This window comes from Helianthus annuus, chromosome 9, assembly GCF_002127325.2.
Source record: "Helianthus annuus cultivar XRQ/B chromosome 9, HanXRQr2.0-SUNRISE, whole genome shotgun sequence".
NCBI classification, from domain to species: Eukaryota; Viridiplantae; Streptophyta; class Magnoliopsida; order Asterales; family Asteraceae; genus Helianthus; species Helianthus annuus.
In genome coordinates, this window is record NC_035441.2 from 152,183,789 (window position 1) to 152,255,877 (window position 72,089).

A 72,089-nucleotide genomic window follows, 5' to 3' on the forward strand; every position below is an offset into this window, starting at 1 on the left:
CAGGCCCACCAACTGATGCACAATTATGTGACGGGATTACCGTTCTTGGTACTAAATGCAAACATCGGGCTCTCCCCGGTTCTTCGTCCTGTAAAAAGCACAGATCTAATAAGGATACAGCGGTAATTTTACCGTCTCCACCCGAAAACAAACTCAAACGAAAGCTAGAGGATGAATACCGAGAGGTTCCGGAGGCTAGTAGTTGCCGAGAAATTGTACTAGCGGGTCATTTCGAAACTCCGGTGGGTGCGTCTGAGACTGAACTGACGGGAACCGAGTACAATGGCGGTGGGCTTATGCGCTGTGTAGGTGACGGTGTCGGTTGCAACGAAACTCCCACAAAGCATACTTTGTACTGTGATAAACACTTGCCAAATTGGCTGAAACGGGCCAGAAACGGAAAGAGTAGGATTGTTTCGAAAGACGTGTTTATTGATCTTCTTAAAAGTTGTCAATCGCATGAGCAAAAACTACATCTACATCAAGCATGCGAGCTGTTTTACAAGTTTTTCAAAAGTGTTTTATCACTAAGAAGCCCGGTTCCGAAAGAAATTCAACTCCAATGGGTGATTTCCGAAGCTTCAAAAGACGTAAAAACTCGACATTTTTTAATGAAGCTGGTTTGTAGTGAAAAGGAAAGGTTAATTAGACTTTGGGGGTTTGACGGAGATAACATTGCGAGATATGAAGAACCAATCCGTGCGGTGATGCCTGATAATACCGATAAAGACGGTGAAAATAATATCATAAAATGTAACATATGTTTGGTCGAGTTTGTTGACGATCAAATGCTTGCTAAACATTGGGTCGATAATCATAAATCCGAAGCGCAGTCCGTGTTTAAACGGTACGTTTGCGCCATCTGTCTCGACTCTTTTACAAAAAATAACCTTCTAGAAACACATGTTCAAGAACGGCATGATGTCGCGTTTGTCGAACAATGCATGCTCTACCAATGTATTCCGTGCGGTAACCGTTTCGGGAGTCCCGACCAATTATGGGCCCACGTGGTCTCACAACATCCGGCCAATTTCAAGCAGCTGCAGAACATGAACATCGCTCCGGTTCCGGTTCCGCCACATGGCGCTAATAATAACAATTCTATTCAAGTACAGAATGTGAATAATTCTAGTCATGTTGGATTACAAAGGTACATATGCCGGTTGTGTGGGTTGCGATTCGACTTGCTACCGGATCTTGGTCGACACCATCAAGCGGCTCACATGGGTTTGACCCCAGGTGGTCCACGTAAGCGTGGTGCAGGCTCCACTTTCTTATCCAACAAGCTTAAACCCGGGAGACGATTCAAAAAGGGTCTCGGGATGCGAAATAGGGTTCTCGGAGCCATAAAGAAACATAATCAAGAACCGTTCCGACAAGTAACGGAAGCGGAACTTCAATCATCCGAATCAATCACTCTAGGTAGATTAGCGGAGTCCGAGTGTTCCGAAGTTGCAAAATTATTATACTCCAAAATCAACAAAACAAAACCGTACCCCGGTAACCTCGAGCTTCTAGCAATGGCCCGTTCCACATGCTGCAAAACGAGTTTCCAAACATCATTAGTGAAAAAATATGGAAACGTGCCCGAACGTTTGTACCTCAAAGCGGCAAAACTTTGCAGTGAACGTAATGTTGTAATCGAGTGGCATCAAGAGGGGTATGTCTGCGTAAAAGGATGTAAATCGGTCACCGATGATTCACAACATCTGTCTCCTTTAAAGAATCTTCTGGAAAGTTCTGTGAAGCCCGAGGCTGAAACAAGTCAACCGTCCGATTGGCCTATGGACGAGTGCCATCATATCGTTAACTTTAATAATTCCCGACTCGAATCCAGCGAAAAATCAGGAATTGTTTTGTGTGATGACATCAGCTTCGGAAAGGAATCGGTTCCGGTTGCATGTGTAGTGGATGAACATCTGTTAGGATCGCTACATAACGATGACACACAGAGTAACGCGTGTTTTTTGCCTTGGGAAAGCTTCACGTATGTCACAAAGTCGTCACTTGATAAGTCTATTAATCTCGGATCGCAGGTAACTATAATAATTAAAAGTTTTTTTTTGTGGTCTCACTTAAAGTTATTATATCGGTTTTGTTTATTTATGGTATATTTTTGTGTTAATAGAGTTTACAGTTGGGTTGCGGTTGTGCACATTCAACATGCTCTCCAAAGGGGTGCGATCATGTGTATCTTTTTGATAATGATTATGAAGACGCGAAGGATATAAATGGGAAATCCATGAAAGGAAGGTTTCCTTATGATAATAAAGGCCGGATTATTCTCGAGGTGACTATGCTAACTCGCTTTTAATTTATATGTTTAGTAATGTTTTTTTTTTTTCTGGAAAAACACATATTTAGAAAGCAGAAGTAGGGCTGCAAACGTACCAAACAGTTTGTGAACCGTTTGGCGGGAAGTTCGATTGTGTTCGTAAATGAACAAACACGAACAAGAAATTTCGTTCGTTTAGTTAAATGAACGAACATGGTCAGAGGCCGCGTTTGTTCATTTATGTTCGTGAACGTGTTCGTTTGTGTTCGATAGTTCATTAGTGTTTTTAGTTTTTATATATTATTTAAATGCTTCAAAATTCTTGCAAATAAAATATTTAATAAGTATCACGGTATTATATCTTCTGTTCATGAGTGCTTGTTTGTGTTCGTTATTTTTCATTTGTGTTCATGAATGTTTGTCACCTAAAATTAACAAACGAACACGAACACATAATTTCGTTCGGTAAGTGTTCATGAACAGTTCGTGAACACATATTTTCTTAACAAACGAACACGGGTCTTTTTCGTTCGGTTCGTTTACAGCCCTACGTAGAAGTTAATTTTCATGTTTATCAGGAGGGCTACCTAGTATACGAATGCAACATGTATTGCAGCTGCAATAAATACTGTCCGAATAGGGTTTTGCAAAACGGGGTTCGGGTGAAGTTGGAGGTCTTCAAAACCGAGGGCAAGGTAACCTCGTTTATCTCTAAATTTATTAGTTTGATATTTAACGGTTATAATCGTTATAACCATTAGCATTAAATATCAATACATTAAACTCGCAGGGTTGGGCTGTGAGAGCCGGGGAACCAATCGAGCGTGGCACATTTGTTTGTGAGTATATCGGCGAGGTTATAGATAAGAACGAAGCAAACAAAAGGCGCGCTAGGTCTGACATATTTGCTGTCCGCCGATAATTAAGTTCATTTTATATTAGTAGTTATGAATATTAATAATTTTTTAACATTTTTGGAAAAAACCAGGCTTGGTAGAGAAGATTGCAGCTATATCTATGAGATTGACGCGCGTGTTAATGACATGATTAGACTAATTGAGGGAGAGGCTACATATGCTATTGACGCCACAAAGTACGGAAATGTCTCCCGTTACATTAATCACAGGTAAATTATGATATTACGTTTTTTTTATAACAAGGGGTAAAATGGTCTTTTCCTGCTATTTTGTTATTCTGATGATCATGTGATTTTTTTTTTGTAGCTGCTCTCCAAATCTTGAGAATCATCAAGTTCTTATCGAAAGTTTGGACTCTGAGCTGTCACACATTGGTCTGTATGCGAGTCGAGATGTAAGAATATCAATTTTCTGTAATCATACATACATTCATAATTGAAATAATAATTAATCGTGGTTAACGGATGCCTCTACTCTCTGCTTTGTTTTTCTGTAACAGATTCCAGCAGGCGAAGAATTGAGCTTCGATTACATGTACAAGGCGCCACCTGGCGAAGGGCGGCAATGCAGATGTGGTACTGTCAATTGCAGGGGCGAAGTGCAGTGATTTCCAGAAGCTAGATTGCGCAATGTCAGATTTAGTTTGTTTTGCTTTGCTTTTAATGAATTGTAATTCTGGTAGAATTTTACATGTTTCGTTCTTGAAGTTTGAGGAAAAAACGGGTAGTAGTTAGATTTAAATAAAATTTTGCGTATAATTGATGGGTTTTATTTTTTACTTTTTTGACTTATCTATGTCTATTGATGGGTGCGCTGGCTAAATCCTTGTCTTGCAGTATCAAAGAACTGTAAGCATGGTGTACTCATTGTGCAAGTCCAAGTGGGAAGACTTGGGTTCATGTGTTTTGCTAGTCGAAATTTAGGGGTGATTTTGCAATTTACAGGTGGATAAAGCATCATCCATTTGTGAAATTTGCCAATGGGGCAATAGACGGAGGTGCATCGCAGGAGCGGGAAGCATGTGAACATCAGTTGTGGCGGCAGATTCAATCACTCTGCTGGACAAAGAAGCAGCAATCTCTTTCTATCTAACTAGCCTTCCCAACTCACTCACAGACAGATTTGTGGTACGAATGCTGGGCATTTAGTCGATGCATACATTGCCCGGAAGAGGGATAGGATGGGAAAAATGTTTGCGTTTGTTAGATTCATTAGGGTCAAGGCAACCGATAAGCTTTTTAAAGCCCTCAACGGCGTGAGATTTGATGGCATGATCGTCTCGGCCGACATTGCCAAATATGACAAAATGGGAGAAAGAGGAGTTACTTAAACCGGCTGAACACACAAGACGGGTATTCTGACAAGGAGAAGGCCAATGCCCCCGGGGTACACTCTTTCAACGACACGTTGGGGGATTTGGCGTGGAGGCCTGTTCAAGGGAGGGCGGTCGGCCCTAGCCTTGGGTCGACCCACGCGTATTTTATTTGGCGGTAAATTAGGTTTTAGCTTAGTTGACCCTAGTTATCTTTATGCGTGTGTGCTTGCACCTAACTTGGAGATTAAGGGGGCGTTTGGTTCGCGAAATTATTTGGAATTGGAATTTGTATAGGAATTAGAATTTGAAGGAATTGGATTTGGAATTTAAACATTCCAGTTGGAATTGGAATCCATCACCCGGCACCCACAACTACCAGTTCGGGTCGAAATGGTACGGGTCAACACGGTACGGGTTGAAACGGTTCGGATCGAAACGGTTCGCGTCGAAACAGTGCGGGTCGAAACGGTACGGGTCGAAACGGTTCGCGTCGAAACGGTACGGGTCGAAACGGTTCGCGTCGAAACGGTACGAGTCGAAATGGTACAAGTCGAAACGGTACGGGTCGAAACGGTACAGGTCGAAATGGTTCGAAACGGTTCAATTCGAAACGGTACGGGTCGAAACCATTGGCGTCGAAACGTTACGGGTCGAAACCGTTCACCTCAAAATGGTACGAGTCAAAACCTATGTAGCACGGATACGGGTACATGACTGGGGTACGGGGACGATACGGGTACGGGGAACGGCAAAACTCAAAAATACAAGATAATGGGTACGACAAAAAAATAATATTAAAAAGTAAAAATATATTAAACAAAGTCCAAAAAATAAAAATATATTAAACAAAGTCCAAAAATATACTAAACTCCAAAAACACTACATCAACCATAGGTAATTAAAATTGATTTTAAATAATTTAGACAATGCATATATATAATAACTTAATAAGTGATCACTGATATGAAATCTACTAAAAACAAAATTCATAGGGATTATTAACTAAAATAAAAACTTAAAAGAAATATATATTAGAAAATATAACTTGTAGATTAGACTTTAATAATTATTAAATGTGAAAAGTATGACCATAACGCAATATTTAACTATTCCTCTGGATAACTATTCCTCTGGAGCAATGTATCAGACATAGTACATCACATACATTTTTAGGGGTAAAAATCTAAATTCACATCTATTCCACTAAATTGTGTGAGTGGGGTTTTTATAATACGAAGAGTATAAAAAGTGGTTGTGAGTAGAGGAGAGAGAAAATGTTACTGTTCATCTGTATATTTGAAAAGACACTGTTCACCCCCCTATAATTTTTTAATATATTTTGAAAGTGGTTGTGAGTGAAGGAGAGAGAAAAGATAATGATAAAGGTATAAAAATATATTATTTAATTGAAAAGGAGAGAGAAAATATAGTGTATTTTAGTGTAATTTAGAGTGAAAAAAATGGTGGAATGAATGTTATTGCTCTTACACATCTTATCCTCTTCAAACTTCATCTTCCCAACCATACTCTTTCCCATTAAGAAAAGAAACAGAGCAGAATGCAGTGAACAAATATATTGTACAAACTGATGACATCTAATATCAAACGTGAATAAGAAGAAAAGGTCGGCCCGTATTTATAAATTATAATTAAAACCCTACTTTTAATATGGAAACCTCCCCGATACTCGGAACTGCCGTCCCCATATTTTTTTTTTTGAACGGCAAATTTGGATCACTGACGGACCACTGGAGTATCATCGTGCCACCAGCAGAACCACCCGATCATATCCATCTCCACTAGGCAATAATGCCTATACACCAATTCAGGAGGAAACCCAATTAATCTGGGAAAACCCCCTTGTGGGAATCGAACCCATGACCAAATGATCATAAGCCTTATTCCTCCCCGATACTCGGAACTGCCGTCCCCATATTACCCGAATCGTTTCATTGTCGTATACTTATTCCCGGAAACGTCTGGGGGACGTCCCCATGGCGTTTCCGGCGCGTTTCCGTCCCCGGGACGGGTACTCGAGGTCAGATGGCGTCCCCGTGCTTCATAGGTCAAAATTGTTCGTGTCGAAACGGTACGGGTCGAAACGGTTCGGATCAAAACCGGTATGGGTCGAAACGGTGCGGGTCGAAACAGTCGAAGATTTCAATGAATTTACTTTAATTTCTTCACATATAAAAATGATTTTGAATTCCTTTAGTTAAAGGAATTTGAAGGAATTCATGCCTAATTCCAATTTCAATTCCATTGTCAACCAAACACATGAAGATTGGAATTGGGATTCCAATTCCATCAAATTCTGTGAACCAAACATTTTAAGAGATGAAATTCAAATTCCAATTCCTTTAAATTCCATTGAATTCCTGCGAACCAAACGTCCCCTAAGTTTCTTAACCTAGATTAGGCTCTATATATACGATAAAGGAAGCTTAGTTGCAACACATTGGACATGGGTCATCCGGCTAAACCACTTTAAATTGTTGTGTTTGTTTTTTGCTTTCATGTGTGTACGTGTTCAGTTTCATGTGTTCAATCCTAACAATTAGTATTAGAGTTAGGCTATTGATTGTATACACGAAGAACACCGTTTGAACCAGCCGTCGTTGCGCCGCCTCCACCTAGCACCGTTAGTGTTCCATTGGTCCCTGCTTTTAGATAAAAAGAAACACATATACAAATTTATAGAAAACGGTTTATTAAAAGTTATAAAAAATTCAAATTTATATTCCAAAAGAAAGTTAATTATTTATTGGGTGACTAATTGGGTGTATAATCGAAGGTGAATATTTGGGTGCGAATGTAAGACCACGGGGAGTGGTGGCGTTGGTTAGGGCGGGGGAAGCTAGTCAACGCTGGCTAGCCCACTCCGTAGCAGGGTTGGCTTGGCGTTGCCCAGCTAGCGTCGCTATGAAGCCCGGCATGGGACGGGGTGGGAAGATGACTTGGCTGGCTACCATTGGCTGAGGAATATGACCGTTGGGCTAGCCGTTGGCCAACGGCTACTTAAAAATGAATTCTTTATTTTATAATCTATATATGTCAAATAATACTTACCATTTTTACTACCAAAAAATTCAAAAACCACTACCAACCTCCAATTGATTCTTCAAGTTCAAGCGATTCGTATAAAAGATTTCTTTTGTCATCCTCATTCGACGACGGAGCGGAAATATTATTATCAATAGTGGCGGCGGTTGTAAAAGCTATTGTTGAAGATTCAGATAAAGTGACTTTCCAACCCGAACCAAAACGGAGGAAGTACATAGAGAGGGAACGCGAAATAGCAAACGATTTGTTGGTAAGAGATTATTTCTCACCCGAACCAACGTATGATCAAAACATGTTTAGGCGTCGTTTTCGTATGAGTAAAAATTTATTTTTAAGAATATCAAAGGATTTAGAGGATAATTATCCTTATTTCCAACAAAAACCCGATGCGTGTGGTAAGATCGGATTTACCACGTGTTAAAAGGTCACAACCGCCCTAAGACAATTGGCTTACGACAATAGTTCCGACATAATGGACGACTATTTAAAAATGTCGGCACGAGTGGCTAGGGAAAGTCTTCACAATTTTTGGGCGTATATCATGGAACTATATATGAAAAGATAATTGAGAAAACCAACGTTGAGTGATATGCAACAACTTTTGGAACATATGATAACAATGTATATGATTTATACAATACATCTTGAAAAAATCAACTAAAAGTGTATACTATTATTACTGACCATTTAGAATGACATAATTCCTATATTTAAACAAGGGGCTGATTGTATACATACCCTCTATAGTCTAAGAGCATTCATATCCAACCCACTAAAATATGTGAGTGGAGTTTTTATAATATAAAGAGTATAAAAAGTGGTTGTGAGTGGAGGAGAGATAAAATGTTACTGTTCATCTGTATATTTGAGGGGACACTGTTCACCCCCTATAATTTTTTAATATATTTTGGAAGTGATAGTGAGTGGATGAGAGAGAAAAGGTAATGATAAAGGTATAAAAAATATTATTTAATTGAACAGGAGAGAGAAGATGTAGTGTTTTTTAGTGTAATTTAGGGTGAAAAATTGATGGAATGAATGTGAATACTCTAATTCCAAATTCTTCTCAAATGACAGCTTGAGAAGGAATCAAACGACTGCTTGCATGTTTTTATGTCAAATCATAGCCCCCCTATAAATTTCAACCAAATGTTTGTGCATATGTTTAGCAGGTCTGCAGTCAAATCATAGCCTCCATGACTCGTTTACATATGTGTTAAATGGCCGTTTGATAATATGGAACGATATGAAATTGAAAAGCAAGGATCTTCGAAAACATTTTCGTTCCGATGTCCGTGTCCGTGGAGCAAATTAAAGAAGAGGCTTTTCACTGGATTTGCGCTAGATCGAAGATTAAGCCCCCGGCTTGGGAAAATTGGAAGACTTTTGATGTTTTAGAGATGTTGTAACTTGTTTCCCGTTTCTTTGCGTTGTGTTGTTTTTCAGCCTCTTGCTGGCTCTTTATATATATATATAAAGTGTGGTTGCCGTTCAAAAAAAAAAAGCAAGGATCTTGCTAGTGGTATAGCATAACCTATAAACAAAAATCCAAGCAACTAGTAAAAACTTATATTATTGAGTCAAAAGGTGTGACTGTGTACAAGATAATTATGAAAGTGCAAATAGGAGTTACTATTATTTTAGGACGCTCTAAAATGTAAAAAAAAAAAAAAAAAGCCCACAATCAGTAGTTTCAACTTTCAACTACTTTTTTCACTTTCCAGTTTTCAAGCACCAAATTCAGTAAACCACAAAATAGCCCCTTGAAGAAACACGTAACTAATTTTAGTGTTAATTAGTTTGATTTATGTTTCAATCATAGTGGTTAATCTTCTTTGGTTTCCTAAGCTCCTTAATGATGGTTTAATCCTGCAAAACAGAAACACCGTTAGCTCGTTAAGAGGGGAATATGGGGGGTTTCCCTCTTAATCAGACTCCGGCGTGAGAATAAGTATCTGCTTTGGGGAGATTAAAAATGGTAAAGAGTGAGAGTAGAGGGAATAGAATGCTTTAATCTGTCAACCAAGGTCTCTATTTATAGCCGGAGAGGTGTAGAGGATGTGGGCTGATGGGCCTTGGGCCGGAAGGCGACAACGCAGCGGATATGCTCCTTGTCTCACTGGTGTCGACCGTTAGTGGCTTCTAGAAGCTTTCCGGTGCTGGCGCACAGTGATTAGAGCCACGTGTCACTGTTGTCGGCCTCTGTCCCTCTGCCACCAGCAGGTAAGTGGAGATCGTGGGGCAGGTGTCTCTGCCCTATGATTGGTGCCACGTGGGCGTCCTTGAGTACTTTTTGTCTCCTGTACGTCAGACGATCGTGGAGCACGATTGAGCAGAGTCTGGAGGACGCGGATTGGCTCTTTTTATCTGCCACTTGTACCTTTTGTACCTTCTGAAGTGGTCATGCGCTACGGGTCCTGCGCGATCCTTACTGAGCACGTAACTAGCCCGCGCAGGATTATAGTTGTTGACGACTCTAATCCAGAAAGCTAAGTGTTGAGATTAATGGTCTTTCTTGTTTAGACCTCGCGCGAGGTCAATCAATGTTGGAGTAGCCCGCGCGAGGTTGGGATTGAACATCTTGTAGATTAAAGAGTATGGTTCTGCGCGCGACCTGTAGGAAGGTTTGCGCGGCTTTTTGGGACCATACCCCTTCAAGTCCCCCCAGTTCAGTGCTGCACCATGCGCGAAGTAAGTGGTTGGAGCTCTGGACTTAGAAAAAAGAAGTTTTAATGCTTTGAAAATGCTTGCTTGATCTTTGGTTGACGGCGCGCGTGTAACTGCTTGTCACTTACTACGGCGCGACTACCAGGTTGGCTCTTGCTGATTTACTCCCTTTAGGTTGACGCGCGAAGGAGTAATGATCAAATGTTAATGATGCGCGACCTTAGTATCTTCTGTATGAAGTTTGTAGTAACTTTAGGCGGGAAAACCCTCGAAATTTGAATTCTGACAAGTTGGTGCAAATGTCGCTGATGGCGACGTTTGAATTGACTGCTGACACGGCTGTCATCAAGTTGTCCCTGATGGTTCGGCTTTCCGTCAGGCGAGTGAGGCCCACGCGCGCGTGGTAACCGTCACTCCGATAATCCCGCCTTACGTGGCGTTCTGTGATTGGGCACGCGCGCGGCGATCTCGGCACGTTTACCCATCGCATTAAATGCGATGGGTATATATATCCAATGGGATGAGGGAGGAAATCACTTTTTCCTCTTCTGCTGTCGTCTTTTCTCTCCCCTTGCTTTCGATTTCTTTGAATCTTCAAATCGCTGATGAACACGATAGCAGATCTTCAAGATTCTACATCACTTCTTCAGAACTTCTTTCGGAACCTTCGAAGTTTAAACTCATAATCATGGCTGAAGAACATCATGAAGTCAATCCTGGTGAAGAAGGTCTTGTTCCCGTCCTCAAGTGGGATCTAGGGCTGTTCGAGCAGATTGTTCGGAGTTTCCGGTTTCCACCGGAATGGGATGCCAGGTATCCCGGTCAGAATCAGACGGCCGCTGATGCACCGTCGGGGTATATCACGTTATTTGAAGATTTCTTTCATCAGGGCAACTTCCGGTTGCCGGCGACGAATTTTATGGCCCATATTCTTCAGTTTTATGGGTTTCATATCTCGCAGATGAGTCCTCCCGGGATGGTCCGGGTTCGACACTTCGAGTTCCTCTGCCGATCTCATGGCATTGAGCCCACTGTTGAAAGATTCAGGGTCTTTTACCAGTTGATCAGGAATATGGGCTTCTACTCGTTTGCCAGCCGAGGTGGCGCGAAGAAGATACTTCTGAACCCTCCCAAGAGTTTCCATGACTGGAAACCAAAGTTCTTTTATATTCACGAGGAGGTGATCCCGGTCGCCATGACCTTCCGCGCCTGGTCTGAGCCGATTGTGAAGGAAGATCTGCCGATTCCTAAGCAAGAGAATTGGTATGTTCAGCTTACTTCTACCCCGAACCGCGTGTTTGGTGAAAACGTTTTAGTAGCGGCGGGGATGAGTGACCAATGGGTGGCGGGCAGTACGGACGTTCTAGTTTTGAAGTTCGACGATAGAGGTTAGAAATTTTCAGTTTCTTTGATTTCTTGTTTCGTAACTTGTGTTTAATTGTTTAATTTGACGTATAGAGGCGCATTTGTATCAAGTTGCGTTCCCCACTTTCAGCAGGTCTATGGGTGTGCGCCCGCTTAGAGCTGGAGAAGAATACTGGTATGACCAGATTAAGGGTCATTTTATGTACCCAGTTGCTGATGCTTTCGCCGATCCACCTACAACAACCGAAGGTGCGCATATACCTAACCCTCGACCCTTGCGCGTTTTGACTTCTGCTGGGAAAGAGATTGTTTATCTTTCCAGCGAGGAGTCTGTCGGATCTTCCAATGGAGAGTTAAGTTCATGGTCTACCATCTTTGCAGGTGTGCTGCGCGACTTGGGCATCGACCCCGAAGAGAAGAAGAAGAAACCCAAGAAGAAGGTTATCACTATTGATGCCGATGTCCCTAGTAGGAAAGGTGGTAGCAGCCGCGCAACTGCTGGTGTTGCTGATAAAGGTACCTTCCGCCTTCGTCAAAGTAACTTAGAAGATTACGTTATTATCAGTGACTCATTTGAAGGTTTGTCACGCATAGGCGAGAAGAAGGCGGGAGCTGCCGGTTCAAAGAGCTCAGGGAGCGCGGGTTCTCGCAACCCTGATGTTGAGGCCACTCCGTCTTCTGTCGCGCATGAAGAAGAAGAGAAAGAAGAAGAAGTAGAGGAGGAAGAGCCTGCTGTGAAGTTGATCAGGAAGAGAAGCAGGGAGGCTACGGTTGGTGCCTCCGTGATGTCAAAGCCTGGTGGAGTTCCTTTGATCGGAAAGAAGAGCAACTTGCGCTCTCTTTACAGATTTTCTCCAGGTTAGCTTCTTGGATCCTACTTTTACATTCCTTTGTCAAATTTCTTTTGACACTTTATTTTTGCAGAGGGCAAAAAGAAGACCCCTGAAAAGAAGGGAGTCGTTATCATAGAGCCCTCAGAGCCGGCGCTTAAAAGGCCCAAGGTCACTAAGGTTACCATCAAACCCTTCAAGGTTACTGAGTCGGAGAAGGAGAAGCACAAGGCTGGCGAGAAGCCTGTTAAGGAGAAGGATATGGAAAGAAAGAGAGCTGTTGACAAGCCTCTTACTGAGCCCAAGGAGCCCGAGGTTACTGCTGCAACCCTTCCTGAAAAGGCGCAGGGCCCGGAGGTCGTTCACGTCACAGGGCTTGACCAACCCATTGATGAGAGAAGAAAAGAACCAGAGGTTGAGAAACCGGTTAAACCCTTGTCAGCTGATGCCCCCGTTCAAACTACTCAAGTAACCTCTGCTGGTGGGTCTGGCTCCGCTGTTGATAAGGAGAAACTTGTTGCTGCTAGGGGCGCGAGTTCTGGTGGTCCTGGAGGTTTTGTGCCGCAGTCTCCTATCGGTCCAAAAGATACTATTGGAGATTTGTATTACAAGACGTATACCGAGGAGTTGCACGACAACGCTCCACACCAAGCTCCCTGGGGTTTGAAGCAGAAAGACATGTTCAAGGATTTCTCAGCGTGTTGTGAATGACTCCTAAATTCCTTCACTCCTGGCGAGGTGAATCGCCAAAGGGCGCGAACCCATGATGGGCTGTATCAAGCCTACGTTGTTGGAGAAGCCAACACTCGCGCCGCCAATCACCAGATTGTGCGTGAGTGGCACACAATGGTCAAGGAGCAGGCTGATTGGGAGAAGTACCGTGACCGCCTGGTCAAAGAAGTGAAGGATTATGAGACTGCTAAGGCTGCCTTTGTTGAGGAAAAGGCGAAATTTGAATCTGATAGGAAATCAGAAGAATGGGGTCGTGAAGGCCTTCACGGCAAGCTTCGCGCGGCTGAAGAGCTGTTGTCCAAGGAGCGTGCTGAGTTCAAGAAGATATGTGAAAAGGACAACCAGCGTTCATATGCAGCTCGCAACAAGATTACGGAGTTGGAGGGTAAGGTTGTGGCATTAATTGGGAAAGTTGAAGATGCGCAAGCGGCGAAGGAGAATGCTGAGGTTTGGGACACGTTTGCCCTTTCTCCCTTTGTGATTTGTTTGTATAATGTGTCTGAGTGTTTTTACTTTTCGTAGGTTGAGCTGGCTGATGTAAAGTCGCAACTGTCAAGAAAAGACAAGGATCTGATCGCCAAGGACGTCGAGATTTTGCCGAGCTAAAACGCCGCCTACAAGAGCAGGTTGACAAAAGTGAGTCCTCGGAGATCGATCTTGAAGCTGAAAGATCGACAGTTGCTTCTGCTGAGGATGCCAGGCAAAAGGCTGAGGAGGCGCGTGCCATAAGTTCGTCAGCCCTGAATGTGGCGCAAAATAACTATGCTGAGGTCCAGGGTATTGTCGACACGCTGTCCGCGGAGGCTGAATGGATGCGTGGCAGGGGATTAATGCTGGTATTGTTCTCTGTTTAACTTGGGTTTTATTTAGTGAAACCAGTTTCTTATTCGTTTCTTTTGCTGTAGATGGCCAACTCGATTTTGAATGCTGGCGAACTGGACGGGACTGTTGCTACTCTCATAGATGCCTCGCGCGCGGTTGGTCACCGTGGAGGCTATCTGGAATGTGCGCAGCATGCTGAGGAGATGTTCGGGTAGGAGTTTGACACAGGTCACTGTTCGGTGACTGATGAAGCTAATGCGGAGTTGGCTTGCGCTGAAAGTGCATACGATCATCTAGCTCTGCCTGTGATGGACTTGGTCACAAAAGCTTTGGAGCATGATGACTGGTGCCATCGTCTTAAGGCTATTCTGGACCCACCAGAGATGGTTGATTTATCTGATGAGGAGGAGCCAGCGGGCGATGGTGGTAATGGTGATGGTGCTGGTGACCATCATGACGATGACAAACATGGCGACGATGGTGACGGTCATGAATGAATAGATGGGCTTTTTTGCCTTATAGTTTGTTTTAGATGTTAAATGTAATTTGTTGCGCGGTCGCGCTTATTTTGTATTTGAACTGATGGTGATCTGCCACTTTGTATGTAATTATTGCGTTTATGTGCTTGTTAAATATGATGTTTCATGTTTGCTTTCCTTGTCCAGTTACAATTATTGCACTGTTGCTAGAAACTTTGGTTAAGTTAGCGCGAATAAATGTAAGTGTGGCTCTTGTGTGAGTGTAGCTGCCCGGTTTCGCGCTATGCTCGCGGAGGACCTTGGAGGCGTAACTCAAGAGCTCGTAATTTACTGAAGTGTTTTCGTGTTAATCAAAAGTTTAACATGCATATGTAACGTAGAAGTCATCATGATAAAAGAAAACATAAGGCGTAAGCTTTCTTTAATTTAAGAAACAGGCGCTTAGACCAACGTACATTGCAAACAAGTAGGGCGTTTAGCCAACATAGAAGTCAGAAAGGCGCACGGCTAACATAAGATAGTAAAGGCGCTAGGCCAAAGGTAATTACATGTAGCACTTGCGCAGTTGTTGCGCATTCCACGTGCGCGGGATGATGTATCCATCCAGAGTGCGCAATTTGTATGCCCCTTTCCCTAGCACTTCATGTATTAAGTACGGGCCTTCCCATTTGGGTGCTAGCTTCCCTGGGCGCTCGGCGTTTGAAGCTTCATCGTCTCGGAAGACATATTCTCCTGGAGTGAAGGTACAAATGCGAACTCTCGCATTGTAGTACCTTTCCAGTTGTGTCTTGTACTTGACTTCTTTAATTCGCGCAATTTCTCGCCTCTCTTCTAGCAAATCCAAGTCAAGACGACGCTCTGCCTCGTTTTCGATAGTATTGATTGCTGTCAAACGTGGCGAGGGCAGGCCGATTTCAGCTGGGATAACTGCCTCCGAGCCATAGACTAGGCTGAAAGGAGTTTCGCCAGTGCTTGTTTTCGGCATGGTTCGATGAGCCCACAGGATGCTTGGGAACTCATCTACCCAGCCTCTTCTCTTTGTGCCCAGACGGGCTTTTATCCACTCGACGATACTTTTGTTGACACTTTCCACCTGACCATTGCCTTGAGGATGTGCAATGGAGGAGAAAGTATGCTCAATCTTCATTTCCTTCATCCAATTTTGAAGATCCTCGGAAGCAAAATTGGTACTGTTGTTTGTGACGATTTTGAGTGGGAGACCAAACCTGCAAGATGTGTTCCCAAATAAACTTGCGCACCATCATTGCAGTAGTTGTGGCGAGAGCTTTGGCCTCCACACACTTAGTAAAATAATCAACGGCCACGATTATGAACTTCACGGCTCCCGGAGCATCAGGGAAAGGTCCCACCATATCAATTCCCCACTGTTGGAAAGGCCAAGCAGTGGATACAGGAATGAGATCGTTTTTCGGGCGCAGGGTTTTCGGGGAGTGTCTTTGGCATGAGTCACATTTGCGCAACTCCCTTAGAGCATCGACATGCATCCCTGGCCAGTAATATCCAGCATTCATAATCTTCGCGACAACCATGCGCGGGCCTGCATGGATGCCACAGATTCCTTCATGAATCTCTCTGATCAGGTAATTCGCGTCTTGGGGGTCTACACAGCGCAATAGGGGCCCCAAGAAGGATTTTCGGTATAGAATACCACCATTCATCTCATAATGCAGGGCCTTGTTTTGAATCTTCCTTGCCTCTGCTTTGCTCTCCGGGAGTATTCCTTCTTGCAGATATTGAATTATAGGGGTCATCCAAGATGGCTGCCTTATTTCAATCACGTTTACCTGGCGTAGCAGGACTGATGGATTTTTGAGTACTTCAATCCTTACATCTTTGGCGAGATGTTGAAAGGAATTTGAAGCGAGCTTGCTCAAGGCGTCTGCTGGTTTGTTTTCGGAACGATTGATGTGAACTACCTTGTATGATTTGAATTGCTGAAGCAACTCTTTCGCCTGATCCAAATATAAGGCCATAACTTCGCCTTTTGCATCATAGATTCCGTTGATTTGACTGGCGATCAAAAGTGAGTCGACATGTGCTTGTAGATTTTGAGCCCCCATTTTTATGGCGAGACGTAAGCCTGCCAGGAATGCCTCATATTCCGCCTCATTGTTGGTGTTCTTGAAATCCAACTTGATGGCGTATGTAAATTCATGCTTCTCGGGGCTCACGAGGCGCAACCCTGCTCCTGCGCCGTCCTCATTTGATGCCCCATCAGTGTATAGTAACCACAACTCATTAGACGTGCCCTTCATGGGAGTCTCAACAATCTCGCTGTGACAACCCTCTCAAAACCAGGTATCCGTACGACTTAATTAATTATTAATTATTGCCTAATTACTGTGCTTTACTGAGTTTGCTGATAAACTGCTACTTGATTGTTGGTACTTGTACATATCTGCATCATACTTTGATATTCCTGTCACTACACTACTTAATTGCTGAACCTTAGTGACAAACATGATGCACAAAAGCACAGTAGCACTAAACGGATACACAGTGAACATGCTGATATAGCCAGCATTAGGCAAACACTGCCTCTAAAGGCCTGAATGAGCCAGAATTATTTTACTACACCCATAGTGTGTGTAGGGATACAAGGGTTGTATGATTACGTCTCTAGGAATAAGATATAGAGATTTGGATGTGCCTAAAACATACTTTAAGCACGAAACACAGCACTTTTATCAACACACTAGCTTCTAGCTAATTAATAAAGTGCCAAAATATGAGGAATTATTCCCGACACTTTGCAGAATAAATTGTGTCGCTAAAAATATTATTTATGACGCTTAACGGATATCTTAAGCACTTTAACGGATTACTATCCGACCGAACAACCGGACAATACCCGGAACATAAAAATATTGCCAAAATTTATATTAGTACTTTTCTGAGCCAGTTAGGGTCCCTGATTACCCTAACAACCGCTTTTAATGCATTAAACAACTAACGGGGTTAGACCTCGCACTTAACGCACTTAACCAAACTGAACCGTAACTGAACGATTGGAAACGAACCGAGCACCATTACATCCCAATGGGATCGGCCAACTAGTGGGCCCCGGGAGAGTACACCTTTATAATATTAAATTAGATTACGCGAGGAACGAGGCACATTTTTCTATAAATAACCACACCTCTCACACACACAAACACACACACTTCACTTTCACTCTCTCTCTCTCCCCCTTGCTCCCTCTCGGCCGTGAGCCACCCCACCCCCACATCCATTGTCGGTTCAAGTCTTGCAAGTTCCAAGCATACTCAAGTGTCGGTGGTTACATACAACGGAGCTCGGAACAAACGGAACGCGAAGGACCTCTACTGTTTGCTATTATCCACGCAGTTTTCGACTAGTTTCTTCCCTAGCCCCGAGCTAGAGGTATAACGTTTAAAACTCATTTTTGGTCATGTCTAAAGTGGTTAAAAGGATATTTGTCGGTTGAATGTCGGTAACCCGCTTAATGGAACTTTAAAGTTTACTAAAACGTGTATATCGTTGGATAAAAGCTCAAAACGCGTGTAAATGTCGTAGTATTTGAACATGTTGATTAAAATGGCCCGATCTATGATGTGGTGGCTCTTATCATCGTTTAACCCGACTTTGTTAAGATCTCGAATTTTGGCATACACTAGATGCCAGCGGTTCAAGGGTTAAAAGGTGAAACTCCACCACACGAGAAACATGAACTTGTATAAAAGTGTTTTAACATGAAAAATAGTATTTAAAACAAGCCGATCTACGTATGTACAAGTGGTATATTCGTAGGACCGGGTGTCGAGAAAATCATGTTTTTATAAAAGTGGATAAAGTGTTAACAAATACGATTTCTATAAACTACAAGTGTAGAAACACTTGTAGAATAAAAGATCCGACAAAATAACAATGTTTACAAAAATTGTCGGGAAGTTGTAAGAAGTGATTTGTTCCAAAAACGAGGTTTTTGCAAGACTAAGCTATGTTATGAATAGATCCACTAAAAATAACGAGATCTACACCGTAGTTTTTGTAAAAACTACAAGTTCATGAAACAACGCGGTTTTATATACTAGTCTTCTATTTGAAGAGTGGAAAAATGACTCGGTTGAATTGACAAATTGTTGAGATGATTTTGTAAAAGAAAATGATACGCTTGAAAGCGTGGCCACCTCCAGTTACAGGGGAAACTCTGGCGAAATTTTCTAAAAATCTAACACTTAGAATTATTTACAAGTGTTAGACTACTTTGACATGTTTTCAAAATATATTTCGCCACAACTTTATTTACAAATAATCGGAGGTGGGATTTTCACAAAAGTAAACGTGATAAGTATATATTCGGTAAATACATTTTGTCACCTCACTGTTTATGATTATTTTGTGAAGATATATAAATATTATTTTTAGAGTAAAAATAATATTTACTAACCTTGTCAAGCCCGAAATAATACAAACGCTTATACGTTGAGAATATAAGTTACAACGGTAATTATCATTACCACTTAATCACCAAAACGTAACTTACGCTTTATTCAGAAGTATTCATAAGCGCGTGTGTTGTCAATATATTATTTTGGGAAAATATTATGAGAAAAAGGAAATATATTATTTTTGAGAAAAATAAATATATTTTGAAATAAGAAATAAAATATATTAAGTGGGACTTAATAAAATAATATAAGTATACATGTATTTAATTCCCCCATCCTTGGGAAGGAGAATGCGTATCAAATATATATACGAAACGGTTGACTAACTGTTTCCCAAAAATGTAAACTATGAAGCTAAAGCACGGCCATCCGTCTAATAGAATTAGCACATGTAGGTCGTTGCACAGCACCTGGATATTGGATTGCTTGATTTTGTGACGCGTTCACTGTGAGTTCATGTCCCCCTTTTCTCTTAACTGTTTTCAGTTTTATAAACTGCGGGGGTGAAATACATGTTACAATGATTGTGGATATGTTATACATGGTATGGTTAGCGTAAGGAGGGTTACTTAGATCATGTGAATGGGTAGGCGGAAACTTGAGGTCATTAATCCTCAGGGTAGGACCGAGGGGCAGGAGCGGTAGATCTATTTGGGTGTAGCGAGCCCAGTCCCAGGTCCAGCAGAACGGACTTTGGGATGACTTTGTTCCCGACGCATAAATTTGCTAGGTTTGAGCCTTCCTACTTGCATTTACACATATCAATGGCCTTGCAAACCATTGGTGATCTCTTTTTCCTTATTTGCTACATACCAGGGTTTTTGATAAAGATAAAGGTTTATTTACTCATTTTCGCATGAACTCGCTCAACATTATTGTTGATTTTTCAACTTACATGTATTTCAGGGAATTAAGGATCTGGCACGGTTTAGCAGGATTTCCCGCTGCATATAGATTCAGAGTCATCCGGGTTCAAGGCTTATGGCTCTTTCCTGGACAGGCCATAGCCCCTGAACCATGTTTATTTATGTTTGCACTATGGTAGTGGTTGTACTGTTAAGACGAGTAATGGTTGTTGGGTGTTTACCCATTTAGACAATGTTTGACAATTTTATTTTCAATGGATGACTTTGCATGATTTTAAATTCATATAGCTTGTTATGGTTAAGCTATGGTATTAAGAGTCACACCAAATTAACCACGCTTCCGCAAAGCCAGGGTGTGACAGCTTGGTATCAGAGCTCTGATCATAGCGAACTAGGGTTCATTTTGAGTCTAGACTATGATCACTAGGGCTCTCACGAAAATGTTTTTCTGCATACCACTTAAGTCCAGATCCAAAACTTTTTATAAACAAATGTTGAGCATATTTTATTATTTTTAGGCTCAGTCTGGGAGGCTGAGGCTCGGTCTGAGAAACTGAGGCTCGGTCTGGGAGGCCGAGGCTCGATCTAACGGATCGAGGTAGTTGTCTAGTGGGACTAGGGAGTCAGTCTGGGAGGCTGGGAAATGTTTGCTAGTGGGACTAGGGAGTCAGTCTGGGAGGCTGGGAAAAGTTGGCTAGTGGGACTAGGAAGAACAGTCTGGGAGGCTGGGAGGCTAGTGGGACTAGGAGGAATATGTGATTATTATGTGGTAACTTGTGTGATTACCTGATTTGCTGATATTTGTGCATACTTGTGATTGTATTACAGACTCATGGACACCTCAGATACTGGAGACTCGGACACTACTGGACCCCGACCCATGGAGTCAGACGAGATTATGTCATCAGAGCACGAGGTGCATACCTCGGATTATACTAGTACAGACGACGACGACTTTCAGCCGTTCGCACTACCTGACGGCGTCGATGAGCCCATCGTTGGTGGTCCTGCTGCGGATCTTCCTCTCGCTGTGATTCCCGCCCCGATTCCTCCTGCATCCTACCCAGCTTATGAGCTTATGCTTGATGCCGAGGCTGGTAGCGATATTGATCTTTTCGATGATGAGCTATACGAGGACGAGGTTCCTGACCCAGCTCTTTTGCCCGCTGGCGGTCTTTTGATGATCGCCGGTGCTCCTGTCGGAGACTCGCCTGTTCATTCTCCAGCCCCAGACTCCTTCGAGTCTGTGGCATCTGTTCCATCGCATGTGGCGAGCACGCAGTTTTTCGTTCATGACTCGGATCCTGACCAGGCGTCATCTGCCGCCCCTATGCCGAGCTTTGTTTTTGAGCATGACGATTTCGAGGATTCTGACCCTGTATTTCCTCCTGGATTTGATCCAGACCGTGATATTGAGTTCGTTCATATGGACCAGCCTGTAGAGGACCCCGTTGACCCCGCCGACCCTTTTGATCCTATCGATCCGGACTTTGACTTCGATATGGCGTTTGTCGATCCCGAGCCTGCAGTAGCTCCAGAGCAGGCCGCTGCTTTCGATCCCGCACATGAGCATGGTTTGGCGCATGCTGATGTTCCTGTTGATCCTGTTTTGGCGGGTCAGCCACTTGGCGATTTTCCTGCTGATGATATTCCCTTGTTAGATGCTGACCATGTTGTTGATCCTCTTGTTGACCCTCCGATCGCTGACGTCCCAGTTGACCCTCATGTCGATCTTGTCGATCATGTTGATGCCCACGTTGATCCTGTTTTAGCTCCTGTTGATCGCTTGCCTATTGAGCCCGAGCATGCTCTGTTTGCAGAGCACATGGATCCCCCTGACGAGGAGGCTCAGCACGGTTGGATACCGGCTGACGAGGATGTTCCGCCGCTTCCTCCTCACCGCATTGATGCTCACCATCCTGAGTTCTCATTTCAGATCCCATCTTTCGCACCTCCAGCGGGGCCTGGAGAGGGCTCTTCCGCCCATCCATTTGGCCATGTACCGATGCCATTACCTGTCATGCCTCAGATATCTCCTGCTTCAGCATCCACTTCATCTTTTCCTATTATGCCTTTTGGCACTGTCAGCGAGCCTTCTTTCTGGTCTTCGCTACCCGTTATGCCACCCGTTGATCCACCTCATATGGGGCATACCCTAGAGGACCTATTGATGTCATTTGTTCTTCAGCATGATTCCCATTCTCAGCGTTTGCAGGAGCTCGAGAGAGCTCAGATGCCTCCTTGTTCATGTCATGGTCCGTCATCCTCATCTGCTCAGCCATTTCGGTCTTTTCCTCCTGACATTGCTGCTCGACTTTCGATCCTAGAGCAGCAGATTGCATCCGTGATCCGCACCCAGCAGGCCCTGGAGGAGGACTGGCTTCTCTTTCGCCGCTTGCATTATCCTCTTTTTCCCCCTCCTCCACCACCACCACCCGTCTAGAGCTCATCGACGTTACCAGGGTAGACACCGGTGAGACGGCCGCGATTGTTATGCACAGCTTTTGAAGACCATTTGACTGCACAGATTTTTGTTGATACATGTGATGTATTGATTGTATGTAACACTGATATGATGTATTTTGTACAGGGGTGATGTAACCCCTATGTGATTGATGAATGTACTAACACACTTACTATGCTTATGGTCTTGATATATATGCAATCGCCGTATTCTCACCATATCTGATTCACTTGATTGATTATTTTTGTATTGGGACATGGGATGTTGGACATGGGATGTTGGACATGGGATGTTGTGTGTGATATATTGATAACATGAGATGTTATATGCTATTACTATTACTATATACGTATGATTTCTATGGCCTAATCGACGTACGCATCTTTAGAAAATGGCACCAAGACGTCAACCGCAGCCGATGCCCACGACTCAAGAAGAACTGCAAGAAGTCATTGCTGCCGCGATTGCTCAGTATGCTGCATCGCAGGGAGGACCCAGCTGGAGTAGCTCCAACGGCAATGGCAACCAGAATCCCCCTCATGGTAACCCTAAGTCTTTAAGACGTACCATGGTCTAATTGGATTCCTGTAGCAATTGCTAATGCAGTTCCTATATTGAAACGAATGTGCAGGGTGCACCTTCAAGCAGTTTCTGGACTGTAAGCCCACAAACTTCGACGGCACGGGTGGTGCTGTTGCCTTCGTTCGTTGGGCAGAGAAGACTGATTCCACCATCCGTATGAGCAAATGTGCGATCGACCAGCAGGTCACTTACATTTCAGGGCTGTTTCTAGATGGAGCCCTATCTTGGTGGAACCTTCAAGTGCAAACTCTAGGCGAAGCTGCCGCCTACGCCCTGTCTTGGGCCGAATTGAAAGAGCTTATGCGGAAGAAGTACTGCTCTCGCGCGGAGATTCAAAAGCTTGAGACCGAGTTTTGGCACTTAAAGATGGAAGGGTCGAAGATAGCGGAATATGTTCAGAGATTCCACGATCTGTCGCACGTGGTACCTTATATGGTTACGCCCGAGTTTAAAAGGGTTGAGCGCTTCATCTGGGGATTGGCTCCTCAGATAATCAGTATGGTGACTTCTTCCAAACCCGCAACCATCACAGAGGCCATTGATCTCAGTGTGGCTCTCACTGAAGAAGCGATTCGGTTAAACAAGTTCGATGAGATTGAACCCAGGAAAAAGGAGACTCATGTGGAGTCCTCTGGTGGTAGCAAGCGGAAGTTTTCAAGTTTCAAGCAAAGCACCGGGACGGTGGTTAAGAAGGGAGAATCGAATGCACCAGCTCAAGATTCAGTTGGTGGTAGAAAGAAGAGCAGGGGATACATGGGTGCACAGCCCAAGTGCAACTCATGTCAAAAACATCACTCCGGTCGTTGTGGGTTGAAAGTTTGTGAAGCATGTGGAAAGGTTGGCCACCTGAAGGAGACTTGTTGGGCAAATGCTGGCCGGGGAGGTCAGGGAGGAAATGGGAATAGAAATACCCGTGGTGGTAATGGGAACCGCCCACAAGGAAATCAGGGAGGAGATGGGAACCGTGTTAACCAAGCAGGCACCGTGAACCGAAACCAGGGAAACCACCAAGCTGGGAACAATGGTGGAAACGGGCAGAGGCCCGGATGTTTTAATTGTGGAGATCAAGGGCACTTCAAGAGGAACTGCCCGGAATTAAACCAAGCTCGTGGAAGAGTTTTCAACATGGAGGCCAGGGAAGCGCGCCAGGATCCCAATGTTGTTACTGGTACGTTCCCTGTAAACCAACGCTATGCGTCTGTTTTGTTTGATACTGGTGCCGATTATAGCTTCGTATCGCTAGAATTTAAGAACATGCTTGGTTTAGCCGCTAGTAAGTTAGATATTCCTTATTCGATCGAGCTAGCAAATGGGAAGTTAGTAGAAGCCAATGAAGTGATTAGAGGTTGCGTAATCGAGTTAGGAGAGCGTGAGTTTGCTCTCGATCTACTACCAGTCCAGTTGGGAAGCTTCGACGTGGTAGTAGGGATGGATTGGTTAGCAAATAACAAAGCAGAGATTGTTTGTCGCGAGAAGATTATCCGTATTCCGACCGACGATGGTGAGACCATTGTTGTTCATGGAGAGAAGCGTGAGACGCCGTTGCGGATTATTAGCTGTCTGAAAGCAAGGAAGTGTTTAAAGAATGGGTGTGTTGCTTTTCTAGCACACATTGTGGATAAAAAGGCTGCTGAGCCGAAGATCGAAGACATCCCTGTCGTAAGGGAATATCCGGAAGTCTTTCCAGAAGACTTGCCTGGCTTGCCGCCTCAGAGGCAAGTGGAATTTCGCATCGACTTAGTTCCAGGCGCCGCGCCTGTGGCTAAGGCACCTTATAGACTTGCCCCGTCTGAGATGCAAGAGCTATCAACGCAACTTCAAGAGTTGTTGGATAAGGGTTTTATTCGACCAAGCTTCTCGCCTTGGGGAGCTCCAGTTTTGTTTGTCAAGAAGAAGGATGGTAGTTTCCGTATGTGCATTGACTACAGAGAATTGAACAAGCTGACGATCAAGAATAGGTATCCTTTGCCAAGGATTGATGATCTGTTCGACCAACTTCAAGGTTCAAGTTTCTACTCAAAGATCGATCTTCGATCTGGATATCATCAGCTCCGGATACAGGAAGAAAGTATCCCGAAGACAGCCTTCAGAACTCGTTATGGGCACTACGAGTTCCTTGTCATGCCGTTTGGTTTAACAAACGCACCTGCAGTGTTCATGGATTTGATGAACCGAGTTTGTAAGCCATACCTGGATAAGTTCGTGATTGTGTTCATCGACGACATCTTGATCTACTCAAAGTCGAAGGCAGAGCACGAGCAACACCTCAGAGCTATCTTAGAGCTACTGAAGAAGGAGCAGTTGTATGCCAAATTTTCTAAGTGTGAGTTTTGGCTGAGAGACGTGCAATTCCTTGGGCACGTGGTAAATGAAAGTGGAATTCATGTGGATCCAACCAAGATCGAGGCGATCAAGAATTGGGAAGCGCCAAAGACGCCAACCGAGATCCGGCAATTCTTGGGTTTGGCTGGCTATTATCGAAGATTTATTGAGGATTTTTCAAAGATCGCTCAGCCATTGACGCTCCTCACGCAAAAGGATAAAAAGTTTGATTGGGGAATCAAACAGGATGAAGCATTTCAGTTGTTAAAGGATAAGCTTTGTAACGCGCCAATCTTAGCTCTACCGGAAGGTACCGACGATTTTGTGGTATACTGCGACGCATCGCGTCAAGGATTGGGTTGTGTGTTGATGCAACGTCAAAAGGTTATCGCCTACGCATCACGCCAACTGAAGGTGCACGAAAAGAACTATACCACGCATGATTTGGAGCTAGGCGCAGTGGTTTTTGCTTTGAAGATTTGGAGACACTACCTTTACGGTACGAAGTGTACGATCTTTACAGATCACAAAAGCCTCCAGCATATATTCAACCAGAAGGAGTTGAATATGAGGCAAAGGCGATGGGTTGAGTTGCTGAACGATTACGACTGCGAGATCAAGTATCATCCGGGGAAGGCGAATGTGGTCGCCGATGCCCTAAGTCGCAAGGAGAGAATCAAGCCCATAAGGGTTAGGGCTATGGAAATGATTATCCAAACCAATCTTTCCTCGCGCATTCGAGCAGCGCAAAAAGAAGCTCTCAAGGAGGAGAACCTTGAGAAAGAATATCTCCGTGGGATGGAGAAGATATTGGTTCCAAACAAGGAAGGAACATTATGTTTTGAGAAAAGGATTTGGGTTCCTTTGTTTGGTGATTTAAGAGAGGTTATTTTTGATGAAGCTCACAAATCACGGTACTCTATCCACCCGGGAGCGGATAAGATGTACCAAGATCTTAAGGATTATTATTGGTGGCCTAGGATGAAAGGCGATGTTGCTATCTACGTGAGCCAATGTTTGACTTGCGCTAAGGTTAAGGCAGAATACCAGAAGCCTTCGGGACTTCTGCAGCAACCAAAAATTCCCCAATGGAAGTGGGAAGAAATATCCATGGATTTCATTACGAAGTTGCCAAGAACGCCTAAGGGCCATGACACTATCTGGGTGATAGTGGATCGCTTGACGAAGTCAGCACACTTCTTGCCTATCCGCGAAAAGGATCATACAAGCAAATTGGCTGAAATTTACATGAGAGAAATTGTCACTCGCCATGGAGTACCTCTCTCAATTATATCCGATAGAGATGGAAGGTTCGTATCGAGGATATGGCAATCCTTCCAGGAAGCTTTTGGCTCGAAGCTGAATATGAGCACCGCGTTTCACCCACAGACCGACGGCCAAAGTGAGCGGACGATTCAGACATTGGAAGACATGCTGAGAGCATGTGTGATGGATTTAGGCGGTAGCTGGGATAAGCATTTACCCCTGGTTGAGTTTTCATACAACAACAGCTACCACACCAGTATTGGTGCCGCGCCATTCGAAGCTTTATATGGGCGCAAGTGCAGGTCGCCGCTCTGTTGGTCTGACGCAGGTGATAGACAATTGGTAGGTCCCGATATAGTTCAGGAAACTACAGATAAGATCGCGCAAATCCGAGATCGCATTAGCGCGGCTCGTGATCGCCAGAAGACCTATGCAGATCTGAAAAGGAAACCTCAAGAGTTTGAGGTTGGGGATATGGTTTTGTTGAAAGTATCACCCTGGAAGGGTGTAGCACGCTTTGGGAAGCGTGGGAAGTTGAATCCGCGCTACATTGGTCCTTTCAAGGTTTTGGAAAGAATTGGAACAGTAGCATACAAGTTGGATCTACCTGCCGAGCTGAATAACGTTCACGATACATTTCATGTATCCAATCTAAAGAGGAGTCCAACTCAAGTTAACGTTGCCATTCCTACCGACGAGATTCATATTGATGACACGCTCCACTTCGTTGAAGAACCTGTTGAGGTCACGGATTGGAAAGTTAACAAGACCCGCCGGAGCAGTGTCAAGCTCGTCAAAGTTCGCTGGAATGCTAGACATGGTCCTGAATTCACCTGGGAGCGTGAAGACCGAATGAAAGAGAAATACCCCCACCTGTTTCCTAAGAACCCTGCTTCTTCAAGCAGAACCTAAATTTCGGGACGAAATTTATTTAACGGGGGGAGAATGTGACAACCCTCTCAAAACCAGGTATCCGTACGACTTAATTAATTATTAATTATTGCCTAATTACTGTGCTTTACTGAGTTTGCTGATAAACTGCTACTTGATTGTTGGTACTTGTACATATCTGCATCATACTTTGATATTCCTGTCACTACACTACTTAATTGCTGAACCTTAGTGACAAACATGATGCACAAAAGCACAGTAGCACTAAACGGATACACAGTGAACATGCTGATATAGCCAGCATTAGGCAAACACTGCCTCTAAAGGCCTGAATGAGCCAGAATTATTTTACTACACCCATAGTGTGTGTAGGGATACAAGGGTTGTATGATTACGTCTCTAGGAATAAGATATAGAGATTTGGATGTGCCTAAAACATACTTTAAGCACGAAACACAGCACTTTTATCAACACACTAGCTTCTAGCTAATTAATAAAGTGCCAAAATATGAGGAATTATTCCCGACACTTTGCAGAATAAATTGTGTCGCTAAAAATATTATTTATGACGCTTAACGGATATCTTAAGCACTTTAACGGATTACTATCCGACCGAACAACCGGACAATACCCGGAACATAAAAATATTGCCAAAATTTATATTAGTACTTTTCTGAGCCAGTTAGGGTCCCTGATTACCCTAACAACCGCTTTTAATGCATTAAACAACTAACGGGGTTAGACCTCGCACTTAACGCACTTAACCAAACTGAACCGTAACTGAACGATTGGAAACGAACCGAGCACCATTACATCCCAATGGGATCGGCCAACTAGTGGGCCCCGGGAGAGTACACCTTTATAATATTAAATTAGATTACGCGAGGAACGAGGCACATTTTTCTATAAATAACCACACCTCTCACACACACAAACACACACACTTCACTTTCACTCTCTCTCTCTCCCCCTTGCTCCCTCTCGGCCGTGAGCCACCCCACCCCCACATCCATTGTCGGTTCAAGTCTTGCAAGTTCCAAGCATACTCAAGTGTCGGTGGTTACATACAACGGAGCTCGGAACAAACGGAACGCGAAGGACCTCTACTGTTTGCTATTATCCACGCAGTTTTCGACTAGTTTCTTCCCTAGCCCCGAGCTAGAGGTATAACGTTTAAAACTCATTTTTGGTCATGTCTAAAGTGGTTAAAAGGATATTTGTCGGTTGAATGTCGGTAACCCGCTTAATGGAACTTTAAAGTTTACTAAAACGTGTATATCGTTGGATAAAAGCTCAAAACGCGTGTAAATGTCGTAGTATTTGAACATGTTGATTAAAATGGCCCGATCTATGATGTGGTGGCTCTTATCATCGTTTAACCCGACTTTGTTAAGATCTCGAATTTTGGCATACACTAGATGCCAGCGGTTCAAGGGTTAAAAGGTGAAACTCCACCACACGAGAAACATGAACTTGTATAAAAGTGTTTTAACATGAAAAATAGTATTTAAAACAAGCCGATCTACGTATGTACAAGTGGTATATTCGTAGGACCGGGTGTCGAGAAAATCATGTTTTTATAAAAGTGGATAAAGTGTTAACAAATACGATTTCTATAAACTACAAGTGTAGAAACACTTGTAGAATAAAAGATCCGACAAAATAACAATGTTTACAAAAATTGTCGGGAAGTTGTAAGAAGTGATTTGTTCCAAAAACGAGGTTTTTGCAAGACTAAGCTATGTTATGAATAGATCCACTAAAAATAACGAGATCTACACCGTAGTTTTTGTAAAAACTACAAGTTCATGAAACAACGCGGTTTTATATACTAGTCTTCTATTTGAAGAGTGGAAAAATGACTCGGTTGAATTGACAAATTGTTGAGATGATTTTGTAAAAGAAAATGATACGCTTGAAAGCGTGGCCACCTCCAGTTACAGGGGAAACTCTGGCGAAATTTTCTAAAAATCTAACACTTAGAATTATTTACAAGTGTTAGACTACTTTGACATGTTTTCAAAATATATTTCGCCACAACTTTATTTACAAATAATCGGAGGTGGGATTTTCACAAAAGTAAACGTGATAAGTATATATTCGGTAAATACATTTTGTCACCTCACTGTTTATGATTATTTTGTGAAGATATATAAATATTATTTTTAGAGTAAAAATAATATTTACTAACCTTGTCAAGCCCGAAATAATACAAACGCTTATACGTTGAGAATATAAGTTACAACGGTAATTATCATTACCACTTAATCACCAAAACGTAACTTACGCTTTATTCAGAAGTATTCATAAGCGCGTGTGTTGTCAATATATTATTTTGGGAAAATATTATGAGAAAAAGGAAATATATTATTTTTGAGAAAAATAAATATATTTTGAAATAAGAAATAAAATATATTAAGTGGGACTTAATAAAATAATATAAGTATACATGTATTTAATTCCCCCATCCTTGGGAAGGAGAATGCGTATCAAATATATATACGAAACGGTTGACTAACTGTTTCCCAAAAATGTAAACTATGAAGCTAAAGCACGGCCATCCGTCTAATAGAATTAGCACATGTAGGTCGTTGCACAGCACCTGGATATTGGATTGCTTGATTTTGTGACGCGTTCACTGTGAGTTCATGTCCCCCTTTTCTCTTAACTGTTTTCAGTTTTATAAACTGCGGGGGTGAAATACATGTTACAATGATTGTGGATATGTTATACATGGTATGGTTAGCGTAAGGAGGGTTACTTAGATCATGTGAATGGGTAGGCGGAAACTTGAGGTCATTAATCCTCAGGGTAGGACCGAGGGGCAGGAGCGGTAGATCTATTTGGGTGTAGCGAGCCCAGTCCCAGGTCCAGCAGAACGGACTTTGGGATGACTTTGTTCCCGACGCATAAATTTGCTAGGTTTGAGCCTTCCTACTTGCATTTACACATATCAATGGCCTTGCAAACCATTGGTGATCTCTTTTTCCTTATTTGCTACATACCAGGGTTTTTGATAAAGATAAAGGTTTATTTACTCATTTTCGCATGAACTCGCTCAACATTATTGTTGATTTTTCAACTTACATGTATTTCAGGGAATTAAGGATCTGGCACGGTTTAGCAGGATTTCCCGCTGCATATAGATTCAGAGTCATCCGGGTTCAAGGCTTATGGCTCTTTCCTGGACAGGCCATAGCCCCTGAACCATGTTTATTTATGTTTGCACTATGGTAGTGGTTGTACTGTTAAGACGAGTAATGGTTGTTGGGTGTTTACCCATTTAGACAATGTTTGACAATTTTATTTTCAATGGATGACTTTGCATGATTTTAAATTCATATAGCTTGTTATGGTTAAGCTATGGTATTAAGAGTCACACCAAATTAACCACGCTTCCGCAAAGCCAGGGTGTGACACTCGCAATCTTTGATTTTTTCCATTGGGACTTCTGTGACGAAATCCGCCAAGACTTGACCTTTGATGGCTGGGCGCGGCCTATACAAGATGTTGTGGCCCCCTAGTTCGATTGCCCATTTTGCTAAACGCCCAGACGTCTCTGGTTTTTAAAATATTGTTCCGATGTGAAAGTTGGTAAGTACTGTGATTACGTGCCCCGTAAAGTATCTGCGCAGCCTTCTAGAAGCATGAAGCAGCGCAAGTACCAGCTTTTCCATTGTTGAATACCTCGTCTCTGGATCAGTGAGCACCCTACTGGCATAATAAATTGGAGTTTGTACTCCGTTTCTTTCTACCATCAATACCGACCCTACTGCCTTATCCGAAGAAGATAAGTACAGTATGAGTGGTTCCTTCTCGTACGACGCAGTTAGAGTAGGGAGCTTTATCAAACATTCTTTCATCTGCTGGAATGCGGCTTCTGCCTCGGGTGTCCACCTAAATTCTTGCTTCTTTACGCAGTTGCGCAAGGTGCTGATAAAAGGATATGACTTTGCAGCGTGATTTGATAGGAAACGGTTTAGTGCGGCTAAACGGCCGGCTAATCGTTGCATTTCCTTGATTGTTTTTGGCGATGGCATTCGTTCTATTGCTTGAACCTTCTCTGGGTTTACTTTGAAGCCGCCGTTTGTGACTATGAAGCCCAAAAACTTCCCTTCTTCCATACCAAAGGAACATTTGGCAGGATTCAACTTCATGTTCACACTTCTCAACGAGTTGAACGTTTTCTCAATGTCTTTTAGCATTTGGTTCTCTTCGGGACTCTTGATTACCAGATCATCGATGTAGACTTCGACGTGTTTCCCAATATCATCAGTGAAGATTTTATCCATCAGGCGCTGGTATGTCGCGCCGGCATTCTTGAGACCGAACGACATCTTTGTATAGCAGAAGATGCCGAGGTCAGTTCTGAAAGCTGTCTTGTCTTCATCTTCGAGTTTCATCTGAACCTGGTGGTACCCCTTGTAAAAATCTAGAAAGCATTTCCATCTGTATGGTGCGAGAGAGTCTATTTTTTTTGTCGATCTCAGGCAAAGAGTAGCAGTCTTTGAGACATGCCTTGTTGAGATCAGTATAATCGACGCACATTCTCCATCCTCCATTTGACTTCTCCACCATTATGGGGTTTGCCACCCAACTCTGATAGCGCACCTCTCGAAGGATTCCCGCTTTTAAGAGCTCACATACTTGCTCGTTCATTGCTTTGGTCTTATCTGCTCCTAAACTGCGCCTTCTTTGTACTTTTGGTTCAACGGAGGGATAAGTGTTTAGACAATGCTCTGTAACGTCGCGCGGGACACTGGTCATGTCTGCTGGAGTCCAGGCGAAAATATCCATGTTTCTGAACAAGAGCTGTTTGAGGTGCGTTCTGATGTTTGATGAGATAGTGTGGCCTATCGTCACCGTTCGTTCTGGGTATTTGCGATTTAAAACCCATTTTTCAGGTTCTGTTGCTGAGACTTTTGGTGCTTTTGTTGGGCGCAATTCATCTGCCGACATTACTTCCTTTTTTGCATAAATAATTGCCACCCCTGTCTCGGTTGGAAAACCGATTGCTGAATGAGGGGTGGAAGTTACCATGTTGAGCTCTCGTTGGGTTTCTCTCCCAATCAAAACATCATGCCTTGACTTGACAGGCATTACCATGAAGTTGACCATTGTTGTTCTTGAGTGCTTCCCGTCAGAAAGCGTGAGGGGGAAGCTGATTTGGCCTAGTGGGAAGACCATTTCATTGCAGAATCCTGACAAAGGATAATCGACTAGCTCAAGTGTTGCTTTATCTTCATCATCGAACTGATTAAATCATTGCTCATAGATGATATCTGCTGTACTTCCTGGGTCAATGAATACGTATTCTGTCTCATAATGGCCGATAATGCCGGTAATGACGACGGGGCGCGTTGCGCGTGGACCCCCGCGCACTACCGGGAAGATAATCTGTTGCTCTTCCCATGCTGGTTCGAAAGGTCGCTTGCCTTTATCTCTTGCGCTATATCGTGGTCCATTGACCATATGTGTTTCCAAGCGTCTGACCTTTTTGTCTCTTCCATCATCGTTGCGCTGAATCTGGCGTGTCTCTTTGCGCACGTTTTTTTACTAAATGACCCAACTTTCCACTTTTCAGTGCTTTTTCGATTTCTTGCCTTAAGCTGATACAGTCATCAGTCAGATGAACTGTATCCTTGTGGAAGTCACAATACAGGTTAGGTCTTGCCCCTTTTTGTTGGTCATAGGCCTTGGGGCCTTAAAATCATGGTTCTCCGTCATGAGCACTTCTTTAGGTGTCTTTATGAGCGGAGTCCAATGCTTTTCTCGATTCTCGTTCCTGACCGCCTTCCTGTACCCAATGCGATCAATAGTGTCTCGCGCGTCTTCTTTATAGCGAGATCGTTCCTCATAACGAGGTCGCTCGTCATAACCGCTGGAGTGGTTGGCTTTCCACCCAGGGTTTTTGCCTTTGTTTCGTCTGTTGTTATCGCGCGAGCTTCCCTTAGAAAATCGATCCTCAGTATAAGAGTTCTTGTTGCCAGCCAGTGATTCTTCAGTCTGCGCGACTATCTTCGCGGCTTCCATGAGCTTATCCCACTCTTTGGGCATTCCATCTTTTCCTGTGATAGTCCCGATGAGGCTATCACAGCGAATGTCTTTCTTGAAATGAGCGCGCATGAGTTGCTCACTTACACCACCAATTTCCAGACACTCTTTGTTAAAGCGAGTGATGAAATCTTCCAAACCTTCGTTCTCTCTTCGCCAAATATGTGTTACCTCGGCTGTGTCGCGCTGGTAACGTCTTTGTTGACTGAAATGATTTACAAACTGTGTTCTGAAATCAACCCATGACTTGATCTTTCCAGGAGGAGGCTGTCGAACCAGGCGCGAGCAGCTCCGGTAAAAGTTTGGATAAACAGATGGCACACATAGGCATGGTCCATCCTCCTATGCAGCCAACGGTTGTGAATACTCTGACGTGATCATCAGGATCAGTCAATCCGTTAAACTTTCCAACTGTCGGAGGTAACTTTTCTCTTGATAGCGGCGCGAGCGCGATTTTCGGGATGAACTTTGAATGTTCTGCAGCTTCGGCCGGTCGATAGGCGAGGCGAAAGTCTCGCTCTGCCTCTTCACTGTATCCAACATGTCTTGGCCTGTAGTATTCATGGTTCTTTTGTATGCGGTTGAAGACTGAAGAACCCTCATCATCTTGCCATGTTGGATCATTTGGGTCAGTGTTGTCCCATTCGTTGTTCATGTTGCGCGGCGTGAGCCGGCTATGAACTTGACCTCTTTGGACATGTGACGGATAGTCATAGTAGCTTTCTGTCTTTCCCCGTGTGTCGCGCGTGTCATGTACGTTCGGCCTTCTCGTGGGGGGAGGTTTGTTAACTCTTCCTTGGATATTTTGCTGTGGGGGTATCTGGCGCGCCCCCTGACTCTGGCCTTGAGGTGTAACCAAGGACGGTTCTGCCGTTAAAACTGCTTGCTGCGCGCTCAAAGATTGATACGCCGTATTGATTGTGGCAATTTGCTTGGCGTACCACGAAGCTGGAGTTTCGCCTTCGGGTAGCCCTAGTAGCGCCGAAATGTTCTGAGGTGGAGTTGGATTCGAGGGTCCAGCACCATTGTTTCCCGGGGTTACGGTTTGGGTGATGCGAGTGATGCTCGCGCGGGGTCCCCCGGTGTTGACTACTTCGATTTCACCGATTTCTTCTACCTGTTGGACTTGGACGTTTTGGTTGTCCTCCCCCAACACTGCATTAGAGTTTGTTCCAAAGCCAAAATCAGGAACGATTCCTTGACAAGTCATGATCGAAGGAAAAACAACGAAAGCTCAGAAAAAGAAGATGAAAGTGATTTGCAAAAAACCGGTGGGTGCCAATGAAGAAACACGTAACTAACTTTAGTGTTAATTAGTTTGGTTTATGTTTCAACCATAGTGGTTAATCTTCTTTGGTTTCCTGAGCTCCTTAATGATGGTTTAATCCTGCAAAACAGAAACACCGTTAGCTCGTTAAGAGGGGAATATGGGGGTTTCCCTCTTAACCAGACTCCGGCATGAGAATAAGTATCTGCTTTGGGGAGATTAAAAATGGTAAAGAGTGAGAGTAGAGGTAATAGAATGCTTTAACCTGTCAACTAAGGTCTCTATTTATAGCCGGAGAGATGTAGAGGATGTGGGCTGATGGGCCTTGGGCCGGAAGGCGACAACGCAGCGGATATGCTCCTTGTCTCACTGGTGTCGACCGTTAGTGGCTTCTAGAAGCTTTCCGGTGCTGGTGCACTGTGATTGGAGCCACATGTCACTGTTGTCGGCCTCGTTGTCCCTCTGCCACCAGCAGGTAAGTGGAGATCGTGGGGCAGGTGTCTCGGCCCTATGATTGGTGCCACGTAGGCGTCCTTGAGTACTTTTTGTCTCCTGTACGTCAGACGATCGTGGAGCACGATTGAGCAGAGCCTGGAGGATGCGGATTGGCTCTTTTTATCTGCCACTTGTACCTTTTGTACCTTCTGAAGTGGTCATGCGCTACGGGTCCTGCGCGACCCTTACTGAGCACGTAACTAGCCCGCGCAGGATTATAGTTGTTGACGACTCTTATCCAGAAAGCTAAATGTTGAGATTAATGGTCTTTCTTGTTTAGACCTCGCGCGAGGTCAATCAATGTTGGAGTAGCCCGCACGAGGTTGGGATTGAACATCTTGTCGATTAAGGAGTATGGTTCTGCGCGCGACCTGTAGGAAGGTTTACGCGGCTTTTTAGGACCATACCCCTTCACCCCTGAACTTCCTCTATTTAGTTTCAGTGCCAAAATACATCAGAAAAAAACTAATATGTGTATATAAAGCATAAATAAAAAAAATCATATTTGTTGTAATCTTTGCAAGAAGACAAGAGGAATGAGATATTTTAATGAAATGCAATGAATGATATGACAACATTGTACCCTTTTCCTACACAACCATCATTTGTAGCTTGTATCATTGCCCTTCTCCGTCAAGCCATCACAAAGCAAAAGCTCTTATGTTACTTTCCAACATAAACATACACAATGCCATAAAAGGTTAAAAACCAATCCATTTTCATAAATTTTTTCATTTAAATTACATTTATAAAAGACTGGAGAATTATAGATCTATGAAGAGAGTTGTTGTCTGAATTGAATGTAATCTAATAAATTAATAGGGTGGAAAATATTATGGGTTAAATGAGGTAACATGGATTCATGAATTGGATTGGTCAACCTGCTTAGAACACAGTACAAACTTCATTTAAACCATCACAATGTGCACATGCCAACTGTGTTTCTCTCATATCTAAGCATTACTAGCACTAAAATATTCACCAATTCCCTTCACCTTCACTCAACATACCACACTTTTCTTTAACAAAACAATCCAATATTTTAATTAAATACTTTTCCTTTTGTTTATCTGTCATATGAAAACAATTACATACTTTTTAGATGTCTATCAATAATATTATACAAACTCATACCATCTTATTTAAAGAAGCTAACCCTTTTTTAAATTCCATCCCACATCAAATATTAATTTGAATCATGAATCATTATCTTAATATATATTTTAGACTCAATCATACATAGACTAACATACTTATAAGATAAAAAGATATTATATTTTCTGATCTTGGAAAAAGAAGTAACATGATCTAATTCTACTTGTTGACATGACCCAGGAATATCTATTTTAAAAATATCAAGCAATATACTTGATATTTCATTGTAAATCAGAATTTTATTTTCAAAATATAAAAAGAACTATAACTAATAAACAGATTCTTGAAAAGTTGACATTTCAAGCAAATGTCACCATTATTAGCTGAAAGTCTGTCAAATATTCTTATTTTTTTAAATAATTGCATTAGATCTTACGATACTTATTTCTTGTTATTAAACAGACTTAAGTAAAAAATATGTACTTTTGAAAAAGAAAAAAAATATAAAATGGTGACCCCAGAGTCTGGAAACTATTGAGAACTTGACAGGTGTGATTGTGTACCAATTTTAGAAAAAGATTCTTTTGTTTTTATCTATAATTTAAAGGTGACAGAATGGGAAAATGCAGGGTGTTCAATAAAATCGGATACCCGCTCTTTAAATCAACTCCTAAAACTATACTAATGCTAGTATGAAGAACAATAACTTTTTAACATACTTTGGTATCGTTGTATGGGCGGAACTCATTAGCTTTGAAAAATATTATTTACTATCATGTTTTTTATGTGTAAGAACCGTAATTTAAATTTCTAATATTTTCGGCTCTTTGATAGATGGCTTCACTTAGCAGGTAAAATTGATTAACTTGATCACGACCCATATATTTATTCGTGTTAGAAACATTAACTCTAACTAACTAACTCAAACATTTAAAGTTGTGTGACAGTGACTCAATCAGGACCTGTTTAACCTATCTCGAACAATTGAAATTGCGTAACTCAGTCACGACCCGTTTAACTCATTTAACGGACCGAACTAGCTAACAGTGTCATCAGTATTGATGTTGCCAATCTTGAATCTAATCAAAGTTTTAACCTTTTTAACCATTGATGTTGTTGAACGAACCTTATAGATGGAGACAGTTTGAAAAGCAAAAACAAGATTGGACAGACAGCCCATCATCTGTTTAAAGAGAACAGTGATAATCAAGAAGGACGAGCCCACACTCCCCAATTTAAAATCAAAAGCTGAAATTGTTACTGAAAAAGCACAAACCCATCATCACTCTCCCACCCTTTTCTCTTTGTTGGGGTCTGTTTGTTCCTTCTTTAAGACGGTTCATAATATATGATTTGGATTCTCTCATCATTCCCACCTCTTAAATCTCCTTTCTTTTCATGCTTTACAGTTTACATCACCACCTACAAAACTATCTCTTTTATCATCTCTTCTCTTCTCTTCTTAGGGTTTGTTCCCACAAATCTTGATCCACATTCTTGCTTTCTTGTCATTTTAGGTCTTGTTTTGCATTCAGTTTCTTGAAATTTTTTGTGGGTTCTTATCTTTTTGGGTTAATTTGCATTCAGTTTCTTGAAATGTTGTAAATTTCTTGGAAATCTTTGTGGGTTAATTTTCTTGAAATGTTGTAAATTTCTTCGAATTTTTTTGTGGGTTTCTATCTTTTTGGGCTAATTTGCATTCAGTTTCCTGAAATGTTGAAAATTTGTTAGAAAGTTGTTATCTTTTTGGGTTAATTTGCAATCAGTTTCTTGAAATCTTGTAAATTTCTTAATATTTTTTTGTGGGTTCCTATCTTTTTAGGTTAATTTGCGTTCAGTGTCTTGAAATGCTGAAAATTTCTTGTAAACTTTTGTGGGTTCTAATCTTTTCGGATTAATTAAGGTCTGAAGATTCATAAAATGGCAGAAACTAGAGTTAAAAAGGTGGAACAAGGGCAAACAAAGATCAGAAATGTACCAATTGCAGTAACCCCTGAAGGATTCTGGTGTTGTCCTTCACCTGTTATGTTTCAAAAAACCCTAAAAACACAACACCCTTTAAACAAACCAAGATCATCATCATCCCCACCTACCAAAACCCCTTCTGATCACAAAAAACACTCACAAGAACTTGACAAGAAATCATCATCACGTGCATCATCAAAGTCAGAAACTGTTGTTACTGATGATCAAAGGAAAAACGGGTCCAGTTTCGGGTTCGAACAACAACAACAACAACCGGTTGTTGGTGCAGCTGAAAGAACAACAGCTGTAAGGCCACAGACCACTGAAAACTTGCCAAGAAAGGTGTCTATTGAGTTTGGTGAAGCTGGAACAGGGGATTTGAAAGTTGTGTTGTTTGGTAAACAAGGGTTTATTGTGAAGTTGAGTGTTCATAAAAGTGTTGTTGAAGAGAATAGTACTTTTTTCGCTCACAAGTTGTTGGCGCAACATCCGACTTTTCATTGTATTGAGATTGATGAGTGTGAGGATGTCGAAACATATGTTGAGACTGTTGGGTTGATGTATTGTAAGGATTTGAAGCAGAGGTTGATCAAGCAAAGTGTTTCGCGGGTGCTTCGAATTCTTAAGGTAATCAATTTGTTCTTGATCATAGTATGTTTGAATGCAGTTAATTTTGATCTCAGTTTAAGTTGATTTAGAGGCGTTTAGATTTGTGTTTTGAAAGTGATTATGTGATGATCGAATGTATTAAAATAAAAAGTTGTGAGGTAGATGGTGTTTGGATATGCTTGTGTTACTTGAAGTTGCGATAATCTTAAATTACTCAAATATGCAGTTTTTATCTATCTTTTACTTCTTATGATCATGTTGTATCATGTACGAATAGAGGATTATATGTGATCTTTGAGTACTACCATTAACTTAGTTTTGATCCTCGAAAGGCCGAGTGTGTAGTGAAGTGTGATGATATCTAATTTTATTAAACGGTTTGCGGTCTGACTGATAATGTAACCTTACTTGCATTCCATCTGCCTGCACTGATGAGAGTGAAGATGATGGAAGATATTATTACTCTTTATTAAGTTTGACCAATGTGTTTATGCAATTAATTGAAGTAGTTGGCAAGATGAGAATTGGTTGACTTATGAGTTAATACCATATAACATTTCCTATCTTTTGACAATATCTACTTTCTTTCTTTCTTTCTGTTAAAATGATGTTACGATTCTCTATCCCGACATAGAGTTTACGAGTCACAAAATGAATCTAAAGACGATCTTTTTACCTGCCCGCTTATGTATATTGATATTGGTTGGATAGTTTAATGGCCTACATAGTATTTTTAACTCTACTCAACTTCCTTAATTTAAATGTTTGTTGAAAACTAATTGTAGGTGGCAGAGCAACTCGGGTTCAAGACATGCATGGAATCATGCTTAGATTTTCTGGAGGCGGTCCCGTGGGTAGGAGAGGAAGAAGAAGAACGGGTCGTGTCCTCTGTTTTACGTCTTCAAAGCGAAGGAATCGGGGTTAGCCCGATTCTAAAACGGGTCGCTTCAGATGTTTCCAAACCCGCTAAAGACACCCTCTCTCATGTCCTCCAACTTGTCCTCAAAAGCAATGAAGAAAAAGGACGCCGCGAAATGAAATCAATCGTCTTAAAACTCTTGAGAGAAAATAATAACAAGTCTGGTCCAAACGTGAGCTCGTTAACCTCGGTTGACATATGTAACGACACCATTTACGCCTCGTGTACAACCTGTTTGGGTTCGTTGTTGGTTTTGTTCCGACAAGTGGCCCAACCCGAGTTTACACAACAACCAATTGAGGTCAAAGACCCCGTGGTCAAACAAATGGTTTTAGAAGCCGATAACCTTTCATGGTTACTTGATATATTAGCCGATAGACACGCAGCCGACGAGTATGCCGTCATGTGGGCTAGCCAGCAAGAGCTAGCCGGGCTACACCCTCGTGTCCCAATAGTGAACCGCCACCACATTAGCTGTATAACCGCAAGGTTATTTGTTGGGATAGGAAGAGGCGAAATTTTATCGAGTAAAGACACCCGTCATTTGTTGTTAAAGACCTGGTTACAGCCTTTGATTGACGATTACAGCTGGCTACAACACGGGTGCAAGTCGTTTGATCGAAAGGTTGTGGAGGAAGGGATCGGGAGGACTATATTAACACTCCCACTCGAGGATCAGCAGATTGTTATGCTCGGGTGGTTGAGTAGTTTCTTGAAAGCGGGTGATAACTGCCCGAATCTTCAAAAAGCATTCGAGGTTTGGTGGCGTAGGACGTTTGTTAGACCGTACACAGAACAAAGCAACTCGCAGCCGTTGGATTAACTTGTTTGCCGCTCAGGATCGACCGGATGTGTAATCGTGTGGATTTCGTTTATGGATTTGTGTTTTAAGAATTGGGATGTTACTAATCGACGTTTTTAATAATCGTATATCGTATATGTAACTTATATGTATGTATATACTTTATAAATTTGAGACATGGGATCTAAACATATGACCAACATGGAACATGGTCCAATTTGTGACACAATGATAATGGATGTCTGAGCTGCAATTTGCAAATGCATGCGCATCCTTATCTATGTGGTCCTAACCCATACCTCTATTATTCTTCCTTTTTCTTCTTTACTTCATTTTTCTTATAAAAAAATGGATAAAAATATATTCCAACACATTTTGAGAAATTATGCAAGTAACTTTACCGGGCCACTTGTGGTGAGATAAGAGGCTTTGGGATCAATAGGTCCTGAGTTCGATTCTCACAAGGGGTTTTTTCCCATATTTATTTCGATTCTCACAAGGGGTTTTTTCCCATATTTATTGGGTTTCCTCCTGAATGTGTGTATAGGCATTATACCTAGTGGAGATGGATATGATCGGGTGGTTCCGCTGGTGGTACGATGATACTCCAGTGGTCCGTCAGTTATCCAAATTTGCCATTCAAAAAAAAAAAAAAAAAGAACTTTACCGGGCCACACCTGAGGTATGAGAGTGTGGGCATTGGGTAGATAAAAAATACACCATGTGACAATTATTTTAATATGTAGACGCGTGTCATGTTAAATGAGACGCCTGTCCACTAGAGATCAGAAATTGTTGAAGAAAGAACGCGATCATTCTTTTCTTAGATGAGCAGAAAATAAAGAAATAGTTACACAAATTAACAACATATAGTGTTACTGATTATAAGTGGTAAAAGATATAATAGTTTATGTTTGTTATTATCTGTTATGCATAAACTAACACAGTTTGTAAGTTCATTACGATTTGTTAAAAAAATACAAATTTATATGATTTTGAATCTATATCTATATCTTCTATACTATATAATAAAAGAAACATGTTTTGGAACACTTGTCATTTTCTCATTAAATTGATTAAAATTATTAATAATACTAATAATAATAATATTTAATCTAATCTAATACAAATTATTATTATTAATAACATTTAATCAAATCTAAAATCTAATCTAAATAAATATCCCATTAGTGAGGAAACATAAGGAGGTGAATGGTACGGTGACGAGTGACTGTGATATTGGGCCAGGCCCACAAAGAAAGAGACATTGTTTAGTTGTTTTTGTGTTAAAGCGCGTTTTATTTGTTGTATATAACTTTTGGAGTTTTGGGGGGATTTTGTATATTTTCTTTAAACTTCTAAAATTATATATGTATTTTAAAAAAAAAAAAAAAATACAAGATACATAATATATAATGCTCTTCTAAAGCAAGGTTGAAGAACTCGCTAGTCGCTAATCGACGGGTGAGATAGGGACTAGCAACTACTCGGGATTAATCGGATCAGGTTTTTTATATGTAATTTTCAGTTTTATGTATACATATACATATTTTTATAGGTTAATATTTTAAGTAGCTAGCTTTTAACACTTACTCAACTCATTTTTTAAGTACACAAGATTAATTGTTAGAATTCACATAGTTTGATTGGAAACTGGCCGGAATTTAGAGGTCTTGGCCGGAATATACAGGTTTTTGCTGGAATTGCTGATTTTTGGCTGGCCGACTAGGCCCAACTAGGCCCGATTAGCGATTAATGGACTGATTAACGAAAAATTACTCAGTTACTGGCCGACTAGCGATTAATCGCCAACTAGTCGCGATTTTTACAACACTGGTTTTGAGGAAATATATACAATACGATTTGAGAAACTATTACTATATACTTTTACAAGTTCAGAGACGGATATATGAAATTGCCCCTCTTTGGAATTAATATGGCTTTATTCACTATCGAATTCCATGTTTTTAAAGGTTTACTCCCTTACATATATTTTAAGTGTGTGCATGCTTTATTTGATTTACATTAAATTCCCGTAGTGTGAATGTAAGATTTAGAGACGTTAATTCAAGGTCTAAGGGTGTTGATTTGGGGTTTTTGATTTCTGATACCGAGACCCAAGACAACAAAGGGGAAGAGAAGGGAGAAGTAAGGCAAAGGGGAAAGAGGAGACGCGATGGGTATGGTGTTGGTTTATGATGATAATGAGAGTATGACTTGTTCAGGGGCGTATATAAGAATTCATATATCATGTTCGAGCTCGAAAAAATGTGTCATTCTGTAATGTTTTATTATTATTATTTTTAGAATAATATGGATATTGAGCTCACTAAACCTAATGCTAATGGGCTGACTTCTAAACCATAAAAAATGATTTGTAAATGAGGCTATATTGAAATTGGTATGGGTATACTATTTAGTAAAAAAATGAAAATGTATATATCAGATTTAAAAAAAAAAAAACACGTGCCTCTCAAAATTATGGATCCTGTGCGATGGTCCTTCCCGCACACTCTCATCACCGCCCCTAGACTTGTTGGTCCATAAGATGATGAGAAGGGTGTTTTAGTTTTTGATTTTTACAACAAAAAGAAAACCACATCAGATAACATTTTTTGTACCTTAATATGCTAAAACATATGAATATAGGTGAAGTGAACAAGACAATGCATCCCTCCTTTAAAATATTTATTTATTTATTTTTTTTTACTTTTTATCATCACTTTATACTTATGTTCCCTCCACGGCTCCACTTGACCACCTTTATTCAACGGACCCATTTTATACCCTTTTTATTTGATGTAGTTTATTATAATCTTTAAACCTCATAAAACTTTATAACCATTGCCAATATATTAAGTTATTAACTAATATCTACTCATAAAACTTTATAGCCATTGCCAATATATTAACTATTGTCTACAATAACATATAGCTTGTGCGCAATATGACAATATCTACGTTCTTGGATGTTACAATTGTCCAAAATTCAAATTAGATTATATAATTCACACAAGGTGTGGCGTCTAGAGGTGTAACTCTATGATTGGATCTTTAAACTAGTAGTTTCATTAATCTTCACTTTTACTTACTATACCATGAAAAGTCTATCATGCCATAAAGGTGGTGTCATTGTTACATTAGATGATGTATGGTTACATCGGAATCAGAGGGCAGTGACGGAACTAAAACATTAACTCAGGGGTATCCAGAAAAAAAAAAGAAATTTATCGTGCAATCATACAATATTAAAAAAAACAACAATAAATAAATAAAGTAAAACAAATACCAAATATATTTGTCCTCTTCTTTTTTTCATAGCTTGAAATCGTTCCATCACATCGTCGTCTTTTACTTCACGTAAAAAATCTTTTTCGACCGCACAAGCCATAGCATTGTTAAAAAATTCCGGGCCGATTCGATTGCGTAAATCCGTCTTGACAAGCTTCAATTTTGAAAAACATCTTTCAACGGTTGCGGTTGCAACCGGTAAAAGCAAAGCTAGCTTAACTACCTGATAAACTGAAGGACAAGAACTATGCGTTCCCGTTTCAACCATAACACGCGCAAGATCACTTATTCCATTCAAGTTTTCAAAGTTATCATCATCGCTTATTGTGTGACGAAATGATTCAATATCGCCCAAAAGAGTACCTATTTCTTGTGTAGTAAAATCATCCGGGTACATCTTAGCAAACGCCAATATCTTCGATGGGTCAAACTTAGATAAACCGTTAGAAGGATTTAAACCCAACATACTTTTTATCAAACTAGTTGTTACCTCACTAAATCGATTTCCTAATTCTTGAATTTGCATGTCCAAAACCTCGTTAAAAATGTCAACTTCAAAAGAATTCAAACAATAAAACAATCAATTAACAATCAAACTAACAACCAATAATCAGCCAATAACAACAAGAAACAAGAATAAAACTAATCAAACTAACCAATAATCAACTAATCTTCTGTTTGATATGATCATCTATTCGTCTATGAATATGTTCGATGACTCGATGTGCTGCTGCCAATTCTGTTCGAAGATGATCTTCTGTTCGATATGATCGTCTAATCAAACAAGCAATAATCAACGACCAACAACAAGTAACAAGAATTAAACCAACTAACAACAAGTAACAAGAATAAAACTAATCAAACTAACCAATAATCAACTAATCTTCTGTTCGATATGATCGTCTATTCTTCTGTGACTATGTTCAATGACTCGATGTGCTGCTGCCAATTCTGTTCGAAGATGATCTTCTGTTCGATATAATCGTCTAATCAAACAATCAATAATCAGCGGCCAATAACAACAAGTAACAAGAATTAAACCAACTAACAACAAGTAACTAGAACATTAACTCATAAAACTAATCAAACTAACCAATATTTAGTTAATCTGCGATGACAACAAGCAATCCAGATCCCTTTTCCAGCAAGCAATATTTAGCCAATTATGTTCGTGTGGAGTCTGGATGTCAACAGCAGCAAGCAGCAAGTCTGTCGACATACAAATATACAATCAAACAATCACTATTCACTAGCCTGTTAGAAATTAAGAATAGAACTTATCAAACAACAACAAAAATTAAGAATACTCATAGGCCCTGTTCGTCTTCGATAGTCCGATGTGCTGGTGTTGCTGCCAATAAAACGAATCAAAGAATCATAGCCAAACGTCGATGTGCTGCTGCCAATCAAACTAATCAAGTTCTGTTCTATCTCTGTTCTTCGAAGATGATGATCATCAGCGACAACAACCAATTCTGAATTCCCTTTGGACGAGTTCGACGTTTGATATCCCGTCCCCTGCTAAATCTTCCGCCCATTCAATCTTTGGGCTTATTATTTACCTTCTCATTGGGCTTATTATTGGTTTGTATTTATCATCACCAGCTGGGCTTATTATTGGTTTGTAAAATTTTTTTTGAGGGGTGTCCTCGTAGTTGTTTAGGGGTGTCCTTTGTATAAAAATCGTAAAACAAAAAAAATTTGCATTACTGGTAAAAAGTTGAGCCGTAGCCTGTGCTACGCCTGGAACAAAGCCAGGTCCGCCCCTGTCGGAGGGAGTTTGTGTTGGGTATCAAGATTAATGATTTTTATAATTAGAATATAAAATGACGACTATAATCTCCTTTGGATAGCTTAGCATGCTTCTAACTAACACAAAATTATTTTGTTATTGCGTTATAAAATTTAATCATGAGGTAAAATACTACTTTAAGATAATTACATGTTCATATATAATTGGCCTCCCATTTGCTGAATCATCAAAGCAACATCACAAGCAAAATATCAAACGTCCTGAAGCCCAAATTGCAACCACAAGACTATGACCGATTTTATGCTTAGGCCATGCATAGACCGTACAAGGAAAATTAAAGTCCAAGGCTAGTGCATTAAAGCTTCTTGACAAAATTCAAAAATTAAACTAATATTCAAAAACGCCAAATCAACTACATCCATGCAGTCATCAAGAGAAAGTGGATATGAATCACTTAAGTTCTCATAAGAGAACATGTGTAATGGGAGGGGAAAGACCCTTGGGTATTTTATGTAATGTGGCGGTCCAGTCAGCATATGGGCATTGTAAGGCATTATGTTAAAAGAGGGTAGTGGCCTAGTGGGGATGTGGACATTGTGAGACATTATGGTAAAATGGGTGTAACAGAATTAAATAAAAAAACATCAAAAAATGCTATTGGCCAAAGAAAAATTTGAAGGCGTTAAAAAAGTACGTTTTGGCAATTTTTTTTTAAAAAAGGCCCCCGGGGGCGGTTAGATGGCGTGTTTGGGCTTTTCTTTTTGGGGAAAAAAGGCCAAAAAACCCCACTACGGATGATCTTAGATTTTTACAAGACAGTTTTAATTTATATATCAAAGAAATGCTAGATGAAATCCTCACCAAGAAGAATATATTTAAGATGACTCAAATTAAACTAAGTAGGATTACTCAAATATGGAAGTGATTCACCGAAAAAAGGAACAAGCCTAACTTTTTTTACATTAAGCTTTTGTTCATCTCCTTAGGCTAAAGTGTGAGGTCATGGTTGGGATATGATTCGTCACGTAGGAACATGAATGGAAGGCTACACCACCCCCTTGCATGATCCACTATGGTTTGCATGGATTAAACCATGTCAACCATGGTCCTCCTTTCCATTTTCAAGAAATCATTTCTTTTTTTTAGACAAATAAAAATTAAAATAAATAAGGGGATAGTGGTTTGGATCATGACCACACCCTTAGGATATTTGTTTTGGATGGTGGATTAGAGGTGAGTGACATGACACTTATGTGGAGGGTCATGGTGGTCATGAGGGTCATGACCACACCCTATAACCTTATTAGTCAACATTGATCTACTTTGTTTCATCTGTTTTTTCCTTTAATGTCCGATAAAAAATTAAAATTATTTTTCAACTAAAACAAATTAATTTTTGTGAGAAAAACAAGAAGATCAATGATTGGTGTACAGTTTAAGCGTTTCATCGAGCCTGTGTCCTATCTCACTTTTTTACAAACTCATTGAATAACATTTTGTATATTCAAAGACGAATAACAAATTCACATTCTTACGCTCACTTCTTTTCGCTCTTGTTTTGCACCCCTTATGCATCACATTAGAGACAATTGCAAGCTTCTTCACCATACTTGGTATCTTGATGATGTGAGTGTCAATGGAGATTCAGAGGAGGTGGCTAAAGTGTGGGACATCATTAGAGTGAAGAGTCCATCATTGCATCTTGAACTGAATATTAAGAAATTTAAGCTGTTTTGGCCTTCTTGTGGTTTGTGGAGGTCCTTTCTTTTGAGACTTTGAATGGCGACTTGCTTCCTTATTTAGAGGGTGTTTGGGGTTCCTTATTTTGAGGGTAAAAGGACTTTTGAAGGGCAAAAGGACTTTTGAAAAGTGTTTGGCTTTCCTTTTGAAGGGCAAAAGTCCTTTAAATTTGCCAAAAGTCAGAATTTCCTGACTTATTTTGGGCAAAAGTCCTTTTGCAAAAGTTGAAAATAAGCTAAGCCAAACATGCACCTGTTAAGTTTGGGGTTGTATTTGAAAATAGAAGCTTCATTCTATACCTTCGTGGCCTGGAGGGCCCAATCTTGGGTGCTTCAGGACCACATCTTACGTGACAGTGATATATGTGGTATGGATTCTGATTATGTTTGTGCTTTGGCTTGTCTTTGTGATATGATTCCAAGGTTTTTGTGGCTTTTAAAAAACAACTTTTTACTCATTCTCAAAAAGCCAAAATAAAAGACACTTTTGTAAATACCAAACATTTTTTTTTAACTTATTGGCTTTTTGAAATAGCCAATAAGTCAATAAGTCATTTCAAATTCAATCCCAAACACCCCCTTAGTCAAGTTAGCTAAGTTATATGTTGACAATATTGTATCTCTTCAAGAAGTACCATTGTTAATAGTATCAGAAAGAGATAATCGTTTTACTTCTCGATTCTGGAAAAGCTTTCAAAAAGCTTTAGGCACACGTTTGAATTTTATACTACTTACCATCTGCAGACTAATGGTCAAAGTGAGCGTACTATTCAAACCTTAGAAGACATGCTTAAGGTATGTGTCATTGACTTAGGTGATAATTGGAATGACCATATACCGTTAATCGAATTCTCTTACAACAATAGCTATCACACCAGTATTAAGGCCACACCATTTGAGGCTTCGTATGGGAGGAAGTGAAGAACCCCTGTATGTTGGGCAGAGATTGGAAAAAGTCAATTGTCTGGGCTTGAGATAATACTTGAGACCACGGATAAGATTATACAAATCCATGATAGACTCAAGGCTGCCTGAGATAGATAATAGAGCTATGCCGACAAGATAAGGAAACCTCTTACATTCCAAGTCGTGATAGGGTCATGTTAAAAGTATCACCTTGGAAATGTGTTATGAGGTTTGGAAAGAAAGGAAAGTTAAGCCCAAGATACATCGGACCATTCGAGATAATCGAATGGGTTGGCACCGTTGCATATAAGCTCAAACTTCCTGAGGAACTTAGCGGTATACACGATGTATTTCACATTTCAAACTTGAAGAAATGTTTAGTCGAGGAATCCTTAGTGATGCCCCACCATGATGTGCTAATCAACAAGCAGCTTTATTTAACTAAGAACCCTTGTCGATCGAGGATCGACAGGTTAAGAAGCTCCGCAAAGAAAGATGATCCTTATTGTGAAGGTCAAATCGGATTCCCAACGTGGACCTTAGTACACTTGGGAATTAGAATCCGATATGAGACAAAAGTACTCCAATTATTTGAATAAATCTCGAGGACGAAATTTCTTTTAAGCGGGTGAGGCTGATGTAACAACCCGATTATTCCCGATAAATTTCTAAGTGACACATGTCTAGAAATCATCCTCACAATTAACTTGGTTAAAGTTGAGGGATTAGAATTTCCAAAGGGCAAAGAAAGAAGTTGAGGGGCTGAAAATGGCATAAACCAAACTTTTGTTGCGCTGAGGTCCTTGCGGAACGTATGGACAACCCCTTGCGGTTTGCAAGGGGTGCCAGACAGCTACAGTTTCGCTGGAAGCTGCAGTTTGCTGTATTTTTGCCACCTTATGCTTCCTAATTCACTATAAATATAACTCATAAGCTCCATTTTCTTTACCCCAAACTCTAAAACACAACACTTTACTCTAATCAACACAACCATTTTTCTCAGGTTTGTACACGTATCACACAACCCTAAAGAATCCTAAAAGTGTGTACAACCCTGACGCTTCTCCACATGCCTGCCCTCCATCGACCGACACACCCGCCAACGGCATAGGCTTTCCCGGTACGAGCCCTAGGCTCTGATATAAAATGTTGGTTCAGGCCTTCACTCAACATACACATAATTTACGTATACATGTGTATATGAAAAAGATGATAACTGAAAGTGCAAAAGAAATAGAAAAGCTATTGTTTGATAATCAAAATAGGGTACATTATAATTAAAAAATACTACTCCTATTTATATAAAATACATAAAAATATGTGCTGAAAGAATATTCCAATATAGCTCCTTTTATTCAGTAACCATATCATCCATTTTCCAAGGATCCTCCAGCAAACTTGGTCATCAATTACCAGATCAAACCGAGACCAAGACCGGGTCGATTGACCCGTTATACTTACCACTTATCCGACCTATCACATGTGCCCCACTAACCAGCTAACATGTGACCCGAGTAACCTGCAAGTTACTAAACTATTTCTATCCGACCCACTGACCCGTGAACTAACCCGCGAACAATCGATTAACCCAACATATGACTCTTAAGGCACAATATGACCATTAAAACATGTATGATTAATCGTGATAACCTAATATGACACATTACAACAGAATCTGATCCATTAAGACCTAATAAGACCGACTGAGGCCAAACATGTCCCATTAAGAGGTTTTATCACTTTTAAGATCCAATATCACCCAAACATGTTAAGACATATTAAGATGACAATTGTGTCCCATTAAAGTTATCATGACACTTATGATATAGTATGGGCAAAACATTCACACTTACCCAAACATGATTAAGGGAAAACCATTAATTACATCAGTTACTAAGCCTTTTCTTACACTTTAAGAGTTTTTTCAAACACTAAATACACTTCAATCCATCATCTTAGTTACACTTTAATCCGTCATTTTAACCAAATTATGGTTAATTAATTAGTAGTTACACTTTATTTCTATTATAAAAAACTAACTACCCCAAGATTTTTAAATAGACATAACTCTTTAATACATTAGTTGTTTTGATTAAAAAATTGGCATGTTGCGTAACTAAAAGTGTCTGGAGGTGAGCAATAACTGAATCGTTAACTGAAATAAAACCGAAAACGAACGAAACCGAATCGAAATCAACCAAATTAACCGAAAACTGATTAACCGAAATCCGAATTAGAGATGACCATTTGGTACCGGGTACCGGTACCGTACCATATCAGGTATATTCAGTATCGGTACCCATTTTACCCGTTTTTCGGTATCGGTACTGGTATTTATGGGTAAAACACTTGTATATTCCGGTAGATTCGGTACCGATACCAATTTTTCCGTTTTTCGATACCAATACTGATTCGATACCGAACGGATACCATGTTCATCCCTAGTACTTTTAAGTAACATCCCTTCATGTTATGACGTTTTAACAGCATTGGTAGCATGTCCAAGATTCCTAATTTTGCTTTCAATGATATAGTTTTTTAGTCCTATTTGATGGATCTTCTCTAAAAATGTTTTCCAAAAGTTCTCGATCAAATTTGTTCTAAAATTAATGTTAATGATTATTTAGAATTCAGCATGTAGTAGCAAAATTTAATTGCTGATCCTCCATGTCTAATGTCAGAATAGTACGACACATTAATTATCTCATCTACAAAATTACATATGAGTTTTAATTACAAGGGTGTGGTGACTACATACTATCCACAAAATATACTGAATAACGTCCAAGTATCGAACTCCCCAGACAAATGGCGCTGGTTAGGAGATCGGAACGGGTTTTTTCCGCGACGTCCCTTAGGTTGTTGATGGCAAAGGAGAAGGCTCCGTCGATAGATTACATCATGGAGTGGGTTTCATGGGTTCCGGCGAAGTGTAAAATCTTTTTTTGGAGACTTTTGCAGAATAGAATTCCAACTAAGTGTGAATTGGCTAAGAGGAATATTCATATAAACGATTTGAGCTGTCGGTTTTGCGGGGAATCTGAGGAGACCACGGACCATATTTTCACGGGGTGTGTTTTGGCTCATAAGGTCTGGCAATTTTTCTGCTTATGGTTCGTCTTCCGAACTTGATCGCTTTCGAGTTTATAGATGTGGCCGACTTTCAAGACAATTGTAACTTCGGGAAGAAAGAAAAACTGGTTGTCAAAGGCTTGATTATGATTAGTTGTTGGTGTATCCGGAGGGCGAGGAACGAAATGCTATTAGCTAATGGGTTGGGTAGGAGTGAAGACATTGAGGGGGAGATTAAATCGTTAGGTTTTCTTTGGCTTAGCAATAGATCGAATTATAAAAGTATAGTGTGGGAAGAGTGGTGTAAATTTCCTTTGTATATGTTGTAGTGTTTGGTGAGGGGCCGGCCTTGTTGGGCTCGATTCTGTTTTTTATAAAGTTCACATTTCAAAAAAGAAAAAATCCACAAAATATAATTATAGCATAAAATCTGTGTTTTCATTTAGAAACCTTATGGCAATTGAGCTTCTTTTCTTCTGTAGTAATGTAAAAATTCCATTTCAAGAGATAGTAATTAAACTATTGAACCAAGATAACTAAATTTGGCAAATAGATTTTAAAATGAAAGAATGAGTTTCAAGGATAGCAACAATATATATAAGGGGGTGCTAAGGCTTTGCAGGTTCAAACCCGGGCCACCATGCCGCCCCTATCCCTGCGGGTAGGTTCGGTGGGTTCGACTGACTAGCTCGGCTACCTGCTTGACATCTTGATGTTTTACTTTAAAAAAAGTATTTTACACACTTTATATATATATATATATATATATATATATATATAGGGGACGGATCATAAGAAAACTAGTTTAAATGAGAAAACAAAAAAACTAACTAAAAAAACCTAAAAACATACCAATTTTTTTTTTACATTTTTTTATAAAACATCGCTAGTTTTTAAACATGGAAAAAAAATTTCAAAAAAATAAAATTAAATAAAATAAAAGATTTTTTTTTTGTTGTATTACACATTTGCACTATTATAACCTTCTGGGGTGTCCCAGTTGGCCAGTCCCACCCCTCTCTTTCGTAGAGACCCGGGTTCGAATCCTGGCGCCCGCATCCCACGGCCAGGTTCTTCGGATTCCGGTAGGGGTATTCACCGCCAGGCAGTATTGGGACGGTACTAGCTTGTGGAGTGAGAACACTCCGGCGGATGGGAGGTCCGTGCAATTACCCCCCCTCCCCCATTTGCACTATTACGGATATAGTGCACATGTGTAGTACACATATAATGCACATGTGCAATACAACAAATTTTTTTATATATAAAAAGTAGTGATTTTTTTATAAAAAATTGTAAAAAAAAAATTTGGTATATTTTTTGGCTTTTTTTGTAGGTTTTTTAGTTAGTTTTCTAGTTTTCTCATTTAGATGTAGTTTTCTCATGATCCTCTCCCAATATATATATAGTTTGAGGTTCATTGGGAACACTAAAAAAGTGGGGAACAGTGGGGAACCGACTCAAACGAATTCCGATTGAACTCATTCTAGCGGTGTTGGAACCGGCTCGTCGAACCCTAACTAGGAACTCTTAACCCTGAACCCTAAATCATAACCCCTAAACCCTAAATATATTAGGGTTCAGCTTTTAGGGTTTAGCTTTAGGGTTTAGGGTTTAGCTTTAGGGTTTAGCTTTAGGGTTTAGGGTTTAGCTTAAGGGTTTAGCTTTAGGGTTTAGACTTTAGGGTTTAGCTTTTAGGGTTTATAGTTTAGATTTTACGGTTTAGCTTAGGTTTTAGCCTTATTTTTTAGCTTTAGGGTTTATGAGTTAGGATTTAGGGTTTAGGGTTAAGAGATCCTAGTTAGGGTTTGGCGAGCTGGTTTCAACGCCGCTAGATTGAGTCCAATCGGAGTTCGTTTGAGTCAGTTCCCCGCTGTTCACCACTTTTTTAGTGTTCCCCAATGAACCTTCCCCTATATATAGGGTTAGGTTTATTTGTGAACAACCCCCTTAATAGTGAACTGTGTGAACTAATCATAGCCCTTGATTATCAATACACAAGTGTAACTAAATGGCCAGGTTTTGATGATGAAAATACACTAGTGTATTTTACGATTTGATAATGTAAATCATTGGTCAGGATTTGTTCACTCAGTTCACAAATACGCTAGCCTTCACTCTAGAACCTCACCCTATATATATATATATATATATATATATATATATATATATATATATATATATATATATATATATATATATATATATATATATATATATACCATATTCACAAAAAAAAAACCCCGAGGTGTCGGTTCGAGTAAACGAGGGGTCGGTGCTAGCAAAAGATATAACAACCCTCCTAAAATATTTCGATACCCCTAAAATATATTAAAATATCCCAATATGTCTTACAATACACCCCATACGCGAAAACAGGGCCCGAGTACCTTTAATATTATAAAAATTAATTAAAAACAAGAAAAATGAGGCTATCGCGGGGCGCATAGCCTTTGGCTACTGCCTACGCGGGCCGCGAGCGATCATCATCGAGGCGACACCCGGAAGCCGCCACGTGTCGACACGTGGAGAGGCTTGACTGGACAACGATGGATTGAAGGTAAGATAGATTTGAGTTACCGGTGATAAATCAAGGCTAGGGCCTACAACCCTATGTCGCGGGCCGCGTAAGCCTCGGCCTAAGCTTAAGCGGGGCGCGAGAAACCCGATTTCAGCCCCTATATAATGGGAGCTAGGGCCTTTAGTTTCCGTCGCTCAATCTTTTCAGTTCTTTCTCAATTTCTACGTAGTGTACGCTATACTCGGGTATAATATCCCCCTAAATAACGAAGTTCTGCTCCGTTGTAAGTATCATAACCCCTGGATACGTATTAGATACTTTGGCCGATTGATCTAGGGTTCCGTAACGGCTGTCGTGGTTCTGCCCGACGTAGTCGTTGGAATGCCGTCTCAGGGAGGGTATTGCTAATGTTAAAACGGGTTATTATACTAACGTGTGTGCATTTGTGTAATTTATAGATAATCACCAGGAAACTGTTACCGAAAACCTAAGACAGCAGTGTGAGTAATCTCCTTGTTGTAAACTGTTTTTACAAAACCTCACACGATTAATTATATATATTAGATAGTTATTGAGTATTTGTAAGGATACAATTATCGTCGGTATGTTGGGGTTTTGTATACAAAATTTGTTACTACCTTGCGAGGAGTAACATTTCCACTAGTCGGGTTGACAGTACCGTGGGTGGTAATTAGTATGACTTGGAAACAAATGTAATTGCGTGAACGCCCTCAATACTGTACAATGGTCTTTATTAAACTTGATTAAACTGGGATTCACTCACCAGTATTTCCCACTGACAAAATGTTTTTAAACGCGTTTCAGGTAACCAAACGTGAACGCCAAATAGAAGCCAGCTGGACAGCACTGAAGGCTTGGAAAAGTGGCAATAAAGTTACCTAAAATAAATAGATGTTTTTATTAAATAAAATAGGGGCTATCCCTATAAAAATGTGTGTACCTAAAACTTGGGATTTTCCCATGTATTTAATATATTAAAGGTGTGGTATTTTACTCTGATAAAATATTTCCTAACTACGGTCCTGATGTAAACTCCGCTGCCAAAATAAATAAAATACAGATACCACCAAAACTGGCCGCGGCCGCCCGTTCCCGGGTTTGTTAGGGGATGGGGGTTGCGACAGAAGGTGGTATCAGAGCTAAGCCACTGATTCAGCCACAGAAATGTTCTGCTGACACCAAGATATTATTTAAAGTGTTGGGAAATAAATTACGGAAATACGTGCATAATTGTATCATCAGTTGTCTGGTTCTCCTAGAAGCGAAGGCGCCTCTTCACAGCCTGCCTCTCAGGGTATTCTGCTGATAATGAAGAAGGAATATTCGTGTTTAAAGCTCAGTCTGAAGAGCCATTCCCTCCTAAAAAGAGATGATGGTTTAGTAGGGGAGCACATGAGCGTAGGAAACGAATGAAAAAGTTACAAGAACAGAGAGCACTAGCAGCCGCCAAAAGAGAGACAGATGCCCATGCCCAGGACATGATTAATCGGGGTTTAGCCAATTTCCATATCCTAGCAACCAGTGCAGCCAACCCTAACCTGGAGCAACTGATAGCACCCCAACCACAACCACTATTTCCCGCTCAGCCAATGGAAATAGAAAACCTAGAAAATCAAGTTGAAATGCATGATTTTAACCCGGAGGAGATACCTAGGGTACCAGCACCCAATCCCTTAAACCCAGATTATGACCCGTGGTGGGATGACAATAGGGACTATGTGCAAAGATACCCAATAGCAGAAAATGAACCCATGCCGAATCTAGGAGCATACCCAGGTTTGGACCCTCTAGATCCCTACTATGATAACGATGTATTCTAGGAGCATACCCAGGTTTGGACCCTCTAGATCCCTACTATGATAACGATGTATTCATTAGGGATATTTTAGAGAATCCTTACCCGTACCAGGAACCCATGCCCCAGTCCCGGAACCTGCACCCCCAATGAGTGCAGAAAATGTACAAGAACTTAGGACATTTGGTGAGAAATCTTAGAAAGTAGCGAGAGGATGAGACAGGTGGGAGAGCGACTCGTCTGGAAGTACGACGAGCGCAATATGGATTTCTGGATGAATCCATATCTGTGAATGTGATAGTGAAGGAAGTAATATATATATATATATATATATATATATATATATATATATATATATATATATAATATGTGTATGAAAAAAAACAGATGCCTACTATTAATAGTATAATTTCCATTTCAGCTGTATTGTAATTTTAATTTCCAGTTCTGGTTTGTAGTAGATGCCTATATATATATATATATATATATATATATATATATATATATATATATATATATATATATATATATATATATATATATATATAAAGAGTAAGTCACAATGATCGACGTTTTTGATCAATATGCGTGTTGTGTGAATGGTTGTATCAACTGTTATTTTGTGATATTAATACGTGGTAAATGTTTAAAATTCAGATGGACAACGAAGTGAACCAGGAAAACCAGAATGATAATAACCAGAACAACAATAACCCGAATAATGAGAATCCAAACAACAATAACAATGGAAATCAATTGGATAACAGTGTCATCCAACACATAGTGGCACAAGGAATCATAGAAGCAATGCCATTTATTATTCAAACTGTTAAGGAAGCGGATAATAAAAGTAAGCATAGTAGTAAGCGACCAACTGAACCTGAACACAGTGTGAACAATGGACCTGTACTTCAAGCGCCCATTCCCAAAAGAAGAAGAACCATGCCTTATGGTTGTTCTTACAAAGAATTCTGGTCCTGCAAACCAATAGAATTCTCGGGCAATGAAGGACCCATTGCAACTCTACGCTGGATAGAAAAGACTGAGGCTGTCTTAAAAATAAGCAAGTGTGCGGAAGAGGATAAGATAATGTTTGCTTCTAATTTGTTTAAAAACTCAGCCTTAGAATGGTGGAACACTATCCTCCAGTCTAGAAGAAGTGATAGGATTTACAATATGGAATGGGAGGAATTTAAGAATATGGTAGAAAGGAAATTCTGCCCTCCCAATGAAAAAGAACAGATAGAAAATAAGTTCTTAAACCTCAGAATGACCGGAGTAGATAGTAAGGGCTATACTACTACATTCTTTGAATATGCTAGAATAGTACCAACCCTTGCATCACCAGAACCAGTATTAATCTCCCGTTACATCTGGGGATTTATCGGGGAAATTAGACATGTAGTCAAGGTAGGTAGACCTCAAACCATAGAAGAAACTGTAGAACTAGCAAACATCTTGACAGATGAGTTAGTACGTACACGAGAAGAAGACCAGAGAAGGAATCTAGCTCAAAGGCTTACCCAGGAATTCCGCTATTGTAATTCCAACCATAGGAATGTACGTTCTACCTCTGCACCCTACTGTAAGGCTTGCAAGAAAAAGCTGTTGGGATTGAACCCTACCAGAGGAACAGATAATGAAAGCCAAAACCGGATCACAACAATGGATTCACAATAAACAGCTGTTTACTATAAACTTTCCCCTTGACTGTGGCTCCAACATCTGACATACTCCAAAGTACTGCCTTTACCAACAACTGCTGATCAAGTCAAAGACTGATGAAGACTAAAGCCCTGCTGCCCAATCTACTGCCTTGAGTCAAGCACTGCTGATCATGACAAGTACTGTTGGGTTCACAGCAATGGAAGGATGCAACAACAGTTTTACTTATCTTGTGTATTGTAATGTAACATCAGTAGTTAGCAAAGCAGTAGTTGTTTAGATCAGTAGATAGAGTTTGTTAGTTTGTTAGATGTCACTTTCATGGTGACGTCAGCTGAGATGCCTCATTTGGTTTGCCTATAAATGGAGCAGTATTGTGTACTGTTACGTTTGATCGTTTTGGGTGAGTTCTTCTCCTCAATTCAATCCTTTCATCTTGTGTAACCAACCTTGGGGTATCAGGCCGAGGGGGAGTTTAGTATTGTAAGCATGCTTGTAATCCTTTGATTTGTATTGTAATCATTTGACTCAAATTGAAGCATGTGTTTATCAACTCTATTTCTCTCCTTGATTGTGTTTACAAAGTTTGTTTTCATTTCCGCTGCACTTAAATATTCATTCATATCTTTTGTTTAGTTCAATTTATACAAACAAACACAATCCGGACAACCTCAGATCCTAACAATTGGTATCAGAGCTTGGACAGTAAAATTCGATCTAACAATCAATTTGACATAAGAGTTCAGCTCACAATTCATTGATACTAAGGTTGGTCGTATTTAGTTGAAAAACAGAGCAATGAGAAATCATGTTCAAAGTGACTATTCTAAAGCTCTGTAAAACAACCAAGATGTCATAAGATTCACAAATTTCAAACAACAAGTGATGTCATGCACAAATCACCCATAGTTTTCAGATCTGAAAACATGTCTGGTAACTATGGTATGACTATTTTCATTCAAAGTTGATCTCAACTGTTGTTATGAAAGTTGTGATGATTTCGTTATATTTTATACTAAGGTATAAACCTCAGATTAACAAAACCTATGTTCATATAAACATTAGTGTTTTGCTAACATAGAAAGAGGGAAATAAAACTTTAGTCACGAAATATTATGTGTTAAAAAGCAGGTTGAGAATCCTCAAAAGGACCAAATCAACCCTGTCAAAACACATTAAGAAAACCAGGGGTCTAAACAGTCCAAATCATACGTAATGTGAGAATTGGTAATAAAACATGTACAAGTGTGGCAAGATCTCTCAAAACATTACTACAAAATGATTCGGGATTAAGCTTTTCTTCAATAAAATCTTCCAATAAGTATTTCTGTACTTATGAATGGGAAGGGTAAAAAGGGAAGAAGAAAATGAACAAAACTCAAAAGTGTGTTTATCTCAAAACTTTTGAAGCCAAAAGAAAAAGAGTATAAACATAAAACACTTATGAGTCCAAAGTTAGGTAAACAATGGTCATCATGCAACTGTGTGCATTCATTAATGCAGGAATAGTTCAGGTAACAATGGCATCTCCAGTGATTGACCTTAAAAGAAGATTTTACAATCAATTGACAAGAAAATGATCCTAAACAGTGGTCATAATAACTTGAGAATGATATGATCATGAGCTTATTTGGAAAGTTACCAGATCCTCTTGATGTTATTTTAAAATTTTTTTACAGGTGTTTTTCTCAGATAAAACCAGATATATTATTTTTTATATATAATATATTTTGTACTTTTACTCATTTTTGATAGTAAAAAGTTCATCTCTGGTCAGGATGTAATTTTCTTATTTTTGTGTGAAATTACTATTCCTAAAACTAATCAAAAGGAAATGGTACACATGTCAAGGTCATGTTAAGCTCAAGTTTGTTTATCACAGATCAAAAATTGATTGCAAATTGATTTTAAACTACTGAGATACTCATGTTCTAGTTCAAATAATTAGACACAAAATGAGTAGCCTTAGTAAAGAAGTTTTCATCATCTGGGATGCTAAACCACTGTCAGGAAATAGTGAACATGTGGTAAACCTAGAACATAATTTCCTAAGAAAAACTGCTGACAAATTAAACTTGATAATCTACATCTAAAATGTGGTTAAGAATAGCATTCCTGCAGAATAACAGATTTTGGACATGATATTGAGCCTATACAAGACAAAATCAATCCCCACATCTGAACAAACAGATGCTAAAATTATTTGTCAAAAGTTAAAACACTGCTGCACTAACAGTTGTTATACTAATGGTCTTCATTTTGTTTTCTACCATTGTTTTCCCTTAACTACTGTTGTGTCTCAAACATCTGTTTTCTAAAGTCTGTCCACTGCTGAAAGTCAACCCCTGCTCATTCAATTTCTTGATAAGCACTGCAGTATAACATCATTATTCTATCCACTGATATGCTATCCACTGATAGTAAAAATCATCCACTGTTTCATTTGTTACCGCTGTAACTACTGATGGTTGATCCATTAGTGGCTCTCAGAAACAACTATCCTCCATTATTTACTCTTTCATCAGGGGTTGGCATGTGGTCAGTTTTTAGCCGTCCGATCATTAGAACCGCTGCCAAATCAGCATTCACTTTTTCCCTAAAATAAACAGGGGATCACACTGTCGAATTGAATTCCAAAAATTCTCTTCTCAAAGCAGTTTCCCACTCTTCTTCACAAAAACATTCTTCGATCTTTTTCATCAAAATGACGAAATCAAAATCGAGATCAAAATCAAAATCATCTTCTTCATCCGCTCCTAAAGACGCCACTCAAATGGCTGCTGAACCTAACGAAATACCATACAAATCTCCTCACAACTACTTGGGTATTCTCACAAATCCCACATCCAACAACACCTTTGACTCCATCATCGACACCTTATCTGCATCAAAGTACAAAACTTTGCTAACAGCAGATGCTCCCATCTACCTACAAACCCAGAGAGTGTTTTGGAAAAAGGCTATCCTTGAGAAACAAGGAGACATTGTCACAGCCATAAACTCCTCGATACAAGGTAAAGAAATTCAAATATCCCCAAAAACAATTTCAGAAGTCTTCAAACTCGATGATCTGGAAGGTAAAACCTCTTTTTCTAAAACCGAGTTGAAAAAGGATTTCATGAATAGGGGTTATGCAGAGCAACTAAAAAGGGATACCTTACAAAAGGGTTTCTTCCCTTCTGCACCAAGGTTTTTATTTCACACTCTGTTGATGTGTGTTTCTAATAAAACTACTGCTTTTAATGAAATACCATCAAAAATTCAATGCCTGGGATATGCAATTTTAAATAATGAAAATTTTAATTATTCCAAGGAGATTTTTGATGATTTGGTAAAAAATGTTGATAGCAAGGCATTTCTGCTCTTTCCAAGGTTTCTGAGCTATTATTTTGAACAAAAATTTGAAAAGGAAGATGCAGAATTGCCCAAACAAGGTGCTTCTTTTAAAATAAATGGTTTAACGCCTGAAACATTCTCTAGAATGCTGGCACCTATAAAAACAAAAGCAGAGGTGCCTGAGCAGAATTTAGCAGATGAAACTGCTCCTCAGGTATCGGCTGCTGAGCCCACTGCTCCAGGTGATCAAAGCAGCACACCCACTGTTTTGAAACCCACACCTGCCACCACCAAAAAGACCAAAAAGAAAACATCCAGAAAGCCCCCCAAACCCAAAACAAAGGCACCTCTGGAAGATGAGATCCCAGAGTCACTACCAGTGAAAGCACAAATGTCACCAATAACCACTGCTGCTACTTCCTCACAGCAGATGGAAGAAAGATCTCCACCCTTGCCTCAAACTCCTCCTGCATCCTCACAAAAGGATCAGGTTGTGAACACAGGGACCCCACAATATGAAGCTCTGGACCCACTCGGATCCATCTTCCACAGTCCTGATCCCAAGGACATGTCTCTTTCAACTCCCTTACCTTCACCCCCCACATTACCACCATCCATTATACCTTTGTTGCATGCAGTTGGTATTACTCAGACACAAACCAGTTCCTCTCAAACACCTACCACTGAGAGTATACTCCCACAAGTGACTGGGTCTGATGCTGATATCTCTGCTATCCCAGCAACAACTGAGGAGGTTACACTGCAGGAGTTACAAGTAATTCCTGTCAGTAGTTCAAGTGGAGCAGCCACTACAAATGTTAAACCCACTGGTTTACATTTGGACAGTGGTTTCATTCATAAGACTCCCTTGAAGACAATTTCTTCAATAGCACCTCTGAGAACCACCAGTGAGGTTGTTTTGCCCACCGGTACTCTTAAAAGGCTATCAAGTGCTGAAGAAAGAAGTCCCCAGTACCAAGAACAAGGGGCATCAATGAATGACTTTTGGGATTCAGTTCCTAAGTCACACATTGGTACAACCACTGCTGGTGGGGATTCAGATGATCCCATTAATTTGGGTGATGATTCAAAATATCAGGAATTGACGAGCAGAGTTGAAAATCTAGAGTCCTCAGTTGCTGAAATAAAGGATATGGTGCAGCAGCTGTTAAAAGCTCAAAAAGCACAATCCACTGCTGCTCCAGCTCAAGCACCTGCACAATATGCACCTGCTGCAAATGAGTTATGGAACATGTTCCAACCACTGCTGGAAAGACAAAAACAGATGGCTGATCAGCAGCATGCTATCCATGTACAAAAGCTGACAAATATGGTGGAATCAAGATTCAAAGATACTCAGGCAGACATCAAAGCTATCAAAGCTCATATTCAAAGTGCCTCTGGAAAAGTTCCTTCCACTGTTCTTTTCATGAATGAACCCTTCCCAGATAATGCCAAAAAGAGGGAGGAGATCAAGTGGAAAAAGAAAGGAATTGATGATGGCATTTACATTGAGCCAAAAAAAACTAGCCAAACCAAAGCTGCAGTATCAACACAGAACACATCAACACACACCACCACAACCACTTCCACACCATCATCATCTGTGATTTCAACACCAAAACCAAAATCCCCATCAAAAACAGCCACCCCATCATCATCTCCTGCCAAAAAGCAGAAGACAGCAGATGTTACAACATCTGCTGTAATGACAACAATGGTTGAAACACCAGTTGTTCCAACTACTGTTAGTCAGTCACTCATCACCACTCATACCCCTGCCATCACAACCCCTGCTCAAAAGCAGAAGACATCTGCTGACATATCAGTAGTTGTAATGACAACAGCGGTTGGAACACCAGTTGTTTCAACCACTGTTAGTCAACCATCCACCACTGCTCTCAACATTCCTACATCACAACCAAAATACATTTCATCCACAAAGCTTTACACCAGAAAAAGAAAAATTACTCAGGCAAATGAGGACAAATATGATCCAAATGCTGCAAAATATCCGATGGAACTGGAAGCTGTAAAAAATGAGATGAGACAATTTTTCACTGAAGATGATCCTTCAAACAGAAGATTCCCCTCACTCATAGGCTTCATAGTCCCAGAAGATATAGATGAATATCTTGAGCTCAAAGCAAGGCAGGCTATAATAAGAGCCAAGATTGAACGTGAAGGTCAGAGTGATGAAGCCATCTCTGAAAAACTGGAATTCTTGCTCACAAAAGTTAAGCAGATGGAAGATTTTGCACAAGAATTAAGCAAAGAGAAAGCTGATCAACGAAATAAATTAAGGAAAGAATATCTTGCTTATATTATGAAGGAAAGATTCTATCCTGCTGAAGAAAAATAGTTTGAAGAATGGCCAATAGTTGCTCTAAAGCATGAGGCAGATAGGATTGATAGAATTAAAAACGATCCTAGAAAGAAGAAGACTGCTCCAAATTGGAGCAAATACAAAAAGCTCATAGCTGACCTAACATCTGAGTACAAGAGAAAGAAACAGGAGCTAGTGGATGCAAAAATGGATACTGCCACTGCCATATCAAAATGGTCAAAGCAGCAGACTGATGAAGCCTATGAAAGGCTGAAGAAAAGGAAGATAACTCTTTCAGGCACTTCGAAGAAACATGAACAAATGATGAAGCTTGAACAACAGATTGAAAACCTCAAAACACTGTTCAAGTCAACAGAAAATCCTATTCTTGTGTCAAACCGAGAAGAAGGAAAACAGCTGACTAGTGAAGAGGTAAAGGAAAAGGAAGCTGAGTACTTCACAGAAACCATCATGAAAATGGGTCTAAAAGATGAGAGCTCAGCAAAACTTCAAAACCTTTTTAAAAAGGTGTTAACTAAGCCTGCATCACCAAATACTTCAGAATTTTCAGATATTGAGCCAGATCAACAAAAGAGACAGGAGCAGATAGAAAAAGAGACTGCAGAAGACATAGCTGCAGCAAACAATGTCATTGAAATGGCCTTCAAACGAATGTCTGAAAGTCTGCAAGTTTTCACAAGGCCAACATCTCCAAACTCATCTAAAAATAAATCTCTCCCAAGAAACCCATTAGGATTAAAAGTACTAAAGTGGACGTCTGATCAAAAGACCCACGTATTGACCTTGGTCAGATCCAATGGTGAAGTGAAGTACATATCAAGGAAAGAAGCACTAGGCCTTAGTGTTGAAGATTTGCAGGATCTCCTTGAACTTACACTGTGTAGGGATGAAGATGACTTGAGTTCCAAGGAATTTGAAGCAGAATTTAAAAGACAAGCTAGGGAGCTTTTGATGAGAAATAAAAATCCAGAATAATGAAGGGTTTTGGCATTATCTATTCCAGGGGGAGATTGTTGGGATTGAACCCTACCAGAGGAAAAGATAATGAAAGCCAAAACCGGATCACAACAATGGATTCACAATAAGCAGCTGTTTACTATAAACTTTCCCCTTGACTGTGGCTCCAACATCTGACATACTCCAAAGTACTGCCTTTACCAACAACTACTGATCAAGTCAAAGACTGATGAAGACTAAAGCCCTGCTGCCCAATCTACTGCCTTGAGTCAAGCACTGCTGATCATGACAAGTACTGCTGGGTTCACAACAGTGGAAGGATGCAACAGCAGTTTTACTTATCTTGTGTATTGTAATGTAACATCAGTAGTTAGCAAAGCAGTAGTTGTTTAGATCAGTAGATAGAGTTTGTTAGTTTGTTAGATGTCACTTTCATGGTGACGTCAGCTGAGATGCCTCAGTGGTTTGGTTTGCCTATAAATGGAGCAGTACTGTGTACTGTTACATTTGATCGTTTTGGGTGAGTTCTTCTCCTTAATTCAATCCTTTCATCTTGTGCAACCAACCTTGGGGTATCAGGCTGAGGGGGAGTTTAGTATTGTAAGCATGCTTGTAATCCTTTGATTTGTATTGTAATCATTCGACTCAAATTGAAGCATGTGTTTATCAACTCTATTTCTCTCCTTGATTTTGTTTACAAAGTTTGTTTTCATTTCCGCTGCACTTTAATCTTCATTCATATCTTTTGTTTAGTTCAATTTATACAAACAAACACAATCCGGACAGCCTCAGATCCTAACAAAAGCATTCGGGAAAATGCTCCACTTACTGCAATTTCTGTAAGATACCAGGACACAAGGAAGAAGATTGTAGAAGGAAACCGAATAACGGGATGTGCTTTAAATGTGGAGAAAAAGGTCACATCAAGCCGAACTGTCCGAAACTAGTTCCTGCCATGGGCAATAAGAACACTAAAAATGCTAGAGCATTTGTCCTGACGGCAAATGAAGCCAAAATGATTCCCGACGTGATAGCCGGTACGTTTTTAGTTAATGATGTTTTTGCTAAAGTATTATTTTACTCTGGTGCAAACCAAAGTTTTATTAATACTTCATTTTGCAAACTTCTTAATCAATCATTAACTAAACTCTCACAAGAATGTCTAGTAGAAACCACGAATGGAGAAACCATTAAGATTTCTGAAATCTTGCAGGGAGCAAGAATAGAAATTTTAAATCAAAAGTTTATTACAAATCTTTACCCAATGAATCTGGCAGGATTTGATATTGTGTTAGGAATGGATTGATTAATAGCCAATAAAGCCAGTATTTTATGTGATCAAAAGTCAATTCAAGTAAATTCACCAACAGGTGAAAAGATCACAATTAAAGGAGATAAGCCATCTAGATCCACAAAATTCATCTCTGTGATGAAAACAACAAGTTATATAAGAAAAAGATCATTAGTGTATTTGATTTCCATAATCACTAACCCTAAAGGAAAAGAATCAAAAGATATTCCAGTAGTATCACAATTTTCAGATGTATTCCCAGAAGAATTACCAGGACTACCACCGGACATGGAAGTCGAATTCAGAATCCATCTGCTACCCTTAACAACACCAATTGCCAAAGCACCTTACCGATTGGCACCCGCTGAAATGCAGGAACTGAAGAAACAGTTAGACGAATTGTTGGAGAAAGGATTCATACAGCCAAGTTCATCACCATGGGGCGCACCAATTTTATTCGTTAAAAAGAAAGATGGATCGATGCGTATGTGCATTGATTACCGTGAATTGAACAAGGTCACAATTAAGAATCAGTATCCATTACCGAGGATCGATGATCTGTTTGATCAATTGCAAAGAGCTCGATTTTTCTCTAAAATCGATTTAAGATCGGGATATCATCAATTAAAGGTACAGGAAGAATACATTCCTAAGCCTGCTTTTAGAACAAGGTATGGCCATTATGAATTTACTGTCATGCCATTTGGTTTAACCAATGCCCCAGCCGCATTTATGGACATGAAGAACCCAATATGTAAGCCATATTTGGATAAATTCATAATAGTCTTTATAGATGATATTCTTATTTACTCTAAGAGTAAAGAGGATCATGCAAAGCATTTGCACGCACTTCTAAGTTTATTAAGGAAAGAAAAGCTTTAAGCTAAGTTTTCAAAGTGCGAGTTTTGGTTAGAACAGGTACAGTTTCTTGGACACTTAGTCAATCATGAAGGAATTCATGTGGATCCCACCAAGATTGAGGCAATTATCAAATGGAAAACCCCTGAGTTACCAATTGAGGTTAGAAGTTTCTTAGGATTGGCCGGTTATTATAGAAGATTTATTCAAGATTTTTCTAGAATAGCCATTCCCTTAACTAAGCTAACCTGTAAATCTGTTAAGTTCGAATGGGACTAAAACAGGAAGAAGCCTTTAGAATTCTTAAGCAAAGATTAACCCACGCACCCATACTAGCGTTACCAGAAGGAACTGAAGACTTTGTAGTCTATTGTGACGCTTCTAAGTTAGGTTATGGATGTGTGTTGATGCAGCGTCAAAAGGTTATAGCTTACGCATCTAGACAACTTAAGAACCATGAAGAGAATTATTCAACCCATGATTTGGAATTAGGAGCCATAATTTTTGCCCTTAAGATTTGGAGACATTACCTTTACGGTAGTAAGTTTACCATTTTTACTGATCATAAGAGTTTAAGGTATGTTTTCGGGCAAAAAGAATTGAATATGAGGCAAAGACGCTGGATGGAGATACTTAGTGATTATAATTGTAATATCCAGTATCATGCAGGAAAGGCAAATGTAGTGGCTGATGCTTTAAGACGAAAGTATCATAAAAAGCCAAAAAGGATACGTTCTCTTAAATTAAATCTGCAGATAGATTTAAATGATCAGATTAGAAAAGCACAAGAATCAGTAATCAAGGAGAATACTGAAAAGTTAAAAGGAATGATCAAGGAATTAGAACAAGGAACAGATGGAATTTGGAGATTCCATAAGAAAAGAATGTGGATACCTAAATTAGGAAACCTACGCCACCGTATATTAGAAGAAGCCCATAAGTCTAAATATACGATGCATCCTGGAAGTGATAAGATGTATTAGGATTTAAGAAAGAATTTTTGGTGGATAGGAATGAAAAAGGATATAGCAGCTTACGTTTCTAAGTGTTTAACATGTTCACAACTTAAAGCTGAACATCAGAAACCCTCAGGTTTATTGCAGCAGTTAGAAATGCCAATTTGGAAATGGGAATTGATAACAATGAATTTTGTTACCAAATTACCCAAAACAAGAAAAGGTAATGATACAATCTGGGTGATTGTAGACAGACTAACCAAGTCAGCTCATTTCCTACCCATGAAAGAAACTTTCAGTATGGAACAGTTAGCTAAATTGTATATAAATGAAGTAGTTTCATTACATGGAATTCCTTTATCAATTGTTTCTGATAGGGATGGTCGTTTTACCTCTCATTTTTGGACGAGTTTCCAAAAAGCGATGGGAACCAAGTTAAATCAAAGCACAACTTATCATCCTCAAACGGATGGACAAAGCGAAAGGACGATTCAGACAATGGAGGACATGCTTAGAGCTTGTGTAATTGATTTCGGAGGTAATTGGGACGATCACTTGCCATTTATAGAATTTTCTTATAATAACAGTTATCATACAAGTATCAATGCTGCACCATTCGAAGCACTTTATGGACGAAAGTGCCGAACCCAGTCTGTTGGGCGGAAATTGGGGAAAAGCAACTATCCGGACCTGAGATAGTACAAGAAACAACCGACAAGATCATTCAAGTCAAGGAACGACTGAAAACAATACGTGATAGACAAAAGAGTTATGCAGATAACAGACGCAAGCCATTAGAGTTTCAAGTGGGAGATTAAGTATTATTAAAAGTCTCTCCTTGGAAAGGAATAGTCAGATTCATCAAAAGAGGAAAACTAAGTCCCAGGTATGTTGGACCTTTTGAGATTATTAAAAGAATAGAACCTGTAGCCTATCAACTACAACTGCCAGAGGAAATGGCAGGAATACATGATGTATTTCATGTATCTAATCTCAAGAAATGTTTAGCTGATGAATCGCTGGTAGTGCCTCTAAAGGATATAGAGGTAAATGAACAACTTAAATTTGTAGAAAGGCCTCTACAAATTGAAGACAGGAAAGTCAAGAACCTCAAACACAAGAGATTAGTTCTGGTGAAAGTAAAATGGGACTCTAAAAGAGGACCAGAATACACATGGGAGCTTGAATCAGAAATGCAAAGGAAACATCCACACTTATTCCAGTAAATCTCGAGGACGAGCTCTAAATTAAGGTGGGGAGGATATAATAACCCTCCTAAAATATTTCGACGCCCCTAAAATATATTAAAATATCCCAATATGTCTTAAAATACACCCTATACGTGAAAACAGGGCCCGAATACCTTTAATATTATAAATCAAGGCTAGGGCCTACAACCCTATGTCGCGGGCCACGTAAGCCTCGGCCTAAGCTTAAGCGGGGCGCGAGAAACCCGATTTCAGCCCCTATATAATGGGAGCTAGGGCCTTCAGTTTCCGTCGCTCAATCTTTTCAATTCCCTCTCAATTTCTACGTAGTGTACGCTATACTCGGGTATAATATCCCCTTAAATAACGAAATTCTGCTCCGTTGTAAGTATCATAACCCCTGGATATGTATTAGATACTCTGGCCGATTGATCTAGGGTTCCGTAACGGCTGTCGTGGTTCTGCCCGACGTAGTCGTTGGAATGTCGTCTCGGGGAGGGTATTGCTAATGTTAAAATGGGTTATTATACTAACGTGTGTGCATTTGTGTAATTTATAGATAATCACCAAGAAACTCTTACCGAAAACCTAACACAGCAATGTGAGTAATCTCCTTTTTATAAACTGTTTTTACAAAACCACACACGATTAATTATATATATTAAACAGTTATTAAGTATTTGTAAGGATACAATTATCGTCGGTATGTTGGGGTTTTGTATACAAAATTTGTTACTGCCTTGCGAGGAGTAACATTTCCACAAGTCGGGTTGACAGTGCCGTGGGTGGTAATTAGTATGACTTGGAAACAAATGTAATTGTGTGAACGCCCTCAATACTGTACAATGGTCTTTATTAAACTTGATTAATCTGGGATTCACTCACCAGTATTTCCCACTGACAAAATGTTTTTAAACGCGCTTCAGGTAACCAAACGTGAACGCTAAATAGAAGCCAGCTGGACAGCACTGAAGGCTTGGAAAAGTGGCAATAAAGTTACCTAAAATAAATAGATGTTTTTATTAAATAAAATAGGTTTATCCCTATAAAAATGTGTGTACCTAAAACTTGGGATTTTCCCATGTATTTCATATATTCAAGGTGTGGTATTTTACTCTGATAAAATATTTCCTAACTACGGTCCTAATGTAAACTCCGCTGCCAAAATAGATAAAATACAGATACCACCAAAACTGGCCGCAACCGCCCGTTCCCAGGTTTGTTAGGGGACGGGGGTTGCGACAAAAGAGGCTCCGGTTCGAGTAAATGGGGAACTGGTTCGAGCCGAGGTGGTACTTTTGGTGGTGAAGGGTATATGCCACAACCTCCTACGCCATATATTACTACGCAACCCCTTCCACCACCCTATATGTTTGTTCAACAACAAAACTATTTTTTTCACAACCTATGGTTCTATCGTTCGGCTCGATTTCTTGTCGGAAGTGATGCAAAACTTCGAACCATTTGGGATGGATAGAAACCCATGTCATTTTGAAGAAGAAAATGTGGAACGAGAGCTACCACTACGTTACGACATTGATGAAGATGACAGTGACGAGGAATATGTCCAAGAAACGTAATTTGTGTGACATCTGTGCTTGTGTCATCGTTGTACAAACTCTGAACAATTCAATATTAATAAAACAATGTGTTTTGATCCCAATGTTTGTTATTTATGATTGATATTATGCACGTTTTGATTTTTGATCGATTTTAAACTCTATATCGCTTTCTGGAAAGTTATACACAAACTGATGCGTAAACGTAATCAGTTTAACGCGACAAACACTCCGGGACAACAACATAAACTTAACATACCTCAAATAACCTTTACATAACTAAGAAATAAGTTTTAGAAGGTTTAGTATGGCAAAAACAAGTTTATTCGCTCACAGGGACTATTTGCGTTAATTTGCAAAAGTCTGCCGTTTCGTAAGGCAACGTACAGTCCAGAACTTGATCATAAGCTAAACGTACCATATATAACCTAAACATGGCTTAGAAATAAGCTTTGATAGGTTCGGTATGCGAAAACATGCTTATATGATCTTACAGGGACTAAAAGTGTCAAAAACGGCGTAAGTTTGCATTTACGCGCATATCTTATGTTCTGACCACATCTGGACATCCAAAATTTTTGTACACACTAAAATATTTTTATTTTAGTGATCGGCATGCAAAAATACCATTCGTTGCTTAATTTGGATCGTTTTCGCGTCCGTTCGAGTTTCGTCGTAATTTGACGAATAACGCGACCATACGACCAAACGAGCCAACATTTGAGAGTTTTCCGAGCATATTTTGAGTCCTCTAAACTTTAATGACGTTGTAGAGCCTTGAAAATGGCTTAACAGGTGTCAAAAGTGCCTTAAATGGTCTTATGTATGTGTAGGGACCTGATCTGTAATATGCTGAAACTTGTGCTGGTCTGCAGGTTTTACACCGGCCGCGTAAGCCTATCCCTCAGCTTATGCGGGCCGCCTAAAAGTGCCAGTTCCAGATTTCTTGATTTTCAGCAACTGTTTGATAGATTAGGGGCTGTTGTGCAAAGATCTTTGTGTGTTAACCAAGTTAACACCTCTTCAAGGCTTTTAATCTGCTTGTAACATTTGTATGGCCATGATTTCATGCTTGGTAATCACACAAAAACTTGGCATGATCTTGTGAGTTCACCACAACTATAAAGAGCAAGCCATTTCATTCATTTTCCTCACCCTTGATTCTGATTTTCTCTAAGTTGAAGTAATTTGCTTCATACCTGAGATTATTAGATCAAGTTCTCCCTAGCAAGGACCTTTTGTAAGCATTCCTTCATTCTTTTATTGCTTTCCTAGCTTAAAAGTCAAATAGAGTTTGACTTTCAGTTTGACCAGTCAATGGTCAACGCAAAGTTCGTTTGAACTTTGCAACGTGATTGTAATCACGATGGTTATAATCCTTAGCGATTATACCTACTGATTACCACGTTAACAAGGCGTAGTGACGAGTCAAAGTTTTGGTCAAAATGCGTTTTAGCACGCATTTTGCCACGGAATTACTTTTAGGTATCAAAACATTTTGTTTTGATACCAAATCAGTTTTCTAAGTAGGTTAAACATGTTTTGACATGTTTAACTCGTCACTATTAGTTTAGTGCTTGTTTAGGGTCGTAAGTTAAGCGGTCTAGACAACCGCTTAGACTTTTGAACCCGACCCGTTTGGTCGATCATTAGATCCGACCAAGCTTGCCTAGTGATCATAGTTGCATAGGGAATAACCTCTGAGGTTATACCTTATGATCACGTAGGATTGGTTAGTTATTTGTTAAGTAGCTTGTATGCCCATAGGAAATGACCAAAACACCCTTTTGAAGCATAAATCCGTATTTTGCCTATGTGAACATATTTTTGACATATAATCTGATTTAGTAACATGTTTAGGCATAATTGGGCATGTAAGACTTGACATTGCACATAGTTAACCATCCGATCATAGTTTTACGCAAACGACGCATTATAGTAGCTTATACTATCATAATGGGTCGAAACGGGTCAAAAGCACTTAGGTAGACTTTCAAATCAGAATCTTAGCTCTACTAAATCATACCATATGAGTTCAAATACTCATTTGATTTATAGAACATCATTCTATCCTATCTCCCGATTTAGGATCCGATTATTAACATAGTTACCTATATTAGGTGCCAGTTGATTCGTGATCCTTGGAGCCTAATTTGGTCTTATTCTCAAGACTATTAGGCAATCCCAAGTGAGTACATAGTTCCCCTCTTTTACCACTTTCAAATACTTTGGGGTGATACACATGTACATACTTATTACTTATGTGTTTTCATCGCTTTTATGACATAAACATGCTAGTTTCACCTAGTACATATCTAG

At 40.1% G+C, this 72,089-nt stretch overlaps 3 protein-coding genes across 4 annotated transcripts in view; 2 read left to right on the forward strand and 1 right to left on the reverse strand.

The window, feature by feature from the left end:
* The window catches only part of LOC110879199 (histone-lysine N-methyltransferase SUVR5), an 8,294-nt gene extending 4,324 nt beyond the window's left edge, over positions 1-3,970 (forward strand). For both annotated transcript variants that reach the window (XM_022127618.2, XM_035977718.1), the window contains exons 6-12: positions 1-2,036; positions 2,129-2,290; positions 2,854-2,970; positions 3,066-3,169; positions 3,264-3,401; positions 3,499-3,586; positions 3,692-3,970. The exon at positions 1-2,036 is cut by the window's left edge and continues 598 nt beyond it. In XM_022127618.2, coding sequence (XP_021983310.1) covers positions 1-2,036; positions 2,129-2,290; positions 2,854-2,970; positions 3,066-3,169; positions 3,264-3,401; positions 3,499-3,586; positions 3,692-3,799 — 2,753 coding nt within the window. In that variant the 3' untranslated portion in view covers positions 3,800-3,970. The remainder of the gene's footprint in view (positions 2,037-2,128; positions 2,291-2,853; positions 2,971-3,065; positions 3,170-3,263; positions 3,402-3,498; positions 3,587-3,691) is intronic.
* An 11,039-nt stretch (positions 3,971-15,009) lies between these two features.
* Positions 15,010-16,741, reverse strand: LOC110876602. The gene is made up of 2 exons (XM_022124766.1): positions 15,801-16,741; positions 15,010-15,691 (listed from the first exon to the last, which is right to left on the reverse strand). Exons 1-2 carry the CDS (start codon positions 16,739-16,741, stop codon positions 15,010-15,012), a joined length of 1,623 nt encoding a protein of 540 aa, XP_021980458.1.
* A 20,647-nt stretch (positions 16,742-37,388) lies between these two features.
* LOC110879198 (BTB/POZ domain-containing protein At3g50780) lies at positions 37,389-40,721 on the forward strand. The gene is made up of 2 exons (XM_022127617.2): positions 37,389-38,792; positions 39,560-40,721. The coding sequence occupies exons 1-2, from the start codon at positions 38,121-38,123 to the stop codon at positions 40,514-40,516; spliced, it is 1,629 nt and encodes a 542-aa protein (XP_021983309.1). The 5' UTR covers positions 37,389-38,120; the 3' UTR covers positions 40,517-40,721.
* The last annotated feature ends 31,368 nt before the right edge of the window (positions 40,722-72,089 follow it).

Excerpts from the sequence above, each read along its gene's own strand:
- LOC110876602 (XM_022124766.1), bottom strand. The coding sequence starts at position 16,741 with ATGAAGGGCACGTCTAATGAGTTGTGGTTACTATACACTGATGGGGCA. Across the intron at positions 15,692-15,800 it reads GATGCTCCGGGAGCCGTGAA|GTTTGGTCTCCCACTCAAAA; the intron begins GTTCATAATCGT and ends CACATCTTGCAG.
- LOC110879198 (XM_022127617.2), top strand. The coding sequence starts at position 38,121 with ATGGCAGAAACTAGAGTTAAAAAGGTGGAACAAGGGCAAACAAAGATC. Across the intron at positions 38,793-39,559 it reads GGGTGCTTCGAATTCTTAAG|GTGGCAGAGCAACTCGGGTT; the intron begins GTAATCAATTTG and ends AACTAATTGTAG.